General features: G+C 39.4%; 4 protein-coding genes across 4 annotated transcripts in view; 1 reads left to right on the forward strand and 3 right to left on the reverse strand.

Annotated features, from left to right (window-relative positions):
- Positions 1–2,856: 2,856 nt before the first annotated feature.
- On the reverse strand, positions 2,857–4,461 carry LOC140142382 (esterase SG1-like). The gene is made up of 3 exons (XM_072164350.1): positions 4,102–4,461; positions 3,473–3,551; positions 2,857–2,900 (listed from the first exon to the last, which is right to left on the reverse strand). The coding sequence occupies exons 1-3, from the start codon at positions 4,459–4,461 to the stop codon at positions 2,857–2,859; spliced, it is 483 nt and encodes a 160-aa protein (XP_072020451.1).
- A 5,361-nt stretch (positions 4,462–9,822) lies between these two features.
- On the reverse strand, positions 9,823–21,549 carry LOC140142383 (acetylcholinesterase-like). Its single transcript, XM_072164352.1, has 8 exons — positions 21,538–21,549; positions 18,207–18,366; positions 17,435–17,512; positions 16,564–16,682; positions 13,517–13,693; positions 12,745–13,337; positions 11,275–11,438; positions 9,823–10,516 (listed from the first exon to the last, which is right to left on the reverse strand). The coding sequence occupies exons 1-8, from the start codon at positions 21,547–21,549 to the stop codon at positions 10,401–10,403; spliced, it is 1,419 nt and encodes a 472-aa protein (XP_072020453.1). The 3' UTR covers positions 9,823–10,400.
- A 34,820-nt stretch (positions 21,550–56,369) lies between these two features.
- On the forward strand, positions 56,370–56,777 carry LOC140142384 (profilin-like). Its single transcript, XM_072164353.1, has one exon. It carries the CDS (start codon positions 56,370–56,372, stop codon positions 56,775–56,777), a length of 408 nt encoding a protein of 135 aa, XP_072020454.1.
- A 12,579-nt stretch (positions 56,778–69,356) lies between these two features.
- The window catches only part of LOC140142013 (arylsulfatase A-like), a 9,548-nt gene continuing 6,815 nt past the window's right edge, over positions 69,357–72,089 (reverse strand). The window contains exons 3-4 of the mRNA XM_072163916.1: positions 71,657–71,915; positions 69,357–70,814 (exon numbers count right to left, since the gene is read on the reverse strand). Of these exons, the coding sequence (XP_072020017.1) occupies positions 70,296–70,814; positions 71,657–71,915 (778 nt within the window). The 3' untranslated portion in view covers positions 69,357–70,295. The remainder of the gene's footprint in view (positions 70,815–71,656; positions 71,916–72,089) is intronic.

Here is a 72,089-nt window from a genome sequence, read left to right on the forward strand (position 1 = left end):
CCCATGTGGCGATCGCCACAACGCCACAGTGGCCAGTCCGGCCCTGATCCTGGTTACGGGCATGGGCCTGCACATTGCCAACTTAGTTAATAACGTAAATATTCCCCCTGTACGTACACGGCTATGCAGCTTGTCCCAAGCCATGCTTTGTTGTCACTAGTTTGCCGTTTTTTAATAGCTAACTAATTCAATTGGAGTGGGCCAAAAATGGACCCTTGTGGTATACCGATATGATATACCTAGTGGCTTCATTCCATAACAAACAACAGGAAACCATAACATTTAATAATAAAAACATATAACAGTTTCTTTGTCCACTGATCTATTAAATTCGAATACTTACCCATATTTAGCAAAACTTGTCCAATATTTCATAACGTTAACAGCAAGTTTTTCTCTTCGTTCGTTGCACTGTGATACTCAGTCAATAGAGGATTAAAGGCATATCCAAATACATACTGCAATTCTTCAGTATGGGTTGCCCCTGTCCAATCAGGTAGCCTTTTTATACTCGACACGTGTGTAAAATGATACGCATAAACCACGTCACCAACAGAGGCATGCGCTCTGCCAACAGTATCCATGGGGCAAATGAAGCCCTTGTCACTTAGCACTTTTAAGTAGGTACTGAAATAGTCCGTGGTTGGGTCGTCTGCTGATGCCCAGTCAACGTAAACTTGGTTCACTCCTTCCACAATAATCTCACTCTGATATCCATACCTTCCTAAGAAACTGGCAATTAAAGCGTTGTATTGTTGACGATTTATTGGTGGAGGGTTCGGTGATGGTGGTAATATTAAGTTAAAAAAGAACGCTGACTCGTCAGCATTGTTACCCAGCAATATACTTGTTCTTTTAAACTCCTGTTTGTTTAGAAGATTCGCGGGTAGGTCATCTATGAAAATCCCGTCAACGCACGGATTATTCAAGAAGTTGTTCTTGAATTCAAAGAAAGAAAAAAAGTTGTTAGAAACTAAGAATCACCATATACCAGTAATTTCAATTAAGACTAAACAACAATGCCAAAGAAACAGATGGCGGCGGACGGCGAAAGTTATATCTTATCGATGTCATAAAGATAAACGTCAGAGGCAAGTGTAAAAACATTATAAAATGAACTTACATCATTTACAGCATAGGATGCATCCAGTAATTCTTGCGCGGGAACTTCTCTCAAGCAATCAACCAATACATGTGCATTACCAGCGGCATTACAGTGAAAGATCTCATCTAGTGTAAAGGCGGTATCTCGCGCATCGTTGATGTCCGCGGTAAATAGCTGCGTTAAACCACTACCACTCTGAAATTGCAGGATATGGCTTTCTTTATTACACATATTGTATATTCAATAGGCGTTATCAGAGGCTGTTTCAAAAGCTTTCAATGTAGATATGACAATCCCATTTGTGTTAATCATATTTGATTCTGTGTCGTATACTGGGGTACTCAAAAAGGTGGCTTTGTTACATTTTGATGTGCAGTTTGGATTTCAAAACACTGTCTCTTGAGTATTCCTTCACTTAGTCGATTCAATTAGGTCTTAAATTGAGGCTAATTTATTCTATATTACTCATGTTTTTAACCTGTTTTAAAATAATTTTTATTTATTTTCTTATGACGTTTGGCATGAAATGTGCCAAGGGTGGCTGAGGATTAGGGGGAGGAGGATTAGGGGGAGGGATTCGTATCGTAAATATGATCTAAAACCCCCATTAAAAATTTGAATCTAGTAAAAAAATGTCTAAATGAACGCCCAGACATCTAAACCAAGTAAATAAATACAGAAGGTCATTTAAAATACTAATACTTGCTCAGAATGAGTGTAAATGTGGAAAAAAGAGGTGGGGTTAAATCTCACCTTCTTTGTGATTGTTTTTGCCCGCACTCTCTCATTTTTTAACCGATTTCCATAAAAAAGGTGTCAAAATGCTCAGGAAGATGAACCACTTCAAATGAGACGTGTAGGTAAAATGTTTGAACCATTTCAGTTTTTTGCTATGTAACACAAAGGTACCCCAGGTTGTGACACAAGACAATTTATTGAACAGTTCTTTTAACATTAACACTGATTTCACCATCCTCAGAAGATAATTAATGGCCCAAGATGCAAAGTGCAGTCTTCGACTTTTGAGGGCATTGTGCCATGGGTGACAGCACTTGAAATTGTTGGTGACTACATAAGCTTATAATTATAGTTCTTATACCATAGGCCTGCCGATTAGTTTCTACAGATTAGTTTTCTACTGAGAGTATAATTATTTGCTTACATCATTGTGTGGTGGCAGTAAAATGATATTCCCTACTTAGGGGTGTACCATAACTTTTTGGCACTAGCCAGTCAGGTTTCCAATAAAAGTTAACAGATCGAAGAGGCTAACAGACCAAGAGGCTAACAAAACAACCCGTTGGCTCAAACAGGCCATCTGGATTAGGAGCAGAGGCAACACCACCATGAACAAGGACGAGGGGGCGTACAGACTTGATCGAATCTACGATCAGATCATCAATCGGCAAGCAACCCATGTGACGTCATCAAGATCAGTCACAAAGATTGCCGATAACAACTAGAAACACCACCACTCACCAAACCAGAGTGAACAAGATTCCTGATAGGAATCGAAATATTTCTAGTGAGTACCTAATTTTACTTATTTGGATCTATACTGAGAACATTTGCTAACCAGAGACCGAAAGGAGTTTAACTAAACATGAAACAGAATTGCTTCCTACTGGTCGGGCATGCAATTTTGCAATTGTACAAGTTTGGTAGCGAAGGTTGCAACCATTGACTGTTGGTATAGTATTTTGTAACTGTGTTTGGAACTTTAAAACGTTCCTTGTTTTTCCCTGACAATACTAACATAAAGTTTCAGTCTTGAGTTGTCTTCTGCAGAATTGCCCTACGTTGTAATCAGTATTAAGTGAAACAATATAATATTTATTGTTACCTCCAGTATAGCTCTTTCGAATAGATCGGCACTGAGTGGAGAGTAAAGATGCAGATCAACGCTTATTCCACCAGCACTCTCACCAAATATAGTCACTTTGTCAGGGTCTCCACCAAACGCTGTCTCAAGGAAAAAATACTTGATTCAATTTGGAGTAACATATTAAAGAACACTGAACAATCAATGAGCATGGTGGTTAGCTGTTGTTGTACTTTGATTGGTTACAATCCCCTGATGCAGCGCCTGCGCCTGATCACTTTGTCGTTGAAGGACTCAGCGGCTGTGCCTCATGTAGTTAGATTTCGTTGCATCACTGTATTCATTTAATTTTACCAGTGGCGAGAGAGAGAATCCGTATGGTGATCTTGGTAGAACTTTCGCATTGTGTAATTTATTTAACAATCAGCAAAACTAACTGAGGAAAATAATTTCTTGGATCGCTAATAATCTACTTATCAGTCACGATACAAAAATGAGCAGAAATTACTGAAGTCTCGTTAACGCCGAGATAACAACAAACTTACCGTGGATGTTTCTCTGAACCCATTTTAATGCCTCGGTTTGGTCCAACATCCCGTAATTTCCTGGAGATGCATCAAACGCCTGTGAAAAAAACACAGGAATAAAGAAAGTAAAGAAATAAAGAAACGTATTACGTTGCTGATTTGATAAAAGAAACGAAGCGCATTTTCAGTCAAAACTGCGATAAAATCCCCCATGTCACCAAGCGACTATTGTAATATCTATTATAGTAATCAGTCGGAATAGAACTACGGCATTTTGACATTTTACTTGGCAGTACTAACATGACTAATGCAATAATTCGGCATAACGGTACAGTATCTCAAGGTTTATATATGATTGAATTTAATATTTCTGAAGTAAAATATTGTATTGGCTTACCTGTGGATAAATACCCAAAAATGCCAAGCCTGTAATTGATATTGACTAGGATGACGTCACCAGTAGCTACTAGGGGTGTTCCTATCTGGGAATATATGGATCCTGAGCCTAATGTGAAGCCTCCGCCGTGTATCCATACTAACACTGAAGCATTGGTAGGCTGCAGGATAATGTCATAGAATAGAAACTAGTATTTACAGTAGTAATAAGATAAGGTGTATACAAAATATTATCAGGATTGACTGCCTACCTTCGGATTTGGAGCATATATCGCTAGAAACAGGCAGTCCTCGCTTTTCTCGAACATGCTTGTTGATGGATCCTCAGGCTGGGTACATACTGCTCTGTCATATGTGGAATTCCATACGCCATTCCATTGCCCTTTAGCGAGGGGTGGCTTAAAACGTAGTTCGCCAATGGGAGGCTCGGCGAATGGTATCGCTTTGAAGACATCAATTTGTTTATCGACGTTAATAAATTCATCCTCTTTAAAGGTGACTGTTTCTCCGAGCACTTCTCCTTGTTCAACCAAAACAATTGGTTGGGATGAAAGTGTATCAAAATAGGTTAATGCTAAGATGCAAAAGAGCTGAAACCTGGTACACTTCATTGTGAAATTGAATGATTACAATACTTTTAAATCCGCATGACATTTCAGTAAACCAGATCCGGGACCAGATCGAACTCGGTTACCACATTCGTCATCATAATCAGTGTTGATATACATTTAGGCGGGGATTAGGCCTACGCCTTAATTGATAAGGACGTCAAAAGGAAACAATTATCAGGATAATAAATCAAAGTCCATGTCATTCTTCATGTTCTTTGTTAGCTTTTGTTCAATTTGATAAAGGGTTTGAGAGCAGTTGCGTAGATTTCATTTGAGGGCGCTCTCTTACGATATGGGGTCCTTATTTGGCCTGGAATGGAATTTTGCTTCAATTTTTGGTTTTGCTAGATTTACTTTGTATTTCGTTTGTATGAAACGTCGTACTTAGAATAAATAACGCAATTGACTTGGTTGTGATGTTATTACTGTTTACTAATATGCACTGGATGGAGGTAAAATAGTTATATATATAGCAGGAATTTACGTTTGAAATACAAACATTGTTTTTGGTGTCTCTAGAATTGTTCTTGAATCATACATCCATCGTTATAAATTTAATACATAGCCTTAAGGGATGGGGATGAACGTTTGGACAGTATTTATTGTGGGACATTAGAGCACATCAGACATACTACTACAACTACAACAACATTTATAAAGCGCCTTTTCAAGAAAGTTTCAAAGACATATCGAATTGCATTCTGAATACGAAGAATGTCCTTCTGATATCAAATAATTTTGATTTTTTTTTAAATTCGCAATGTAATACACATTTTATGGCAAATGATTAAAAAGTAATGAATCCCAAAACACCAAATAAATTAGGTCTTTTGGGGAAAAAATCCATATCTTCAATATGAAAGGTCAAAATGTTCAATTGATCGTCGGCTTTTCCTCCCAGCTACATACACTTTATATCAAAAATGTGCAAAATATCAAATTTTAATAATTTGTCATAAAATTTGTATTCCACACGAATGCGGATGGGATAAGCATTAAAACGTTTCAAATTTATTTGACTCTTTATTTTGGTGTCAAGGCCCAGCTACATGACGTTCAGGAGTCAGGACTACAGTCTAAGTACACGCCGTCACTAAGAGTAGGCCTACACACCAACAGCATGTCCCTAGTAGAGTATTAAGTGTGCAATCACTTCCATATTCAGCAATACTATAGCAATTTACCAAGATTTGAAGTAAGCATGACAGTGCAAATACCGGGGCAAATACACAGATTTGTCCTTCGAAGACTTTGTGAAGCTTGTTTACTGAGTCTTACTATGAAGCATACTTTAAAGTACAAATAATGTGGACTGATCAGATCCAAATTCTAAACATATTATGGGACGGATTCTTATCTTTGCTGTCTGGATGCCCAGTCTGGATGACATGGCATATTTTATAAATCATTTGTGTGCCAGGGCTTGTGTACAAATCTATTGTAGACACAGTCCAAATATACACATACAAAATGAGTTGATATTTGCAGGAAGTTCTTGTTCTACAACTTAAAAATATTTGGAAATGAAAGAATCTTCTTATAGATAATAATTTACAGTGGCGTATCTAGAAGGCCCTTACCCCGGGGGGCTGAGATGGTTTGTGCCGCCCTGGAGAAAAGATACAGGATGCCGCCCTACCCCCCCCACACACACACACACCCCCACACACACGATTATTTGGAATGTCTGAGGGATATGTTACCTCCTAAGAATTTGGGAAAAAAACATTTGGTGGACGATTTTGACACTATTATATTGTAAAATTATACTTAGAAAAAGTGAAAATGAAGGCCCAAATGAAGCAATTCGTGGACCAAAACTGATTTTGTGTTCTAAAGAGAAGAGAAAACGGCCACTTGTTTATCTATACGTAGGAGGTTGTCTGCTCAGAAGTTGGAAAGTTTGGTAAATGATGGTCCAAATTGAAGCCATTTTGTCCATCATTAACACTTGTTTATCCATAGGCAAGGGGTGTCTGAGAGATGTTCCCCCCTCATAAAATGTTGCAAATGAAGGTCCAAATTGAAACCGACCGACCGACCCTACTTTTAAAGCTGTGTCAAAAGGTACAGTCGGTAAACGAGGGGGTATCAAAAAGTTTTTGAAATCACCCAGAAGTGAAGGAGGTATATCGATGAAATTTTGGCAGTATAATCACTGGTCCTTATGTACATTTTGGTATAAAATTGTTATCATCAGTATATTTACTTGCTTTACAGGTGGCGCTAGATGTCAGTAACCTAATCCAGTTAATGCATAACCATGATAACCTGCAAGTTGGAGACAATCTTTCCTTTAGTGTAGATGATATATATGATGATTGCCCGTCATATGGCACTATTGCTTTTTGGAAAAGGAATTTCCAAACTGGCCACATGTCCCTCACAGATGAGCCAAGAAGTGTACGTCCATCACTTACGGACGATGTGGCCACAGTGAAGAAAGTGGAGGATCTAATCATGGAAGACCGACGAGATCAACATGAAACTGATCTTTATCAGTGGACTTCAGGTATATATATAAATGCGCATTTATAAATGCGCACGTGACATCTACAAGTCGCCATACCGTGTTCAACGATGTAAGGTACCCGGATGTGCACAAATTCCACACGCAAAAGTATAGGCGAAAATGACAGGTTACAAGGAAAATTGGTTTTGCAAAATAGTGGCATTGATTGCAAAGGGCAAAATAATTTGACCCGAAACATAAACTCTTTATTTGGATTTTCCATTACGGAAAAAAAAATTATGACTGAAAAGCTAGATATAGCTGATTTAAAAAGTTATATTTCATTATTTCCGTGCTAAATGGGCGTGGCAATTGGCCATATTGATGACGAAATGTGATTCTTACTGGCATTAAGGTCAGCACTGGGTAGCTGCCGATGATGTTATTTGATAATGTTTGCACGTAGGGAACATAGGGGGCTGTCATTTTCTTCGGAAGGAAGGGGTCATGGATTTATTTATTTATTTGGGAGTCAAGATAAGTATGCCCCCGTAGCGCCGCCAATGAACATAACTCTGACCCTAATTTTAACTCTAATTATAACGTAAATTGAGGAAACTATAACTTCAGCCCGTTTCGGTATAATGACCCTCTCAAACTAATAGGCTAGATGTCCCCGCCCGACCTCCTCAATTCTAATTTACTCATTCGCTCGCAAATGGACAAAAACAAATTCAAAATGTGTTTTTAAGCACCTTTTGTGTCCCCATGCTAAATCGGTAATCTGTACACCCTTTGACGTACAATTTATAGTATAAACACGTAGATGACTGTACATGATCTAATCATCCCGGCTGGAAAGAAGATGTTGAGGAAGACTCGTATACTATACATCACGCTCATACGTTATATGACAATATGACGTACAATCACGTATGTGATGCATGGTTTGAGGTTTATTCAGCTAGTAAGTTAGATCTCGTCATACACATTATTGTCATGGTATATTGTAATTGTATACGTCAATTTTGTTCAGTTTGATTCAACCGTCTTATTATACGGAAGGGGAAAGTTAGCAAAAAAACAATTAATTTATGAGTGTAAAAGGGGGGGGTGGTTTTGGGGAAGGGGGGGACAAATAATATTTATAAAATTATAAGTAAGGCGAGAAAGAGAGAAACCCTGTTCTATGGGCGAACGGACCTTTCAAGTAGGGTCGGTCGGTCGGTTGGTATTTTTTTAAAAAATTTTTAAATAACCCAAAAAATCACAAAAATCTGTAATGTAAATAAATTTCAATTTGAGAAAATACAAAAAAAAATTGTGCTGAAATTTCCGAAATTTGGGGTCGGCATTCATTTGTACAGGAAAAATTCGTTTCCCAATTTGTTCAAAATAGAACAGGGTTTTCGTTTTTCGTCGCATAAATAAATAAATAAATAAATAAATAAATAAATAAATAAATAAATAAATAAATAAATAAATAAATAAATAAATGAATAAATAAAAATAAATAAATAAACATTAGTTATGTTTGTACATGGGGGGGGGGGTGCTGTGCAATAATCATGATTCTTTGATATCCATGATTTATCCTTGCAAATTTATAGCATCGAACCTCCAGCCAATGTTCCTTGCCAGTGCTAGCCACGAAACAAGGTCACAACTGTAGCCACTCCTTCAATTGGTCGCCATTTCAGTGATTGACAGTGATGTAATGCAAATATGGCGCTGGCCATCTAGTCACGTGCGCATTTATAAAAACGCATTTATATACACAACCGAAGTCTACTGTTAATAGTTATGGCAATGTGTGGAATATTATTCACAACTTGCACCTGCCTTGGGTGTCAGCATGGTGGGTTCCACGGTTACTCCCTCCTACGCAGAGGGGCTGCACAGATTAGTTCGACACGCTAGTCCCACACGGCGCTAGTCCGACTACACAAATTCCCTGTACTTAGAGTGCGTCAGTCCGAAAATGAAAAACACTACGCCAGTCCAAAATTAGATCCGAGTCCGAGACTGCGCTAGTTCAAAATTTAATTCTGAAACACATACCGCTAGTCCGAATTTTTTCGGACTCGCAAATCCGAAATTTTTCGCACTAGCACAATTGCTTTGGACCTCAGTTCCAAAGGCAAAATGTTTAGATTTTTCAGAATGCCCTCCAAATAACCGATGCGCAGTTATTAACCTCTTTTGCACTGGATCTATATACAGCAGAAACCTTTGAAGTACGAAACTAATGAAAACGCCCAACCATAATGCTTGAACTTGCTAAATGCCATTTTGTTTTGACATTGTTTTTGTGTCTCTAGAATCTAGAACTCATACACCATATGTTTGTAGTAGTATGACGTCGCATTTGACATGCGTTATAAATTTTATACATAGCCTTAATTTAAAAGGGAATTTCGTGATCCACAGCCTCATCCCCCTCTTTTCTCAAAAAATAAGTTGATATTTTTATACCACTGGAAACCTCTGACTACATAATGTTTATGTACCAAAGATTTCTTTTAGATTAATTCGTTTAGCAAAGAAATCGTGAAATTTGAATTTCGTTCTGGTATACCAGAACGCAATTACAACAGTGGCCTATGGAACAGAGTAATACACATAATCATGCATAACTCGCAAACGCAAAATCGGAATCAACTGACATTTTGGGAATAAGCTTTTTTCGTGAATATCTACTGAAAATGTCATAAAAACAGGATGCTAGGATCACGAAATCCTCCATTAATACATAGCCAAGTTAAACTGAATGAGCGTTAAGTTGATTTCTGATTTAGTTAGGTTGATACTGTATCAAGTGATGAAATATTAATGGGTAACTCCACACGAATGCGGGAAATGCATGAAAACGTTTCAAATTTATTTTACTCTTTATTTTGGTGTTCAGGGCCAGCTACATGACGTTCAGGACTATAGTCTAACAAACTGAAAAAAAAACCTTAAATGCTTTCTACAATTCTGATGAAGTCCTACGGGTGTGGTGATGAAATATTAAAGTACGTCACTATTTTATTGAGTGAACTGTTTAAAATATTCATTCTAACATACTTTCTACAAGTATTCGGTTCTAACAAAGGGTACAGACAAAGGTATCTATAATAACGTCAGTTAGGTAGGATAATAGGAAACCACATGAACAAACCCCAAACCAATCCTAATAGTCATAACTTGAAACGACCAATTGTATAGTTGTCATGCAGGCAGTATCGTAAAACCATGTTGATATCTCATTAACTATGACTACATTTTTGTCTCAAAAATTAGTAAGAATATATTGAGTTTCAATCAAATATTATGAAATTCAAATTAGGCTAATTTTGTCCAAAAATCGCTATACGCTAATATGTTAAATCAAATGTTGTAGATGTAGGTAGATTGCCCGGGTAGATTGTTAACTTGTGAAGCTAACTCAGCTCAGTCCTGATAGACCCACAGATTGGTAAGCATTTTGTCAACCCACAAAATGTTACAACTTTGTGTCTTCTAAATATTTATCAAATTCGTGTCGCCAAAGCACCATATCGTCGTACTTCCATCTGTTGAACTCTTCCCGCCATTCTAGCTCGACTGCCCCTAGATCACCTTCAAAATAAGAAAAAAAGAATCGGTAAGAAACTCGGAGGATTAAAACCCTTTTACGGTTCAGTCTGGCGTTTCGGTCACGGTGCGGACGCATTAACTTAGAGGTTTGACTTCAAAGATATTTGGGTTTTATTGAACCTCCAAGCCTTGGCCAAATAAAAAAAAAATTGGAGGTTTGTGCCATGTGCGTTGAAGGGTTTTCTGTTTTCTGTGTTTAATGATTTTGCAAAGTGATTGGTCATTTCCTATTTCTACTTGTTGAGTCTCAGGCACCCGGGCACATGTTAGTCACTTATAGTTTATATCTTAAGGGTTCCGCTGGCAAAAGTACCGCACCGTGTTGACGCAAGGATTGTATTTCTACATTTGGAGGTTCGAACCCTAATTAAGTTCATACTCCCAAGTAACAGGTAGCCCCGGAGGAAGCCCCAGTCAGGCCTATAACGGATCATGTGCTCCCAGTTTCTTCCTCGAAGGTATGGTTACAGGCCAAAAGTCCTGAAGACATTAGGCCGAAAACCAATAATAAAATAAACATGCACATGAAATGCGATCAAGTGAACATCTTTGGAAAGTTGTTTAAAAATCACCTGTTTGTGAACAAACTGGAGGTAGGTCTTTTATTTCCTACGATGAATTTAAACGTGGTTTATCTCTCTCAACTGGATGCCTTTTAAGTTGTAAGTGGATGGAGCAACGAATTATTGGATGTCTAGATTAAGATTTCAAAACGACAAAAATTAATAGCTAATTTTTACCAACAAATGTCCCAAGCTGCTGTAGATGCTCGTTCCAGAAATGACACTCTTCTGCTTTAAGAGCTCTTCCACTTGTCAAGTTTACTGCAATCTCCTTGTATTGTAACTCGGGAATGGTGTAATCCGGCCAATATAACTCCCCGGATTCCTCAAAATTTGGGTCTCTAAAGTAAGAAAAATTGTATAATCTTTATCAAATCGGATTACACTTAAAGCTGAGTAGTACTTTCTCTCATCATGCCCATACGCACTGGTCACACATGGGGTATAAACCATTCTTTCGTTGAGTGACACATCAAGATCTTCAACATCGGTAATTATTCCGCCAGCAGTTACGATACATTAATATGGCCTGCACCACACTGTGCCTGTACATTGGACACTTGGTTGATAACGTAAATATTCACTCTGTCTACGTACAAGGCTATGCAGCTTGTCCCATACTATGGTCTGTTGTCACTAGTTTGTCGTCTTTTAATATCCGCCTAAATAAATTGGAGTAGGCCAAAAATGCACCCTTGTGGTATACCGAAACAACAGGAAATCATAACATTTACATGTCGAAAGGTTTGGCTGCAAAACGATAGAGGTTATCCGTGTTCTATAAGCTGCATATCCTATCAACGACTGCTATACCTTGTTTAGGACTTTCAAAAGCAGTACCTGCATGTGCAACCGTGACTGTTTCAAAATAGCCCGCCAAAGTAATGCAGGGAACTCCAAGGTCGTGCATTGAATTGGTTTGAATGAGGAATACTACGGGAATCGGCGCGTTTTGTTAGAAGTCACGCATGAGTAAAGTGGATAACCTATATTCGCTTATCCACGCACAGTTTCCATCTCGATACACCTGAGCACACACATTTGTCCAAGCACAGTTAGCCTAGCAATGCCTTGTCTCTACACAGTCTGTGTTTACATTACACGGTTGAGTGCATAGCATCATAAGAACTGTGTGAGCTTCTAGCTGGTGACTAGTGGAAAATGCGGCATCTGTGATTGGTTTTTGTCAAAACTCCGAATGTTCCTTGAATCCAATCAGAAATTTTACGGAAGCTAACACTTCTTGCTAAAAACACTTTTTTCGTTACGTCAACAGATGTAGCAATTCAATGTTTATAGCAAGACGAATGTGGTAAATCTGTTGAAATCGGTCTATTCACGCGCAATTTTTGACCAAGATGTAGGTTTTAAAAGTCAAAACCCCAATTGATCCTTACAATATTTTGCAAATTTTATGTCATTAAATGAAAGCGCACACTTATTATTGCCCATATAGTCATTTCAATGAGCAATGGCCAATTCTCTTTAAATTGTAAATCCTGTGCAAAAAGTTACTATTTTCGCCTGTTTTGTCATACGGTTGTAAAGTCAATGAACAATGTCTTTGCTTTAAGATCGCTTCGAAATTGATATGATATAGAAACAACACTATCTTTGTCCACTGATCTATAAAATTCGTATACTTACCCATATTTAGCAAAACTTGTCCAATATTTCATAACGTTAACAGCAAGTCTTTTCTCTTCGTTCGTTGCACTGTGATACTCAGTCAATAGAGGATTAAAGGCATATCCAAATACATACTGCAATTCTTCAGTATGGGTTGCTCCGGTCCAATCAGGTAGCTTTTTTACGCTCGACACGTGTGTAAAATGATACGTATAAACAACGTCACCAACAGACGCATGTGCTCGGGCAACTCGATCCATGTCGCAAATGAAGCTCTTGTCACTTTGTACTTTTAAGTAGGTGCTTAAATAGTCCGTGGTTGGGTCGTCTGCTGATGCCCAGTCAACGTAAACTTGGTTCACTCCTTCCACAATAATCTCACTCTGATAACCATATCCTGCTAAGTAACTGGCTAATAAAGCGTTGTATTGTTGACGATTTATTGGTGGGGGGATCGGAGATGGGAATATTAAGTAGAAAAAGAACGATGACTCGTCAGCATTGTTACCCAGCAACAGACTTGTTCTTTTAAACTCCCGTTTGTCTAGAAGATTCGCGGGTAGGTCATCTATGAAAATCCCGTCAACACACGGATTATTCAAGGAGTTGATCTTGAAAAGAAAAAGAAAAAAGTTGTAACAAACTAAAATAGCATTATTTGCAGAGATTTGAATTAAGACTAATTTATTAAGACGAATGCCAAAGAAACGGATGGCGGCAAACGGCGAAAGTTATATCTTGATATCATACACGTCACATACAAGTGTAAAACATTACAACATGAACTTACATCATTTACTGCATAGGATGCATCCAGTAATTCTTGCGCGGGAACTTCTCTCAAGCAATCAACCAATATATGTGCATTACCAGCGGCATTACAGTGAAGTATCTCATCTAGTTGAAAGGCGGTATCTCGCGCATCGTTGATGTCCGCGGTAAATAGCTGCGTTAAAGCACTACCACTCTGAAATTGCAGGATATATACATTAACATGGTTTTCTTTATTATACACATAGTATATTATTCAATAGGCGTCATCAGAGGATGTTTCAAAAGCTTTCAATATAGAAATGACAATCGCATTTGTGTTTATCATTTGTATTGAACAGCTCTTTTCAGCGCCCTCAATTAACATTAATATTGGTCTTCAAGACTTTTGAGGGAATTGTGCCATGGATGACAGCACTTTGCAGAAATTGTTGGTGACTACATTAGCTTATGATTATAGTTCTTATACCATAAGCCTGCAGATTAGTTTCTACAGATTAGTTTTCTACTGAGAGTAGAATTATTGCATTCAAATCTTTGAATTTGTCTTATGAAACTGTAACTGAATCTTGCCTTTTGCTTATATCACTGTATGTTGCCAGTAAAATGATATTCTCTACTTAGGGGTGTACCTTAACCTTTTGGCACTAGCCAGTCAAATATCCAATAAAAGTTACCGGGCCAACAGGGGTTTTACTTAGAGGATAATAACTGGGCATCAATTATTTGGAGGGCATTGTGAAAATCTAAACATTTTGCATTATCCCGAGGGGCGTAGCCGACTAGCCCCAAGTGATATTCCGAGGTCCAAAGCAAAATGTTTAGATTTTTCACAATGCCCGACATATTAGCCTTATTCCTAACCGTCACTTTCCAAAGATCGAACAGATTAAAACAGGACGACCAATAACAAATGTGCGTATAACAGTCTGTGCAAATATGGTAGCGCCCAGTCCAAATGCTGCGGCCGGCACACTCGCAGTTCGTTCGGACGCACAGCATGGCGCACGCGGAGGTTACTAATATTTACGCTGGAACAATTACGCATTTTGCGGTCAATTGTGAGATATTAAATAGATTGCGTTTTTACATACGTGATGCGTAGACCGTGCGTTTACACGACGTTCAAAACGGCGTTAAATGTTGATAGTCTCGGTTCCAAACTGGATTGTGCTCAATCGTCACGAAGGAGAACAAGGCGGATGGTACAAAGACTAACATCTGATGCGATGCGATTGAAAATTTAATGGTCACCGAGTCCTATGACTATTTCAATACAGCATGCTTTTGATTTTGACTAAAACCAAGGTTAACATGCTGCTTAAAATACATTGTATTTCAGTGATTCCCAAATATTATTGCTGCAAAAAATAAACCCATGTATTTTGATAGATTAAGGACCACCATCCATATAACTATCATGACTTTACTTTCAAAATGAGACTTTTTTGTCTTGAAAATTAGGCGCGTTGCATGAACCTCGACATGCCGTAAAAATCGGCATATTTCAACGCCACCCGTGCGTTTTTTACGACGTTGGTGTCCAAAATGTGAAATCGCAATGTCATTTTTATACGGAAAGTATCACACACATTTCAATGGACAATCTCTACGTATGAACCTCGCGTTTGAATGAAGTCAAATTTTCACACATCGTTGTAGCTTTGTTATAATGATTTCTTTCAAACAAAATGGACCATAGCAGCATGTAGACTGATATTGGACTCAAAATGAACCACTAACCGCAAAATGTGGATATGCTACTAGTTTGCACCGCAGGCTACAAAGAAGCACTAACCGCGAAATATTGATGTCCAAAAGCTTAATCTATAAATTAGCCCCCGAATGAGATGGCAGGGCTTGAAGAATGAGGGAAATTATGGGGTAAAAAGTAAAAGAAAAAAGTAGGGTTAGGGATTAGGGTTCGGGTTTCGGGTTAGGGTTTAGGTTAGGGTTTAGGGTTAGGGTTATTAATTAATTAATTAATTATGTTACAAATTTAAAATACGTACTACGTATTTTGACAACGGGGTACACCGTGCCCATACGTATGATGTAATACAGCATATCCATCAAAGCACGGCATTTACCGTGCCCATACGACCCGTATGGACACAATGTGTTACGTGTACATATGTGTGAAATGGGCACCCCACCCCCGTATGGTTTCGCTATGTCGACGATACTTTGGTTCTCATCTACATTCTACAGGATGATTACGGAATTTGGAAATCGCAAGCTCTCTATTCATAACCTCTCATGAATATACGATTAATGATTAATCCAATCACAGATAATAACTTTTAAATACGCGGACGCAAATGAGGGTTATTAAAAAATTACAATGACCGCGTCTCGTGACGTAGCTAAAAGTACGCTTTACAATGACCGCGCTGCGTGACGTGTTATGCGCTCGAACAATTATACGCGGACTCTGGCCGCCGTATTGGACATCGCATGATTGCTTGTTCGCTAGCGGTATTTCCTTAATAGGCTATTCGATTTTTGACAGGGGAAACGAAATATACGTCGTACAGTTATAATTATTGTGTTCTGTTTCCAAATCTAAAAGAAGAAATTCGAAAATATGACGAAAATTGAATTGAAAAAGTGAAAAGTAACGGTTATGAATGAGGTTAATGACTTTGTTTCAGTTATTTTTCGGGTATTTTGAAATATCCAAGCATTGTGCTTTAGACCTCGGAATATCCCTCGGGGCTTAAAACAACTGATACGCAGTCATTAACCTCTAATTAATTACCTCGATTTGCGTTCGCGTTTTTACAAATAATAAAACAAGATCAAACGCATCGCGTAAATTCATGAAGTTAAGAAAAAATATTAAACAGACTTGCTACCGGCTGGTCGGGCATGTAATTTTGCAATTCTACAAGTTCGGTAGTGAAGATACCAGCCATTGACTGTTGTGACGGTGTTTTGGAACTGTTTTTCGAACTTAATGTTCCTCGTCTTTCCCTACATGACAATACTGATACAAGGTTTCAGTCTTCAGCTATCTTCAGCAGAATCCTTCGTTGTTTTCAGTATAAAATGAAACAAAATTACCTCAATTATAGCTCTTTCGAATAGATCGGCACTGAGTGGGGAGAAAAGGTGCAGGTCAACGCTTATTCCACCAGCACTGTCACCAAATATAGTCACTTTGTTAGGATTTCCACCAAACGCTGTCTCAAATAGGAAAGCAAAATAGTTGAGTCAATTTTGAGTAACATAAAGAACACTGAACAATCAATGAGCATGGTGGTTGTACTTTGATTGGCTCAAAAGAGCTATACAGATTCCGAGTATTCGACGTTCTATTCCCATTCTATTTCCGAGGGGACACTTAAAACAAATTACCGTACGGGTATGTTCCCCCGGAAAGACCCCGCCCCCCATTTTGGATTCCGCAGCTCCAAAAAAACCCTATATTTGACCAAAATAGAGCCCCGAAAGACCCTTGATTTTGATAATTTCAGCTCTAAAAGACCTCAAAACTGCTCATTCCTCATATTTCAGTTTTTTTAGGTGATTTTCAACCAGAAAGCCAAGGAAGACCCTTGATTTTGACCATTTTGACTGTTCGCAGCTCCAAAAGTCCCCATTTTACTTGTTTTCAAGCTCCAAAAGACCCCCTTTTACCGGTACGCCATCAGCTCCCAAAGATCCACCACCTCAAAATTCCGAGGGAACATACCCCCAAACATTTTTGATATGTGCACCGGGTCTATTTCCACCCTTCTAACGAATGTTTGATGACGTAAAATCTATAATATGTTATGTTGAATGTCTGGTGGAAATATATTATCGATTTAGCCCATTATAAGACCACAAAACTGGGGCAATCATTTCTTAGATCGCTATTATTAAATCCACTTCTCAGTTAAGATGCAAGTCTGGTTATACCAATATAACAATATAGGCTGGCAAAACTTACCGTGGATGTTTCTCTGCACCCATTTTAATGCCTGGGTTTGGTCCAACATCCCGTAATTTCCTGGAGATGCATCGTCGCCTGCGAATAAAACACATGAATTAAGAAAGTAAAGAATTTTAAGAAACTTCTTAAGTTGTACTGAGATCTGTGCTGATTTGATAAAAGAAACGAAGCGTATTTTCAGTCAAAACTGCGATCAAATCTTCCAAGTCACCAAGTGATTATTGTATTGTCTGTTATATATAACCAGTACAAATAAATGCATACAATTGTGTCTTCCAAGCTCCAATAGTCATTGCTAGAGACTTGTTAGATAGCAGATGGAACTATATACACTTTTGATCGTGAAGCTGATAAGACCACCAGATGGCTCAAAGAAGTCATCTGGATCCGCAGAAAAGGACATGAAACTCTAAACAAGGACGAGGGGGCCTACGCACTCAACAACATCTTTGACCAACTCATCACGCCCTCTATAGCGGTTCCTGTTGCCCATAAAAGGAAACAGTCAGATGTGATGAGTTGCTAGTCTGATGAAGCCACTAGTGTAGTGGTGAAACGTCACTAAAACGTGAGTTAAAAAACTTCGTTTTTTATAGGAATTGTTCAAAATGAACAATATTTACAGATGAATAATGAATATTAAACAAAGATGTTACCCAGTCGTTGCCCTGGCCTGGCCATACACAATATGTCAGCAAAATGCTTTGTGAGCAAACTTTGAAAAAATTTGATTTTAATATTTCTGAAGTAAAATATTATATTTGCTTACCTGTAGATAAATACCCAAAAATGCCGACCCTGTAATTGATATTGACTAGGATGACGTCACCAGTAGCTACTAGGGGTGTTCCTATTGAGGAATATTGGGATCCTGACCCACGTGTGAAGCCTCCGCCGTGTATCCATACTAACACTGAAGCATTGTTAGGCTGCAGGATAATATCATAGAATAGAAAACAAGATGTAATAAGGGATTCGGTTTGCATCACAACCACTAATGTTGAGGTCCGCTAACCCAATATGGGTAAAAACAAAAAATGGTACAAAGAAGGGCGGCGGAAGATGAAGGGGTGGCAACAAGAAGTATTAAAGAAAAAAGGGCGGGCAGAATTGGCGGGAAAAAGAATTATTAATTAAAAAGGTCGGAAAATTATGTAAACTAATGTAACTATACCTTTAATTTGGTCGCCAACAGGGCCACAGCTCGAGGTGGTGGGGGTAATTGGGGTGGGGGTAACACCTGTAATTCTTTAATCAAATTTTTTTTGCACCAATCAAAAGCGTTTGACTCCGTACATTGAGAAAAACTCTGGAGATTGTAACTAGATAGGAATTCCATCAAAGATAATTAGAATAATCCAGATTTTGTATGAAGATCAAGAGTGTACAGTGTAGATGAATGATAGGAGTCAGAATGGCTCAAGGTGAAGACTGGTGTGAAGCAAAGAGACGTAATGTCCGGCTTTATCGTCTTGATTGTGGTGGACTGAATAATGAAACATGCAACAGAGGGAAATAGCACATGAATTAGAGGATTTGGTCATTAGAATATAGCCATAGTATCATCAACACTGAACATATGCAGGTTAAAGCAACAAAGCTATTTGCAGCAACTGAGGTCTAAAGATTGATGCAAAGAAAACTGAAGTGCTGAGAATAAACAGCAAATCCAAAACATTAACCAGGATAGTCTAAACAGGCCAGCAGCTGAACGAGGTGTAGAGAAGAATACAACACATACCTATAATACATGTAGGTGACAAAGTTAGCAATCGAAGAAGAGAGCTGAGGACAAGGAGAACAGAATTAGCATGGCAATATGTTATCATTCATGAAGTTCAACCAAATTTGGAATGCAAGCACGCTCACTTTAGGCACATCATCTTATTTGGTCCTATAGCACTATCGGTGCCCCTTTATGTACCGATTACTCTTTCTATCGTACCCTGAACGTTTGCATAGTACTTTCGTTTTTTATTTAGATAAAATACAATAACACTATGCAAATGTTAATTATTGTGCTTTAAATACAATTTATTACATTACTAGGGTGCGATTGAAAGAGTCCTAACCGGATACCGATAGTGCTATAGGACCAAATAAGACGTGGTGCCTTAGGAATTGAAATAATAATAACGGCTGCAAAACATGGAAAATCAATGATAATGATAACAGGAAGTTTGACACTTTCCAAAAAAAATGTCTAATGATACTATTGATCAGATGGCAAAATGTCATCTCAAATGATGACCGAAACCCAAAATGAAGCATTGTAGGATGGTTTGGGCAGTTTTGAGACATGTTGAACTCTGGCATATCGGAGAAATGTAATATTTTAATAAAGTTTCATTAAAATATTTTAAATAATTATTTTTTTATTTTTTTGGATTTACACTCATATTTCTGTCAAATATGAGTGTCAATACTTTTAAAGCCAATGTAATCAAGTAATAATCTTTGAATTTTGTTTAATATTTCTATAAATACATGTTATTTAATATTGCTATGTTGAATATCATTATGTTAAATTTTTAATACTTTGTTTGTATAATTTTAATCAGGGTCTCGTGGGAGACCAGTATTGTATTACTGAACTGCGTAACCCTGAATAAATAAAGATTTACTACTTTTTATAATTTTTTAATCTTGTAAAACATTTTAACAATATTTTGTACGCAAAAAGAACGATTTTCCCGATAGGTCAGAGTTCAAAGTGTTTCAAAACAATACCACAATGCATTACAAATTTTAATGCCGATTTGGTTTATTCTTCCCATGTTCCTGAGATCAGTGACCTGTAATATAAATTCGTCGTGTAATATGCATATACAACCGAGTAATTATAATGCATGAATCAGATGGGAAATCAATTACATCAGATGACAATCAGTCCAGCTTTCCAGAAAGTGACAATTGTTATTGATTATCACTATCTAAACGAGTCAATTTACGTTTGGAGCTATAGACAAAATGTTTGTTGTTGTAACCTGGTCCCGCTGCATGGGTGTTGTAAGTATCTATAAAAAGGCACTCCAAACAACCGTACCCAAAAATAACAAAAAATGGAATAGAGGGAAATACTAATTTGCATAAAACAAATATGGCTGCGTATGCAGGGCTCACATTTCAAAATCGATTCTGGGTAAAAAGCTGTAAAACCACCAATGTATCCCTCTCATTATTAGGATTCTGAAAAAAGTATAGTTTGACCTATCTTCGATGTACCGTTATAGGCGTAAACATGATAAAGGTCAAATTGTAAGCCCCTCTGAATCATACTCCGGCTGGAACGAATGAGTGGAGCGCCATCTAGGGAAAGCCCCACAAAAGGTTGAGGAAAGTTACCATAGTACCGCGATAAGATAAAGATAATATCAGCCTAATATCGATCATGCGCGCCACTCCCTCTTTATTGGAGAACCGCCCTGCCGATCACGGGTATCGGGCGATCCTCGGCTACGATTGGTCAAGAGTCGCCAGATACCGGATCGATGGTAGGGTGGGGTCGCATATAAGGGGGGAGCGGAGCGAAGATCGTCGCGCTCTCTCTCTCACTTTTCGTATCAACTTTTCATATTGTAAGATTGTCAGCCAATAAATCATGGATCAATAGGAACCACACATCTGGCCTGATGCTGTCTTGATTTTGTCTTCACTATTAACACCATCCGTCGTCTAACATAACCACTAATCTACTAAGAAGACTTACTAAATGAGACCCGTCATAAAACCGACCTAAGGGGTCTTATAACTGGTTCCCACACCAGATTCGACTTGTGTGCCGGTGGATTTAACAATTTTAATCCTATGTCGACCGATGTTAATTATCACATCGCTGGGGCGATACAGGGACTCATAGCCGTACAGGCCATCATCACTTTTGCTATTTTTGCACTATTGGCAGCTATATTTTATACCTATTCCAACGAAATTCCCCACCGTCGGGGTCTATACAGACACATCTGCAGAATCGCAGATTACATTGCTTTGTATAGCAATACCACAATCGTCAAGACACGCACGTCCGTAAGGCGTCGAAATAGAAGATTTTCAAATACCGAAGACAATGAAACAGAGGTGTGATTTTTTCAATTAATTACCCTAAGCTCCATGCTGTTTAATGCTCTTTGACGTTGCCCAGTCTTCAATTCGTCAACTCGCCTCTCCAACCCAGGGGCAGAAATTTGATTCTTCAAACCCAGGGACAGTCATTTTTTTTTGATCCATTGGAATCGGCAGTCATCGCCCATCAATTGGACAGTATCCGCAGTCCCCCAGCAAATTAAAAAGTACATTTTCTTGAGGTGATGTGATGTGCTCGGACACCGAGATTCAACACTTTTACAGAACTTGACATCTAAGCTGCACTGGAGTTTTTCACGGTCATCCCACTGTTTTTACCGTTCTTCACCTTATAAACTTACTTTATCTGATGTACACCGGAGTCAACTTTGGCATTGTTTTTTCTTCATGATGAACATTGACTCTCGCCGTTAACTCAGACCTGCGGTTCACCGAATGAAACTTTTGCGTTCCCTCCATTATACTTTGTAGCTCCATCTATTCACCACGAGGATTCTCCGCGACTAATGACATATTTCGTTTGAACTTTTGCGTGTTAGTCATCACGGACACTGACTCTTTGGCTCCATCTATTCGCAAATATCTAACAGTGCACCTGATGTTCTACGACTTGAACTTTAGCGCTTCTTGATATGAACACTGATTGCATGATTTCAACTATTTGCGAAACACAGGACTCTCCGCGATATTTTCCGAATCTACAGTGGTAGCAGAGACGGAGTACATCTATCACTTCAAAACAAATCAGGGGATGGTGAGATTGTTCGACTTATATACTTTTGTTAATGTTGATTGATATGTGATATTGTTTTGTACCCCGTCCCCAACAGACTACATATCCATTTGATAGCCTCATGAGTGTACCCAAATATTTTAGTATATTGCATTTCCAGCCGTGGCCAGCACTTTACGCACCACGCAGTATTTCGATCCACGTTTCCTCACATAATCAAAATCCAGCTCAATTATTGCTCAACGGTCCTGTTGCACTGGATGCGGTTTACGAAGTTTCGTTTCTAAATTTATTCAATCACCAACATTGTTTGTTCATTTTGGACCACTTTCACATTTATCCAAACGTGCAGGTGCTCGATCATAACTGTGTCCCGACTGTTTCGGCAAATCTCCCCGATAGCCACAATCTCTTTATTAAATATAGAGGGTCCGCTATGGCCAATTTTTTAGAAATACGGCATGAACATTTCAGTCCAAATTCCCCGAGTTTGGCCAGCTCAGTATCTCCCAAAAATTCAATACCTCACTTTGGACCCAGTGCTTTATGACAATACCTATCCAGTTACAGCTATCATAAAATTTCGCAATCTATCTCGTGCTGCTTGTCACAGAATTTTGAGTTACATGCAGGTTAGGTGTAATCGAGTTTATAACATTCGTTACCATTTTCGAGCAGCTAACCGTTGTTCCATGCAAGTTCAATTTGAAACCACCGCTCAGGCTTTCGTTCATCCGGTGGCCGCTTTCTAAAACTTGTCTACTCATTTTGGGAAGTAACCTGTGGACAGGCTTAAATTCGTTCAGCCATAAGTGGTTGCATGTTGATCAAAATTACAACCAATGTTATAAACCCGAATATACTGACCAATGCACGAGAAATATTTTTTTTTTCAGCACAAGAACAATTCATATGATTCATATAATTACCAAGGTTGTTATGAATTGTCGAAAAGAAGAGTCATTTTAGTACAGTGTTACATTTGTTCACCAAGTGATCCAAGTACACAATCCGTTTGAAATCATTGGTTCAATAATGTCTTATGTTTTATAATAGCATTGATATTGTATTTTACATTTATATTGTAATGTTTTCACCATTTGTAAGATTATTTGTAAGCGCTTGCGAACTAAGCCAGATTTAAGGCTGGTAAAAAGGGGATCGGCAACTAAGTTGCTATTTACACTCTGTTGGTTCTATTCTGTTCTGTGAGAAAATATTCCTCTCTCTTTGTTTGGACAGTAACCTTCTCGACCGTTAGGCCTAAAACGCGTGTTATTGTAAGCACAATTATATTAGCTCTAGTTAATACATAAGTGGATAACGAGTTTACCGACTAGGCTATATGTTTAGATACAGTTTGATAGCGAAATCACTACAAACATCGTGGTGGACAATAATATAGGCATAAGCGGGTAGTTAGTTGACACCATTATTTAAGTCAAGCAAGGTTTCATGGCTTTATACCACTAAATACTTGTGTTAACCAGCAGAATAAATCAAAATTGAGCAGTGCAAACCGGTTTCATTCACAACAAAATAATACTAACGATTTAAGCATGGCAGTACATAATCAATTCCAAATCACGCTAGACATTCCACAGTTTTTGGGTGAACAATATGATAATATCATCGACTGGTTCAGTCGTATTGAAGATACCATTAGGCCTATCGCGGCAGACGCCGCAGATTTGAATCTACGATTAGTTTCAATTTTGCCCCAAAAACTAGCAGGAAATGCATATAAAGTGTACCGCAGCCTCCCACAAGACACAAAAAACGATTATCAACTGTGTAAAGCGCGGCTCAGCGCAGTATTTAATAATCAGGACTTCTTGCGGGTATTCCAGGGCTCATTAACGGCGCGTCCACGCCATTCTGGGGAAAATGTAGAGGTGTATGAGAGCGAACTGCGCTCATTAGTGATCCAAGCCTTCCCCACGTATTCAGTCCAACAAAGAGAATCTGAGATATTACGCCGTTTCATAGCGGGTGTCTCACCCTTTTTGAGGGGTAAGTGTCGGGAGACAGATGTTGATACTCTTGAAGCCGCTATCCGCGTCTGCAAAAACGCAGAACGCGCCATGAAGGAGTATCAGGCATCGGACATGCCAATGGTAGACATATATGCTTCATCGGCTGGACTGGGGGCACAACCTCCGACCCCAGTCTTAGCACAAATGGAGCCAATAGACGCGCAAAACCCAACTGAAAAGATGTTGGAGACGGTGTTGGCAGAGCTGAGAAAACTCTCTACCAACACTCCTGGGGCACAGGCATTAGTGACGGAAATGCGTCGTCAGAACGAGACGACGCAACGCCTCATTAATGAGCTACGTGACGGGCGCGGACAGGAGACGTTCTATAGACAATCACGATCAAATGATCGCCGGCGTGATGGCTATAGAGGTCAAAGTCACGGACACCGCCCGAATTCATTTAATGGACCGCGCGACATACGCAACCGGTCTATGTCAAACGACAGATCGCGCCATTACTCTTTCGGTGCAAGAGACAGTAGGTCAGGGTCGTATGATCGGCCGCAAGGTCAGCGGCGAAGTTCATTTGACGACCCATCACGTAATCATGGTACTAGCCAGGTTGACCGCAATGGTCCACCTCCGTTCCACCGCCGTGATAGTGGGGAGCGGAGGTATTATAACGCCGGCAATGAACGGCGTGACAGATCATATTCAGGGGAGCGTCGACGAGACGGCGCTCAAGGACGGCGACCGAGTCCCCACCCGGGACGCGCGTCGCCGTCCATACGGTCCGCTAGCCCAGCGACCCGTAGGGTTACATTTGACACGGACCAGGAAAACTCGCGTTAGGTGACGATATGGGTCGATCGTCGCCTACATCATTTCATTCAATGTCTCATAATAATTTAGCAATGACCCTTCCAACACTTCAATATAACGGCATTGAATTAGCTTCAGTGGTGTCCAGCCAATCTACACAGACCATTATGACCACGGTTAACAATAGGCGGGTTCAAACTTTTATAGATTCAGGGTCAGGGGCTAGCCTAGTGCGTAGCGACACGCTGGCCACCCTGACAAAGCATGCCCCGTTACATATAAAACCCCCAAATATTAAATTGGTCACGGTCACAGGTAATCCTGTTAAATTATTAGGAGCAGTCACATTAAATGTAAATCTAGGGGGGTCCCAAATAACGCACACGTTTCATATTGCCAACCCGGAGAAAAAGATGAAACCATTATTAATAGGTATGGATCTATTGAATAAACATGATATAGGCCTACACTTCAAGAGGGGGTATGTAACGTTCAATGGGAAAAAGGTACCTCTATTAAATAAAGACGAACTTTGCTCGAAAACCTGCGAAGTTCGCCTGCCTGAATCTATAGTCCTACCAGCCAATAGTGAAACGGTATTTCATGCTCTACTTCAACTGGATACATTAGATCATTCCAGGGAAAAATTCTCAGAATACGATTCATTATTACAGATGAGCTCAGATATAGATTTTCCCCTTTTGATGGCACAGAGTTTGGTCAGACCTACTAACAACGAAATCCCTGTGAAAATTATTAATTTATCAAATTCTGATATAGAGCTAGGTGAAAATAGTGTCATTGGTTTGTTACATACATGTTCATTCAGCGAGAGTGATGATTTCCAGGTACTTGAATCAACAACAGAGCAAACAGAGGATGTTGACTCAAGCTCCAGAGAGGGTAAATGCAAAACCAAAACATTGCCTCCTATTGACTTGTCGAATTCAGCTCTGACAGCCGAGCAAAAGGAACAGGTAGAAACTTTATTAACTGAGTATTGTGATGTTTTCTCCTCCGAGGATGAACCATATGGTAATTCTGATATAGTAATGCATAGAATTGATGTAGGAGATCATCCACCAATTAAGAAAAGAGCGTACAAAACATCACCAAAATTACGGGTTGAAATTCAAAAACATATTGATAAATTACTCGACAATGATGTGATCGAACCTAGTGACAGTGCATGGTCAAGCCCAATAGTCATGGTCAAGAAAAAAGCAAATTGGGGATAAACCACCTCATATAGACTAACTCAGGACTTCAGGGCTATCAACCTTTGTTCTAGGACGGATAGTATGCCGACCCCTTTGGTAGATGAAGCAATTGACGCCCTTAGAAACAATGCGTTATTTAGTACTTTAGATCTTACCAGTGGGTATCACCAAATTCAAATGCACCCCGACCATAAACAATACACAGCCTTCTCGGATGGCAATAACCTTTATCAGTTCAAAAGACTTCCGATGGGGCTAAAAAATAGCGGGTCCAGTTTCCAACGCGCGATGCAGATGGTCTTTAAGGGGATGAGATGGGAGAAAGTAGTCATATACTTAGATGACATATGTGTTTTCGGCAAGAATTTTGAGCAGAAACTAGCGAACTTGCGTGAAACCTTTGCCCGTTTACGGGCCGCCAATCTGAAACTTAGCCCCGAAAAATGTGATCTATTTAAAGCGGAAATCACTTTCTTGGGCTACAAAGTGTCCCAGGCGGGGGTTAAACCTTGTGATCGTAACATTGCCAAAGTACAGAATTGGCCCACGCCCGTTAACCCCACCCAAGTACGCGGTTTCTGCTCTTTAGCTTCATATTATAGGCGTTTCATACAAAATTTCAGCACTATCGCATCGCCACTCTTTCATCTGACTCAAAAGATATTAAATTCGTATGGAACGAAGAGTGTGATTTGGCTTTTAATACTTTGAAAACCGAACTCACGTCCTCACCCATCGTTGCTCACCCTGATTTTAGTCTACCATGGTTATTGTACACCGACGCCTCCAATGAATGCATAGGAAGCGTACTGTCCCAGCATCATGTTGATGATAGAGAGAGGGTGGTGGCATACTTTTCGGCAAAGTTATCCAAAACCGAAAGAAACTGGTCAACTTTTGATAGGGAGCTATACGCCATTGTAGCATCAATCAGAAAATTTAGACACTACCTCAGAGAGTCCGAATTCACTATAATTACTGACCATAGACCACTGTTGGCATTGCGCAAACTAAACTTGGAAGCCGATTTTACGGGCAAACGGGCTAGATGGGTGCTAGAACTAGATCCCTTGAATTGGACCATCCAATACAAGAAGGGGGCTAAACACAACAATGCAGACAGCCTTAGTAGGTACCCCCACCCAGAAACCGACACTGACAGGGCTGAAAATGAGTTTCTCGAAATATGCATGCTAGCTGGGGACCATCTTGATGATATGGAGGACGATGAGGGGGCCCTGGGGGGTCCCCAACCCCAAGATGCAAGTTCCGATACAGTTCGGGTACTGCCACATAATATGCATAATGCCGATATTTTCACATTCAACCAAGAAGTAATTAAACGTGCACAAGACTCAGATTCTGACATTCAGGAAGCCATTACATGGCTTAATTCTGACAGACCTCCTGCACCAGAGGACAAAGGTTATTTTCTTACGGGTTTATGGCGGCAAATGAGTAAACTTAAATTAGGCACTAACGGTCTATTATATCGAATTGCTACCGTGCAAGACTTACAGGCAGAACTACACCAAGTAATTATTCCCCAGAAATTGATTCAGGGGGTGTTACACCAATTGCATGGGGCGGCATTGGCGGGCCACACTTCAGCACAGACAGCCATAAAGGTGGCTAGAAAATTCTGTTTTTGGCCAGGTATGCCCGACGATATTACGGAATACTGTGCATCGTGTGTTGCGTGTCAACGTCATTCCAGCCCAGTACCTAAATTAAAGGCACCCTTGCGTCCTATTCAGGTACCTAGGCGCCGTCATTTGGCTATAGACATCACATATATGCCTCTCTCTCAAACCGGTTTCCGATATATTTTGACGGTCACTGACTTATTTACCAAGTATCTAGAGATGTACCCAATGGTAGATCAATCGGTACTTACAGTGGCTAACAACTTATTTGACCATTACGTCAGCGAACATGGACTACCTATCAGTATACAATCAGATAGAGGGGCCCAGTTCGAATCGGTCGTCTTTAGGGAGTTGTTGCGTCGGTTTGGCATAGCAAAGTCCGCACCACGAGCTATAGACCACAGTCTAACGGTCAAGTTGAACGTGTGCATAGGGATATTAAGTCCAGCATTACAAAAAGATTGCAAGCTAGCAATTTAGGCACCAAATATTGGGATCGGATGTTAGGACCCGTCAAATTATGTTACAATGCTACTAGGCATTCAACCACAGGTTTTTCACCCTATTTTCTGGAAAGGGGGGAAGAACCACTGCTACCAGTTCACATCCTATTTAGCGATCCAGGTTCGATACCGGATCCGGTGGCGATGCCACATGAGCACAGTAACTATGCCTCAGAATTGCACCGGCGACTACTGCTCGCGTATGATATCGTCCGGGAAAACTCTGAGCACAGTAAAGTCGACAGGCATTTTACTATGACAGATCGGTACGCTTTCTCCCGTATGAAGTGGATGATTTGGTATGGCTAAAAGACGAACGCCGGGAATCGAAGCTTACCCCCAGATGGAAGGGGCCGTTTCGTATCGTCCAGAGGTGGGACGATGGGCGCCTGTACCGTATTGTAGACACAACCAACCCGGCGGCGGCACCGTCGACAGTCCACTATGACAAGTTGAAACCATACCGTCAGGCAACACGGTCGCAGGGAGGGGCACCACAATCTACACAGCCTACTACAGGCGCACCAACCACAGTACCAAAAGAATACGTCATACCGGCACCGTCAGTCACAGTGTCGGCACCGTCGACGCCGTCGACAACGCCAGCTAACAGCCCAGCAGCGTCTGCTAGCAGCCCAAATACGGGTAATGAATTAGCATCTTCTGACCCGTCTATGGCAGAGTCGGTGACCCCCGGTACTTCCCCAGAATCGACTTTATCATCATCAACATTTGATCCTTCCATTACTAGTACACCGGTGAGAGGGGAATTGTCCCCCTCCCGTACGGGGCGTAGACGGTTTCGACCCCTGAAATTGATTGATTTTATAACATATGAACGAGAGTATGCATAGGGTACTTCTGATATCAAATTCTTATAAAGATATTGCAACGCAATATGAGTATACATCATGCAAATACATATAGGTTGCATAACTGTTTTGTTTCCCAGGCGTTACACCTCGGCGGACAACGTCAAATTTTCCCCCTTAGTGATAAGGCAACAGCGATTTCACCCAAGTGAACAACCCCGCTGTTGTTGTGTTTTTTTTGTTGATATATATTACAAATGAATAATCGAAAGTTACCCCCAAAATATTACCTATCGGACATAGTGGGACCGGAGTGTTGACACCAGGTTTTCCAAAAATTGCTATGTTCAGTTATGAAACGGGCTTTACTACCGGCTGTAGTATTAGCCGCTATTAATCGCTAATATTGTAATAACTTTATTTAATCGTATATATTCGACGGATGTTCATTTTCATTAGTATAGTTCAATTGTGGGTCTCCCGGGTTCTAAACATAAATTATTATCGTTATTATATCACTAATATATATACCTACTAGCATATCAAACTGTATAGGCCTACCGCGCACACATAATATATACAGATGTGCGTGCTGTCACGGGAAATTCAGTCACCAATTATACAAATACACTGGCTACCATCATCAATGGGGATAGCCCTCCTATTCTACTTTTATACTGAAATGAGCTCAGGAGTGTTTGATTAGCACTGGCGTGTGTCAGATGCATAGCAAATCGGGTGGGTACACCATAATATTGACTTTGGATACACTTTGGTAGATTTTGGTTCTGTTTATTGAGGTCACTTCAGGGCACCTGCTCCAGGTCCCGTGGAAGTTGTATTATGCATGTTCGCTTAAAGAATTCAGGGATAATAATACAAATAATATAATATCGACACTGTTACCCCGAAGGTACACATGCAAAACGGTAGCAGAGGACAGGTTAATACAAATTCAGACATATATAACAACAAATACTAATGTTCTAACCTCAACCATGTATAGGCCAATAACAGGATTCATGTATCATATACTCCAAGGTAATTCCTTATATTATCGGTGCTCCCTACCCCAAACATTACTACCACAATCAATTCAGCGTCAGGCCGCTCGATCAATGACATTTATTTTACTATGAACTTGATTTGCACAAAACGTATAGCAGTAGACTCGGAGCTTTTACTATACATGCTACCCTTTTGTAGGGCTCTCTCAATCATTATAGGCCCTCATACTCGGGACCTCCCTTATAAGAATTGGGTATACATCTCCCTCCCCTGCCTCTCCGACCGTATCCACCCAGATTGGTCTCTGTGGTCAGTGCAGGGAGACGTGGCCAAATATTATGCGTTCCAATACAGCCCACGCCCGATCGCCAAAAAGTTTTGGCAGCAGGTAACAATATCTTTCCGATTATACAGCAGGCATAGAGTGGAGGACGCGTTCCGCACCCTGGACCGCGTTCCTCCCCATGCCCTATTAGACATAGGTCTATATTTAAATTGCGATCTGATTATCCAACCCTGGGCCACCAGGATTGCTTGGCATTTTACTATTGCAAACATGCCAAACATGCTGGTGGCCATCGCCAAGTTCACGCGCGACGAATACGATGTTCGCGCGTGGAAGCTATGGGGTCCAGACGAACAATTACTTGGGGACGCCCTAGAATATGCGCTTTTTAAGGCGCGTCTGGCCCTCTGGCGCTTCTCAGAATTTACGTACAAGTCAAACTCGGAGATATATGACATGATCGTCTGTTCGGACTATCTACCCTGCCTCACACCGGGTATTGTAGAGCCGGGACAGGCTAACTCGGTATTTTGCCGCCCATTTCAGGCGGCCATCCTACAAGGGTTTTTATTCCGAGTAGTCTTTTCTGTCAACCCAGATTCTCGAGTGTTCACATGTCGGGAGTGTGCGGCATGCCACGACAAGTTGTACTTGGACGACGACGATGCCGCTCACCCCGATCATATAACAACCCGGCGCATCCAACCTGGATGCCCTGCTGTCAGGTTCCGGTGCATGCAAGATGCCAATTCATCGCAATTCGGCGAGACACCGGTCGCTGTCGCGCCTGCTTTGACAGGCCAGGCAAGTACAGGACCACAAGCTTCCTGGACTTGCCTGATTAGACATAATTAGCATCTTGCATGCAAAGAACAAGCAACAATACAAACATAACGATATATAAACACTCACTCATGGGGGGCATACAGTATAATCTAGACTGTAAATTTAGGCCGTTGGAGTTTGCCCATCTAATATTAGCGTGATTAGTAGGCCTATTATTTTATTCACAATGTTTCTATAAAGTACACATTTATAGTATAATAGGTAATAGACCTTACATGGTATTTGAATTTCCTATTCTGATAGGCCTACTTGACTTTTCTTTTAGCCTAGGCGATATAAATTCTGTTTGTATTTGTAGCTTTAAAGCAACACGACAGGCTCTATGGCTTTCTGGTTATCAATTATTTCATAATATTATAAAAAAAAAAAAAAAAAAAAAAAAAAAAAAAAAAAAAAAAAGAAGGAGGGATCAACACAGTCTATCACGAGTTTCTAACGGTATATTAGTCGATAGCTGAATTTTGGAGAAAATTGGCCAAATTTATTATTTCGCCATTTGTTAAGTCGGGATTGCGCGTACCGGTACAGTAATACTGTCGTCAGGAGGTAGCAACTTACCTCAAATCTTTTCAATTTTGTTGTATGGTATAGGCAAATACTATATCATAAATGAATAGCGCAGAGTATAGCCTACTTATTGCAGGTTGCAAAGGTCATTTGGTATACTTAGTATATATTTCGCTAAGGAATATGCAGGATGGCCTCGATTGTATTCTTAAGTGTTTACAGGTGTCAGATCTGCCCAAAGTCATAACATATTTCTATTTCATTTTGGCACCAAAGGTGCGTTTGGAGGGGGTGAGCAGCCCCCACCGTTTGAACCTCCTCTGCATTTTATAAGCGTCCTCTTTTCCTTCAGTGGTCGTTGGAGACCAATGAGGAGTTATAACTTGTAAAGCGATATGGACAGTAGTATGTGATCAGTCGGGTTGGTACGGGTACTACTCTCAATATTGCGTAACTCAAGGCAATTTGAAATCGACACGAACATGACTCTTTCACAAAACACCAGACGGGTGTTCGGGAATCCCCGCCCGTGCTCACAGACTGAGGCGCATGTCCCAGATCAAAACGGAAAATCCCTAAATTTATCAGCTCCAGGAAAGTTGCGGAGGGTACTTCCGGGTAAAATATTGAACACGGATCCGGCCCGCGGCCCTCGTTTCCCGGCAGCCCATAATTTTCTGGCATTCGATTTTTGTGCGATCACACCCCTTCCCCTTTTTACTTCTCGACATGGTAGACACGGGTGGAGTGAGAGTCATGTCCGTTTGAATTTGATTACGAGGCTTATATGCTACAATGTTTTGGTATTCGATCATACACACTGGTATGCAAAACCGGTGGCTATGCTGCTTCACATTTATTTTACACTAGCCAATACTTGGCTTATTTGGTCATCGTGCCCCTAATTTACGAGGCGTGCAAATTCGGTATACCTATCATCTCACCCCATCCCTTATCCCCACCCCTATAACTAAACCCCAGATTTGATTGGGGCAGGTCAGATCGTCATAGTAAATCACCCAGGCTGCATTACATTGTAAGGGCAGCCTAGTGCCACAACATGCTAACTGTGACCTATCCTCCTATCTTTCAAGAACTCTCTTTTAGCAGGGTCCATGCGTTTAAGTAATATAATGTTGCTATCATGCTGGGTTTGTTTCACATCGGCCAACGCTAAGAGCACAGCTTTGATCACTATTGAAGGTTTTCGCGCAACGCCATTCACCGTTCCATTATGAGTTAGAACATTCCCCAGTTCCCCATAACCCCCTTAAACAATGAAAGTGCGAATGGATTTTCGCACCACACAAAAAAAAATCCAGCTATACAAGGGCGACAAGACCAACTTAAATTATGATTGCCCTTTAACTTTGATAGCTTCCCACTGGCCCAAGGTAAGGAAGTCCAACAAATGAGAAGAACAAAAACAAAAACAAACACACAATTGAAAACAATATCGAGCGTTTAATAACTTGCTTAACGCGTAGGGAGTTTCAGTAAGGTCAATGAAGTAATAAATGTTTTGTCTCCAAGTCCCCGAAATCCTTCATGTCCCATAATGGACGGTGAGTCGGCATTATTTTTTTTTTGTCAGTCAGTATTACATTCCGTTATATGCATAAAGTAGTTTTAAGATGTTAAAGTTTGTATATATTGTATGTATAATGAGGTGTTGTGGAGTTTCAAGGGTCACACGCAATGTTGCTAACCCCAAATGAGGCGCAAGACAGATTTGTTTTTGGCATTAGTTCGCAATATTTCCATAATTGGGTGCTCGCTAGTGTGGAGCAATGATAAATAAATACAGATCTCCACCTGCCTCGCTACCCGAGTCAGGACTTGAGATGCGTACGACATTTGGGAGGGGGATCACCATGAATTTGGTCAATTACGCAATTTCTAGCTCCAGTAAGCGACACAACGCGTTTTCCTCGACTGCTTAGTGCATCGACTTGTCAATGTCAAATATCATACTTGGCAATGACGCATAGAGGTTTCCTGTTTGAGGCAGTCATCCCTTGAACGTCACAACACCTCAGAGGTGAAGGTAGTAAACTAAGTTTAAAAAAAAAAAAAAAAAAAACGAGATAAGAGTGCTTTCGTAATATATATATGTTAAAGCAATATATTAATGATGGTTTCATTATAATTTTTTACTATATATAAAAGCATATATTTTTATGGACGGTATTAGAGGCTTGTTACTTTCAGTTTCGCATTTTCACGCACATATTCAGGATAGGATTGGTTTTCCAAAATACGGGTAGAATTTGACTTAAATCTGTGCCTAATGGAGGACTATTTTAGCGCATAATATAAGTTATTGGTCAGGTACTGTTATTATTGCAATCATTTTGTTATTGAAAAGGCCACATAACGAATTAATGCTCATTGTAATGCATCTCTGTTGATATCATCACACCAGCCACGACGGAAATCCGTTGTTTGGACTGCATACATTACCGATTAAAAGGTTCCAGGGTGTTATTCTACCTTTCAACTCTCCGACTCAATCTTTACACCGCTGTGTATCATCAGCGGAGTTTCGATTATTTCACAAATATTATTGTCTCGATAATTACATCCTGCCGACACAATAGCGCCGTCACAGAGACGGCATACACATAATAATTGCCTAGTTAAGAGAGGGCGCTCATTAGCATTCTCGATAAGGGCTCGGAGCAAACAGGTCACGACACGGCGTCGCTCCACGAATAAATTACGGTCAATTATTCATTTCCTCTATTGTTGAGTATCAAATGAGTCCGGATACCGAAACCAGTAACAACACCCACCTACAGCTAATTGTATGCAGTCCGGTATTGTTCCCAGTTTCAAGAGGAGTCACCAAATTATAACAGTTGCATATTTAGTATTTTATAATAACAGTTCCTCGACAACGATCCTGGGGAAAGGTAACTGCCACCAGCAGTCACAAATAACAAGTCTTTGTTCCCTATAATTGCATTTTTTTTTCATAAGAGGTGTCCATACTTGTAAGTTATTTCAATTATACTGTTATAAACATAATTATGCCGGGCATGCTAGTAATTTAATAACGCAATAATAAAGTAATAATTGCAGTATTGGGGTATTATCACACGTGTATGTAGGCACAATTGTTTTCCAATTGTCAGTAGTGGCATTTCAATTAATTTACATCGTCAGCCACCGTCCAGTCTGGCAGGCAATTAACTTCAAATTTTTTATAGAGCGGTACATACAAAATATGTACCACTCCATCCACTTTACGGGCAAATTCCACAAAACAAATTGTTGTTGTTCCCCCCCCCCCGCCCAATTTACCAAGCCGGTTCGGTCTAACGATGCTCTCGTTCAGACGTTCACATGATTTTCTTCTCTACTTCATACTTTGAGGTTCGAGTCAAATCATCCGACAATGAACTAATTTGAAATGCCGCTACTTCATTTTCATAGTATTATAGCCCATGGCAAACACACGCCCGTTTGGGTGTGCAAAAGGTTAGCTTGTGACGCGTTATCATACGTTCGTAAAGGTCTATTTCTTACTTGTATATATTTTGGTACAAGGTAAAGTTATATATATTTTGGTACAAGGTGAAGCTATGCATATTTTAGTACAGGGTAAAGTTATATATTTGTGGTAAAGGGCAATGGTAGCTATATATTTTGGTAAAGGGCAAAGGTTATCTATATATGTTGGTAAAGGGCAAAGGTTATATATATATTGTGGTAAAGGGCAATGTTATATTTTGGGGTGAAGGTTAACGTTATATTTTTGGTAGCACCAAAGGTTCCATGTCTCCACGTGGGGTTTTTCCACGTGGCGTTCCACTCATCACCCCCTCAAGTTCCATAGTTCCATTCATCGTATTATCAACGCCGGAGCGTTGGTTTTCGGAGGGAGGAAGTATATGTAAGCCCCTCTGAATCATACTCCGGCTGGAACGAATGAGTGGAGCGCCATCTAGGGAAAGCCCCACAAAAGGTTGAGGAAAGTTACCATAGTACCGCGATAAGATAAAGATAATATCAGCCTAATATCGATCATGCGCGCCACTCCCTCTTTATTGGAGAACCGCCCTGCCGATCACGGGTATCGGGCGATCCTCGGCTACGATTGGTCAAGAGTCGCCAGATACCGGATCGATGGTAGGGTGGGGTCGCATATAAGGGGGAGCGGAGCGAAGATCGTCGCGCCTCTCTCTCACTTTTCGTATCAACTTTTCATATTGTAAGATTGTCAGCCAATAAATCATGGATCAATAGGAACCACACATCTGGCCTGATGCTGTCTTGATTTTGTCTTCACTATTAACACCATCCGTCGTCTAACATAACCACTAATCTACTAAGAAGACTTACTAAATGAGACCCGTCATAAAACCGACCTAAGGGGTCTTATAAAATGTCAAAAACGGGCAATGGGGCGTTTTCAGAATGTACGTGTACTGGTGAGGCTGTTGACATTTTGATTGACAATGTGACCTGACCCTTCAAGTTTATATTGGAATGTAAATGTTGAAGAATTGTTCTGTAATGATCAGGATTGACTGATTAGGCCTACCTTTGGATTTGGAGCATAAATCGCTAGAAACAGGCAGTCCTCGCTTTTCTCGAACATGCTTGTTGATGGATCCTCAGGCTGGGTACATATTGCCCTGTCATATGTGGAATTCCATATTCCATTCCATTGCCCTTTAGAAAGGGGTGGCTTAAAACGTAGTTCACCAATGGGAGGCTCGGCGAATGGTATCGCTTTGAAGACATCAATTTGTTTATCGACGTTAATAAATTCATCCTCTTTAAAGGTGACTGTTTCCCCGGGGGCACTCCAACTTTGGAGGTGACGCGTATGTAGGGCTGTTAAGACCCCTTTTTCAGCATCGCTGTCACCCAAAGACCCCATATTTTTTACGAACACATGCTCGCTCCGCGCTCTGTCACCCAAAGACCCCCTATTTTTCCATTTGATCTGTCACCCAAAGACCCTTACAAGTTCAATTTGAACAGCAACTTTCATTTATCACTGATTTTGTTACTTATTTTGAAAAAATAAAGAAATTTGAAGCCATTTAGAACTAGAAATTCGATTTTCAAGGTTTTTGTGGCGCTGTTTTGGTTCTCACCCAAAGATTCCATTTAAAAAAAAGGTCATGTTCTCACCCAATGACCCCATATTTTTTACATTTTGCTCTCACCGAATGCCAAAAATCATGCTCTCACCCAATGACCCCATATTTTTTACATGATGCTCTCACCGAATGCCCCTTAGTGCGAAAGCGCCAGCCCTACACCTATATCCATTTCAAATTGAAGTGCCCCCCCCCGGGACTGTTTCTCCGAGCACTTCTCCTTGTTCAACCAAAACAATTGGTTGGGATGAAAGTGTATCAAAATAGGTTAATGCTAAGATGCAAAAGAGCTGAAACCTGGTACACTTCATTGTGAAATTGAATGATTACAATACTTTATATATCCGAATAACATTTAAGTAAACCAGGTCGACCTCGGTTACCGGTTTCGTCTATCATAATCAGTGTTGCTATATACGCGGATTAGGTTTACGCTGCGCCTTAGTTAAACAAGGCTCCAAAAACTGTGTTTACCCAAGTACACACCGTTATATAAGAGTAGGAATACACACCAACTCAACAGCATCCCTAAAGTGTGCAATCACTTCCATATTCAGCATGTACTGTAGTAGTTTACCAAGATTAGGAGTAAAGTAGAAAGTACAAATACTTAGATTTGTCCTTCAGAAACCTTTGTGAAGATTGTTTGCTGAGTCTAACTGAGATCCAAATTCTCTAAGCTTCTATACATGCTATAATATGGAATGAACTACCTGCATGGATGAAGTCATATGTGTGCCCGGGTTTGTGTGCAAATCTATTGCATACACCGTCTAATGTAAGGTTATAGCCTACATACAAAACGAATTGATATTGTAAAAAATTCGTGTTCTGCAACTTAAAAACATTTGGAAAAGAAAGAAATGTATTTTCAAGCCTCACAAAATCAGCATCATTTCTGTCGTGATCCAAAAATAACGAAGAATTTGAAAAGTGCTATTTGTTTGGAACGTATTTGATTAAAATAACATAATTTTTCTGAAGTTCTCTGGCCAGATGCATGATGCAAAATTAGGCCCGGGATATATGGCACAAACTGACAAAAAACGTATTTTCAAGCCTACTCACAAAATCAGTATCATTTCCGTCACAGAAATAACATGTTTTCCAAGACATTCTCGATGTTGTATGATGTAAAATTAGGACCAGGGTGTGGGTAGATTTCCCCGTTAACTTTTTAGTGCAAAAGAAACCAGCGGTTTTTTTTTTCAGATCAGTATAATTTCCGTCATTGAGAGAGATGGTCGAAAATGAACGAACAATTTGAAAAATGACGGAGTTTCAAGGCTGCTAGTTTTGGCCCCACCTCATACAGGCAAGCCCCACCAACCCCACCTGGCACAACTTCCAAGGTACGCGCGCTACTGCGCCCACCACCAACAAAGAAGTGGAGATTAAACAAAGTTGAAGTGCAAGTAAAAAGACTGATGCTGACTTAGATAAGGGTGAGACGCCTTAGCATGTGCACAGCTGTGCTTGCCTTTTAGTAGTGGTCTGGTCATGGGTGAGTGATGAATTGAACATCTTGACTGTGAGTTTGTTGATGGTGACTAGTGGAAGATAGTTCCATGCTGTATGGTTCTTGGGTGAAAACTGTACTTATATGAGTCTGATCTTGGTGTGATGATGATGTACTGGGCTTCATGCTGGTTTCTCAGATGCCTTATTGTTGATGACTTGGATGTTGTGTCACTTACTTCACTTACTTCACTTACTTCACTTCACTTAAAGCTTTCCTCCCATGACACAGGTAGGTCCTGGAGATAGCTGCCTAGCCACTATGCTTCGCCACTCAGCTCTGTTGTTTGCCATCCGACCGGCTTCTACTACGGATTGGATTCCCACTGCACTGCAGTTTGCTTTGATGTTGTCCATCCAGCGCATTGGGGGTCTTCCTTTAGGTCGTTTCCTGGGATTCTTCCTTCTAATACGATTTTTGGATATCTGGATGGAGGCATTCTTTTCACATGGCCATAGTAGGACAGCTGTTTTGCACGGATCTTGTTCATTACAGTGCACTGGTAATCAAGGGTGTCTCTGATTGAGGTGTTCCTAATCCTGTCCCTTCTAGTAACACCCAGGATTTTTCTGAGACAAGCCATTTCAAATACGCGAAGTCGCTGCTCATCACGTTTTTTGATTGTCCAGGCTTCAGAGGCATAGGTTGCTATAGAAAGCACCAGTACTTTGTACAATTCCAATTTTGTTATGGTGGATATTTCTTTGGATATCCAGATGGGGTTGAGTTTTTGCATGATGCCCATGGCCAAGCCACTTCTCCTTTTGATGTCCTTCTCGCTGCTTGCCTTTTCAGTGATCACTCCACCTAGATAGATGAATGATTCCACCTGCTCAAGGATGGAATTTCCAATGGATATGGTGGCTTTTGCTGTTTCTCTACCAATCACCTGGACTTCGGTTAAAGCGATTTTTATGGTCAGACCAAACTTCATGCTTTCATTGTGTACTTTGTCGACTAGAGTTTGGAGGTTAATTTCAGAGTCGGCCAGTAAAACAATATCATCGGCAAATCTCAGGTTGTTGATGAGCTGTCCTTGAATTGTAATTCCAATGCTGACATCTTCAATAGCTAGGCGTAGGACCAGTTCCAGCAAGATGTTAAACAGCTGGGGAGAGAATACATCCCTGTCTGACTCCTGTTTGAGTGGTGAACCAGTTTGTCAGCTCTTCATTCACTCTTACTGCACTTTTAGAGGTGTTATATAAGGCTTGGAGAAGTCTAACCATTTTTCTAGAGTAGCCTAGGTGGTCCATAGCCTTCCAAAGACCTTCTTGCCAAACAGTATCAAAAGCTTTTTGATAGTCGATGTAGCAGCAGTATAGTGGTTTCCCTATCTCCGTGCATTTTTCAGCCAGTTGTAGTGACTGGGAATTTCTGCCTTAGCTCCTGATGGTGGATTTTATCATGGAGAGCCATGCGACTTGTCTTCCCTGTTGAAGTGTTGGCAGTTCCAAGTCAGTGACACTAGTCTTTCTGGCGAAATTGGTGGCAATGAACCTAGTTGCTTTTCTTTGTACAGCTTCCAGGGAAGTTATTTCTTTCTGGTGATGTGGGTGCCAGCAAGAAGACGCATATTCCAAGATTGGTCTTATCGAGATGTACGCCTGTTTCCTTACTTCCTTTGGACAGCTGTATACGTTCCTCTGAAGAAAATTGGGGGTTCTGTGTGCTTTATCAGTCATGTCAGTGATAGATTTGTGACATGCCATTCCAAAACAGATGAGAGTTCTACTCCAAGGTAGGGACTGTGTTCTTTTCCTTGTAACACGAAGAAGGGTGCACTTCTTTGGGTTACAGCTCGTTTGCCACTGTTCAGACCAGTTGATCATGATGTTGAGATCAGCCTGGAGTTTATTATCATCAGTCTGGGATTTGATCTTTTTGTAGACAAAACAATCATCAGCAAAGAGCTTTATGGTGCTAGATGAATCTTCTTCATTCAATATCGTAAATATAAAGGATGAACAGCAGAGGACCTAGTAATGTCCCTTGGAGGACTCCTAAGATGACACTTGTTTCGCCTGAGCACTTATCATCAACTACCACTAATTGCGTTCTTCCTGTGAGCCAATTCACAACTCAGTTGTGAGTGTTTCCTCGGGTTCCATACCAGTCCAGTTTATATAAATGGGTCTTGTTGTTAGTAGCTGGGTTTCACAACTGTGAATCTTTTGGAACCCATGTTGAGATGAAGAGAGTATGTTTTGATCATCTAGATGTTGCCGGATGTTACTGGCTAAAATATGCTCAAGCATTTTGCACGTCACACTGGTTAAGGAAACGGGCCGATACTTTCCAGAATCACTGCGCTCGCCTTTCTTGTAGATAGCAAATATATTTGCTGTCCTCCAGTCAGGGAGAACACTAGTTTCTAAAGACTGCCTGAAGATGTCACTCAGCACCAAAAGCACCTTGAGCATTCAGGTAAATATCCTGTCAGGTCCAATCGCCTTCCTTGGGTTTAAAGCAGCCAGCAATTTCTCAACTCCATTGGAACTAATTTTAATTTAAATGCCTGTCATGGATCCAATAATACTTGGTCCTTTGTCTTGTATAGACTTTAAGATTTCAGTAGTGAAAACCGATTTGTATTGCTGTAAAAGTACCCCGGCTTTTTTGTTTAGCTTGGCTAAACGGCTTGTTTCCACAAAGAAGTGAGGGAATGCCTATCTTATCCATCTTAAGTGACTTGACATATCCCCATATGTTCTTGACATGATCCAACAGTTTCTATAGCTCAACTTCAGAGTGGGCAGCATCAGCGAATAGCATGTCTCTATAAGTACTTCCCTTTTTTTGGTCTGGGTCTTCAGACGTGCGATGTTAAGGATTTTACCGTCAGATCGTGAGTGAAGGTACATTAATTCTGTTGATGCATGCTTGAGTAGCAGTGCAAAGAAAATGCCAAACAGAGCTGGCGCGAGTACGCAGCCTTGCTTTATTCCACTCGTGACACCACATTCTTCGGACTTTGAGCCACCAAACTGGACAGCTGATCGTACTCATCATTCCATCCTGGAAAGAACGAATGATGCTGAGTAGTTTGGATGGACAGCCAATCAGAGGAGGTATATCTTACTTATCTTGAATAGACTGTCCCTGCTAACAAGATCAAACGCTTTAGTCAAGTCAATGAATGCAAGGTAAAAGGGTTGTTGCTGCTCTCTGCATTTTTCTTGCATGCAGTTGCCGTAGCGAGAAGATCATGCCAATTGTTGATTTCTTGGAGTGGAACCCGTACTGTGACTCTGGATGTAATTATTCTATCAGCCAGCATTTGCAACCGCAGTAGAACTATGCAAACAAACAGCTTCCCGATTTAAGCAATGAGATGTCCTGGTCATCATTGCTGTCACAGCGATTTCCTTTATTCTTCTTGTAGATTGTCACGATGTTAGCATCTCTCATGTCTTGTGGCACACTCCCCTCTTCCCAGCACTGACATAGAAGCTTGTGAAGTGGTTCCAACTATTTATCTAATGCGTTGTCCAATTCTTCGATGCTTGGAAGATCATCCAGGTGGGCATCGAGGGCGGACTGGTGAACTATGTTCGCCCTGGAGTACAGCTCTGAGTAATGCGCTCCCCATCTCTCTATCTATTTTATTTTGTCTGTGTTTGTGTCACCTGATGTTGACTTCATATGGGGCTGTTTTGCATACGGTCGGACTAGTTGCTTTCTTGATGACATCGCGTCGTAGATTACTTTAATGTTCCCAGCATCAGATGCTTGCTGGATCTTGACATTGAGGTCGATCGAGCCAATACTCGTTTGTCCATTGTCTGATCATCTTTTGGACATCCTTTCTAGCTGTTTGCAAGGTCTGCTGTGACTTGTCTGATGTCTGAATCTTTGTGGTCTTTCAGTGTCATTCGCTTGGCCTTTTATAAGAGGTTTGAGTCTCTCAGCACACACTGGATTCCAATCGTTATACTTTGACCTCCTTTCTTTTTGCCGAATATAGACAGAGCAGCCGAATGAGCGGCCGTCTTTATGTGATCCCACTGTTCAGTAGAATTAGAGTAGTTGGTATTCGTGGTCAGAGAAGCAAAGTGTTGAAATCATGTCTGTGCGGGCAGTCATCGTCACATCCACAAGACTTCGCTTGCTAGCTTGCTGTCCTGATAGCCCCTGATCAGTGGAACTTCTTGGGAAGCAGCCTGATTTTTGAACAGTCAAATGAGAATGGTCAGTATCGCAGTCTGCACTATGGTATGTTCCAGAGATGTAGACTTGAGTCGTGTGACTTGGACTCGAGTCTGACTCAAGTCACTATTTTGGGGACTTGTGACTTGACTTGCAACTTTTGCAAAATGACTTGACTTACTTGTGACTTAGACAAAATCACTTGGACTTGGACTTGGACTTGAAAAAATTGACTTGCTACCAACGCAAGTCTGAGGTTACTTTCCTGTAAATTGAAATTTATGGATAGAATTTATGAATATTAATAGGCCTATAATTACATTAATGAATTATCTGCTGGCGGGCCTCGTGTCCAGCATAACCTGAACTGGAAATAAATAAATATACATAAATAGTGCCCTCATTCAGCTACACGGGCTCGGCGTAGGAAGTAAAAGTATGTCGGGTTGAAAACTTGGAGTACTGTCCCAGCAAACACAAAACTGGAGGACTTGTAGTGACTTGTGACAAGTTGTGACTTACTTGTGACTTGACTTGTGATTTGATGACTTGACTTGACTTGCAACTTTTTCAAAATGACTTGACTTACTTGGGACTTGGACAAAAGGACTTGTGACTTGGACTTGACTTGCAAAAAATGACTTGTTGACATCTCTGGTATGTTCTCAGGGCTGTCAACTCTCACGCATTGGCCGTTAGTCTCGGTGGCATAGCGTGGGTCATCCGAGGGGGGGCACCGGGTCTGATGGGGGGGTGCACCGGGTCTGATTGGGGGAGGGGGCACAAGCCGTTTTTCGGCCATTTTCCTATGGGATTTTTAAAATTTTCAGATCGATTGGGGGGGGGCATGTGCCACTGGTGAGTCTCACGCATTGGGTCACTTTCTCACGGTCTCACGCTAAGGTAGTATAATCTCACGCCTAGGTACCCCGGTAGTAAATCTCACGCAAAAACTGGAAAATGAGTAAAATCTCACGCATCGTTATGAATAATTTGTTGCTCCTACGTACCCCCCCTTTTTTTCACATTCTCGAGCGCCGTGGCTCAAATAATCATGGTACAAAATGAACATTTGACTCGGCAAATCTCGGTACGCGCGCCTCTGTCTCACGCCAAGCAATTCCAAAAAGTTGACAGCCCTGATGTTCTACAACAACCCAGCAAACATTGTAATATTGGCCCAGTAATGGCTTAAACCGGTCTACTTCTGGCAATACCGGACACGGCTGACGGAATAACGCCAGTACAAATCCGATACTGGTAAATGTTTGGCCGCCGTTTTCTTATCAGGATAAGCTGTGCCGTACTTGGTCCATTATTGGGCCACGGACTACCACTACCTGAATATGGCATCGAGCCGGCATGTACATACTGGCCCAGTTGCGGCAGAAACTTGTTGGCCGGGCTTGTAGGCCCCGAGTACCGGCCCTGTATTGGCCCAATGTTGCCTTAATGTGGGCGTGGTTTTGAAACCCTGACATTTTTGGCTATCAAAATACAATATTTGATCATTATCATCTTCATTTTGAAGGGCCACATATTGTTATTATAAACAAAAGGCAGCGAGTTTACGCTTGTTCCGAATATTTCATTTACTGCCTTGTAAAGAATCTACGTGAGCAAGGCATAATTGTTTTCTGATGACACCATAGAATATACATTTCATTTATCAATGGCTCAGTTTTGTAAGCTTAGTTTGTTATCGAACTTTAATACTTTGCACATCAGGTAATACCAATTCAATTATGCTGAGTGCAAGTTAAGTTTCCTTTTCAAAGGAAATATCTGGTTGAACAGGTGAAACTGAACCGGGTAAAAGAAGCTAAAAGAGGAATAGAACACTGCACCGCTAGACGTGGACCAAAAAATAAATAAAATAAAAAGGACCAAAATTGGACCATTACTGTTTACTTACGGTTTCATAATGGGAATATATTGGCAATATTATATTGGCCCAGTACAGTATTTAATAAATTGGACCTGTACTGGGCCAATTTCAACCCATTTTGGCCCAGTGCTGGCAATATCTATTGGGCCAGTCGAATGCCCGTGTGCACGACCGTACCGGACCAATACAGGCTGCCATTCTTGGTCCATTATAGCAGCTTTTATAGAGCCAGTATCGGGCCGATTGTAAAATGTTTGCTGGGAAGGAACTTAAGTTCTTGAGAAGTGGCCATCTGGTGATGAGGAGATCTAATTGATGCCAATGTGTCCCCAATGTGTCCCCAAGAAGGTGTCAGTGATGCAAAGGTTGAAATAGGCACACACTTCCAGAAGACGATGACCACCGGGGATGACCATTTTCATTGATCTCCAAAGTGTCCATAATGTACAATTTTAGGCCTACTCCTTAGGGAAGAGAGCTAGTTAGGCCGGGAGTTAGGCCAAATTCCTGAGAAAGGACTGGCATTCCAATCTCAAACCCCGATAAGCACTTCAGACTTTGGTCTCTTTTATACGGGTATGTTAGTACACCGGCAATCCAATCCACTGGCATAGTGCAAAAAGTAGAAATTCGACAAAAATTGAGGGCGTTGCTGTGGAACAAATCACACCTCCTGTCACACTAGTCTCCACAGCAGCCAGTTTGGTTCCGCTCCCTCCACACAAACAGTCTGCCAATGGCCACTTATAACGCCGTTTCTGATTGGCTACACGTATATAGCCGTAGAGCTGTGCATACGGGAACTTGATTGACCTCAGTCTAGCTGGCGAGATGGCGGGTCAAACTTGCTCATGAATAACTAGCGGGATACCCGCGCTTCGCGCGGGTCCCCGCTAGATGAGTAAATGGGAGCGATCACTAAAACAGGAGGAATTACTGAAAAGGTAGAATCATTGAAAGGTAAATTTTATTTTTCTAAACCTGTCCCTTCTTGCATTTACATTTTCTTTTCAGTTTCTTCTGCATGGGCCCAGTTTGTTTCCATTAAAACAAAATGTTATTTATCTATCTAGGCCTAACCCCATTCCCATTATTTTCTAAATCTATCCTTTCTTATACGTTTCCCTTTATAGCTTCATTTTTATTAGCTGCTTAGCTTGTGATTTCCCGTTTCCTTCAGTTGTTATTTATTTTTCTTATTTTTCCTGATTAGTTTCTAATTTTAACTTCTTTTTTCCCCTTAATTTTCCTGATTAGTTTCTTTTCTTTCCCTCTTTAGTTTGCTCCCGTTTCATTTAGTTACTGTAACCATAACCCGTATATAATAGGCCTACCCGTACCTTTTTTGTCTTCTTCTTTTTTTTTTTTTTTTAAATTCATTTAGCTCCTTTCTTTCTCCTCAGTTTCTTTTGCATAGGTCTATTTTGTTCCCATGCTGCTTAGCTTGTGATTTCCGTTTCCATGTTATTCATTTATTGATAGTTAGTCAGTCAGTCAGTCAGTCAGTCAGTCAGTCAGTCAGTCAGTCAGTCAGTCAGTTAGTCTTGCGGGTCCCCGCTAGATGAGTAAATGGGAGCGATCACTAAAACAGGAGGAATTACTGAAAAGGTAGAATCATTGAAAGGTAAATTTTATTTTTCTAAACCTGTCCCTTCTTGCATTTACATTTTCTTTTCAGTTTCTTCTGCATGGGCCCAGTTTGTTTCCATTAAAACAAAATGTTATTTATCTATCTAGGCCTAACCCCATTCCCATTATTTTCTAAATCTATCCTTTCTTATACGTTTCCCTTTATAGCTTCATTTTTATTAGCTGCTTAGCTTGTGATTTCCCGTTTCCTTCAGTTGTTATTTATTTTTCTTATTTTTCCTGATTAGTTTCTAATTTTAACTTCTTTTTTTCCCTTAATTTTCCTGATTAGTTTCTTTCTTTCCTCTTTAGTTTGCTCCCGTTTCATTTAGTTACTGTAACCATAACCCGTATAATAGGCCTACCCGTACCTTTTTTTGTCTTCTTCTTTTTTTTTCTTTTTTTTAAATTCATTTAGCTCCTTTCTTTCTCCTCAGTTTCTTTTGCATAGGTCTATTTTGTTCCCATGCTGCTTAGCTTGTGATTTCCGTTTCCATGTTATTCATTTATTGATAGTTAGTCAGTCAGTCAGTCAGTCAGTCAGTTAGTCTTTCATTTTTAGCTTCCTTCTTTCCTCTCGTATCCTCACAATTTTTTATCATCTTGGCGGGTAATCTCTTAAAAGAATCCAGTACCATGCATATAATCCACAACCCGACCCATCCATAGGCATACCTTTTCAGTTTTGTCTTCCTTTCTTTCTTTTTTTTCTATTTCTCTGGTACGGGAAGTTGGTCTGTGCATATTATGCACCCCGTACATGCGCGTCACATTGCTCAGCTGTGCATATTATGCACCCCGTACGTGCGCGTCACATTGCTCAGTACGCCGACGTACTAACGCCAACGCGCTGCTGCCTGTTAGTTACGGTACTCGCTACCACTGAGTTTTGACAACAAAAAATCCCGGGAAAAACCCCGGTTTTAACCATATTTTCACTGATTTTGAGGCCAATTCTTGGTCTTGACCGTTTTCAACCAAATAAAGTGCAATGCGTTCCCGTATATTCCTCAATTTCCCGTATGAATTTGGCTGTAAAACTAAACGACGATTCATAGGCCTAGAATAAATAATAAAATTCATGCGACGTAGCCTTAATCTCTTGGCTGCCAACTTCGGTGCAGTGGCGGAAAATGGGGTGCGTAGCTCTGCGTAGGGGCGAAAAGCTCGTAAGATCATTCTTAAAGTACGCGATGTTGTGCATCTAGATAGCCTGAATCATTTCTTGGCCAGGTCTATTTTGTTCCCATGCTGCTTAGCTTGTGATTTCCGTTTCCATGTTATTCATTTATTGATAGTTAGTCAGTCAGTCAGTCAGTCAGTCAGTCAGTCAGTTAGTCTTTCATTTTTAGCTTCCTTCTTTCCTCTCGTATCCTCACAATTTTTTATCATCTTGGCGGGTAATCTCTTAAAAGAATCCAGTACCATGCATATAATCCACAACCCGACCCATCCATAGGCATACCTTTTCAGTTTTGTCTTCCTTTCTTTCTTTTTTTCTATTTCTCTGGTACGGGAAGTTGGTCTGTGCATATTATGCACCCTGTACATGCGCGTCACATTGCTCAGCTGTGCATATTATGCACCCCGTACGTGCGCGTCACATTGCTCAGTACGCCGACGTACTAACGCCAACGCGCTGCTGCCTGTTAGTTACGGTACTCGCTACCACTGAGTTTTGACAACAAAAAATCCCGGGAAAAACCCCGGTTTTAATAAAGTAGCCGTGTAGCCGATCGACCAATTGAAAGCTTTGTTTGACGTCAAGCTGGATGACGTCGGCAGAAAACCGTTAGCGAATCAAAAAGGACCAGTCCGTGACCATTGGCAGACTGTTTGTGTGGAGGGAGCGTAACCAAACTGGCTGCGGAGGAGACTACTGTCACACCTGATCACACCAGGGCTGAATCACACATTATCATGAATCATTGCAACTTCGGCTTGCCATACCTTGTACCGGAACTAAAACTGGAGGTGATTACGTGTGTGAGTAGAAAACGAATCTTATTACACATGAGCCGGCAAAGTTCATAATTTTCTTATATTTTGCTGTGGTAAAACTTTAACACGCGCGTTCTGTGCATCTTGTATATTACTCAAGGTCAAATGATTGTAACGCAAATTGATAGAAAGTTGCTGTTTGGTAATGCTGCTATGAGAAACAAAGTTGCCGAACCAGACAACGAGTTTTTCACAGGTGAATGAATTCAGTTTGTGTGTATGACCTGTGTATCGTGGAAATGCTAGAAGGAAGCTGCCTCAACTAACAAATACAATAAATTAGTTGGATTTCAGGAATCACTGGTGCTACAATAACTTGTTCATAATCATTGCAACCAGTGCCGGTATGTATTCTGTTCCATCATGTCCGTGCACGAAGCGCAAACGGGCGACAATTGCCATGCATTTTTCATGTGTCACAAGTTTATTATTCTCTGCATGCATGCATGCATGTAAGCTTAAAACTATTTTAATCAAATAATCTACAGATTTCTTGACCAACATGACCAATGTTGACATCTATAATCAAATTAAGTATTTCTTGGTCAAACTGGAACATGCGCATGCGCGCTGCGTCCATGACGTGTAAAAGCGTGTACGCAGTGTACTGTCAGTGACTGTGTAAGGCGCGTGTATACTTTCTTCTGCAGTACCGCGCTATATATGCGTGTGTTTATGACTTTATCGCGGAGCCACTAGCGTTCACAGTGTTCCAGTTTGGCCAAGAAATACTTAATTTGATTATAGTTTATATAACCTACATTGTAAAAGGTTAAAATTTGGGTCCCCCCAAAATCTTGCATGGGATATTTGTCTTGGTGTAAAGAAGCAGGGCAGGGCGTAGCAAGTGGGGGGGGCAGGGGGGACGAGGTCCATGGGCCCCGAGGGTTCAGGGGCCCCCAAGCACAAAAGCGAAAAAACTAAATAAGGGCTGATAAGGCCAAGTAAAATAAAAAACATGTTTCACGTCCGGGTTTTATCGCAAAATCAGTGTAAATACCCATAATTAGAGCTGTTTTAGTAGTGTTTTAGCGTATACAATAATGCCTGGAAAAAGGAGGAGGCCTCTTTTTATTTGTTGTTCTGAGAGATAGGCCCCCTCTAACTATCACAAAACCTTATAAAAGTGTTTCCTGTAGGCCTATATTAGCAAGGCTATAGAAAGCATCTCTACTTCCTAGGTCATATTTTTAATATACTGAATTTCAAAAAATAAAAATAAAATTGAAGAAACCTCAAAAAAGGAAGCGGGAGGGGACGTGAAACATGTTTATTTTTTTATTTGGCCTAATGGAGAGCAGGGCCGGATTTACCATTTACCGGGGTCCAGGGGCCCAAAAATTCGGGGCCCAAAACTGCCTTATGTATATACTTGTAGTACCGGGTAACTACAAAACGTTTGAGGACTTGTTGTAGGTACTCCCGTAGGGTGCCTCCAGGATTTTATTTTGGCAAGTTTGCATTAGTATATCTAGTAAAATACTCATTTTAGAAACCTGTGTCACTGATGTATGTCATCTGTGAATGCTCAACTTATTCTACGCATCAGCTTTTGTCCAAAGAAATATTTAAAAAGATGATTTTTGAGTGATTTTCATGAGCAGCGAAAAGTCCACTCCACGACTATGTGAATATGGTGATGAATGCACGCCCGGAATGCACGCTAAATCGCGGTGACACATAGGCCTACACATAGCTCCTTGGATAGACATGTCCACATTGCTTATTATAGAGGGCGACATTCAATCCAAGAAGTTGCGACCACAGTAGCTCACAGTCAATGGCTTAACTGTGTAATCCCCATAGGTAAATACAAAATTTGAAATTTGGACACCAGAAACTTGGAGACGTAGTCTAAAAAGTGCTGGTACTTTATCTTTGATACAGAAGTCAGCATGCAGTGAAAGTTAGATTTCATAAAATAAAATCGCCTTTGTGTAAAATGGATCATCATGGTAAAAAATGATGCATTACATGCTTTTTTTGTACAGTAAGTCATTGTAAGGTATTGTCAATTGATGGTCGAGAAAAGTGCAGTTTTTAAAACAGACATTTGCCCATAACTTCGCTAATTTTTGACCTACAGACATGGTTGACCCCTCATTTTTTAAGTTAAATAATCACCTTTTTAAACAAAATAATTTCCATGTGAAATATCCTACTTTTGTGAACATGCCTACCTTGGAACTCACGGCTCCGACCGTGAGTTCCAAGGAGCTATGTGTATACTTGTACGTCAATAATTGGAACTACCTATGTATCTTTCTTTTAACCCCAATAACAGCATTGAATTGTCCTAGTCCTAGACCTAGTAACATCGGAATAAAATATGTTAGTCCCCTCTATATTATACGTAGTCCTAGTCCTAGTAACATCGGAATAAAATATGTTAGTCCCCTTCTATATTATACGTACACCAAAACTTGGGCACTGACTTGAGTGTGCCTTCCTCGGCACATGAGTTTTGGGCCTCCAAATTTTGGCCTGGCCCAGGGCCCCCATTAGGTAAATCCAGCCCTGGTTAAAAGGGCCCGTACTGCTCCTTGTCCATGGGCCCCTGGTGCTCTTGATACGCCCATGTAAAGGAGGGGGATGTCACAAGGAAGTAGGGGGGTAGCCCACACCTCCGTCATTACGATTTCCACGGCACTGGAGAAGGATAGTACAGGGGATCCATACATTACCGTAGTAGCTCTCCACAACGGTATGGGATAAAGTGTATACATACTAAAAGCTAGTGCAAAAATGCCAACGCAATTGCATAATTTCAATTAAGAGTTTACTAGAAAAAATACAAGGCTCCTGTAGCCTGCTTAAATAGCTGCATGTTTGTCATAATATTAATTACACAACTTCTTGTACTTCTTACCTAAACTGCTATGCTAGAAATTGTAATTTAATACTCCATTAGTAGGGATGGCCACTGTCAATACATTATGCTAGAACGGTTTCCTACTTACTGTGAGTGTGTACTCGCCCATGTATTTTCTATGCAAAAACAGCCCCATGCACTAAATCCCAAGCTGTTGGAGCTCTGATAAATAGTACTTGTTGTGGATTTAGATTTTAAATTTATGCCTAAAGCGGGGTGTTTCAAGAAATTCCTTATTCCACTAGAAAACAATAACCAAATTCTTTCCTGATTGGACAGTAAATAGAGAGGACCTTCCTTTATCAAGTTATCAACTTTTTTTTAAAGAAAAAATTAATGAGATGAGAACAACAACAGGTTGAAGTGACACCATTCTGTGCATCAGGTGTTGAAATGCAATTATCTCCGAATTTGGATTGATTCAGACAAGCAAACTTACATACCGGTACTCATAAAACTATTTTTAGACAAAATGTGCAGGATGTTAAGAAAGTAAAGAATGTTTAAGCCTACTAAAACCCATCTCAAATTATGCACTTCTGACTACCATGTCCATTTCATATATGCTATCCATCATGGCTTCCATGCACACACAGTGTATTGCTCAATGTAGTAAAGATAACCTTTGAGTTGGAGCAAATATCTCAAAATTGGTAGTGATTAATGTTACCAAACTTATATTATGCCATGATGAAATATAATCATTTTTGAAGATAAAATGTGCAGACCTTATAAGATTGAACAATGTTTAAGACTACCGCTATTCATTTGAAATAATGCACTTATTGTTCATCTCCTCTATGGAGTTATTTTCCATGGCAGCCATCTATGATCATGCTTGAGGTTGCGCACAAACAAACCATGGGTTATGAGGCCTTATATTTTTTGTTGTATGTCAACAAAATCGCTTAAATTTTCAGGATGATCTTATTTCATGTTGTTATTTATTTCAAATATAATGTTCCAGATAATGCTAGTTAATAAATATATTAAGAAAAAGTACCTTAAAATTGCACTTTCTGTTAGTATTCCTTTTTGGACTTAACACTTTTTAACATGTACTAGCAGCCCTATATAAAACCGTGACACTCGAAAGGCCATATCTCTGGAATGAAATGTCCGATTAAAATTATTTAAACGCCAAAATGTTTCTTTCATCAATTTCCAGCCACCAAGTTAGGTCTGAATCAATTTAAAAGTACTTTTTAGTGGACATGCCTACCATTAGTTATCCAGAATAATAAAATATTTAATAGCGTTTGCATAGAGACAATACATGGGTGAGTGCACACACACAGCCAGTAGAAACCGTTCTAGCAGCAAATGTATTGACAGTGGACATCCCTAATATAAGGCATAATGTTATGATTGCCGGAGACTCCCTTTAAGGTACATTTCATACACTCCTAGATAGTGAGAACCAATCAGAGCACACGTTAGTAATTACTAGCCGTGCATAGATATTGTATAAATTATAATTGAATACCTGAGTGGAAGAAGGGCCCAACTCCATCAAAACTGTTTTTGAGATACTAAGAAAAAACTTAATATTTGGAAAAGTTTTATAGACAGAATGTTTTCATCTTCAGGGGACCTTTAATACATGAACATACAATATTACATACATTCGAAATTATATATGATGTTTCCATGGCAACGGTACAGGTCTTAATACGAGCTGGAGTTGGGCCCTTATTCATATACTTGCAAGTGCCAGTTCCGTAAGCAGATGTGTTATAAATAGCTACAGAAATTAGGTAATTATCCATTAATTGCACAAGTAGAAGTTTGTAATATGTTAACAAGAAAGTTTATTGTAGTGAAAAGCAGATTTCATGGATGAACAAAATTCCTCTTTAATCCAATATTTGTGGAAGAAGGGCCCAACTCCATGGAGTTGGGCCTTTCTTCCATGAAAACCATGATTAAGTTTACGTGGAAGACTATTTAGAGAGTGAATTTTGGCTCATCTTTCACACACAAGGAAGAACAGTCTGCTGGCAATAAAATGTTGGGTCTAACTCATTTTTGTAAAAAATTGGAGTTGGGCCCTTCTTCCACTCAGGTATTCAATTGCACAGGTGCGCACTCCGCATAGTACGCGCAGTGCTTTCGGACACATTAATTTAAGATGCATTTATATTTGCTTGCATTTTCAACATTTTTAGTGACAATTTAGTAATAAAAATAGAAAAATCACAGGATTTTTTCTTGTGTATAAAGAAATAGGTTAATAATTATGCATATCACTTGTTACTCGAGAAATTGTACAAAATAATGCACTTGTATGAGATGTTGATGCATCTGTACATGCAGTTCTGAGATTTTGAATAAAACAATGCAAATCATCCAGAATTTTTGAATAGGTGCTAGGCAGAGCATAATTAGGTGTCAGAATTGTGCATACATTGTAGTAAAATTCTGACTAAGTTTTATTTGTATAGCAATAATTATGTATGACATATGTTTGTGTGATTTCATAGCAATTTGGCTAGATTGTGTAGCAAAATGTGATGCGATACCGGTTATATTATGCCATTGTGCTAGGCAGAGAGTATATAATTTCCTTGTTATTTTTTCACCAACAGAAGTGCTTGGATCGCTAAAAGAAAACCAAAACCAATCTTCTTTGTCTATTACTTTCACATAATCAATGTAAGTACATTCTTAATCAATAAGTACCGTTCGTTCCTTTAACCGCCCATGCCCTTATAAGCGCCCATCCAGTGACTTTACAACAAGCAAACTGATATTAGTTTATTAACTGCCCATGCAAATCTCAATCGAAAAACTAGACTTCTCTATATATAGTACACTAATGCCATGGATACTCCAGTGCATTTCAGGGCTCAAATTTGGTGTGGGTCCGGTGGCTATTACCACCTGAAACCCCAGCGGAAATAATTTTAAAAAGTTTTTAACTGCCTTTCAGCACAGCAAATCAACTAACCTTGAATTTTCGATGTGTGACACTCATCTTCATCAGGAGAAGTCCTAAGATGTTGTGAAGGACGGACCTGCAATTGCACCACAATGACCAGCCCTGGACCAAAACAAGCATATTTAAAGCACTGTACTTTAAATGCTTTCTAAACAACATTCCAATGTGCGACATTTGGAACGACGATAAAGTACCTTTAAAGTACAAATAAAGCACAATGACCAGAAAAGTACATTTAAAGCATACTTAAAAAGCACATTTAAAGTTCTGTTCTTTAATTGTACTTTATACCAAACAAGCATATTTAAAGTACTGTGCTTTAACTATACTTTATACCAAAACAAGTATATTTAAAGCACTGTGCTTTAAATATGCTTTTTAAACAACATTCCAATGTGCAACATTTGGAACGACAATAAAGTACCTTTAAAGTACAAATAAAGCACAATGACTAGAAAAGTACATTTAAAGCATACTGAAAAAAGCATATTTAAAGTACTGTGCTTAACGAGGTTCCATACCATATACCAGTAAGCTTATAATTATAAGCTTACCACATATGGAGCTTATCAAAGTATTGGTAACACAAGTATGTTCACATGCAAGCATACATTACCAGTAACTATCTCCTGTAATCAAGCCTGTATTTGTAAGTCCATTAAGTCCTTCATTTTATATAAATATGAACAGTTTTATACATCCATTGCAATATGCAACCTTAGCACAAGATGGCCGTTGGTATTTTTCAAATCTAGAAGAATAGTCATGTGATATGTAAACATCACATGACCATGATGACCACATTAAAGTACATTTAAAGTACACTGAAAAGCACATTTTAAGTACTCTTGCATTGCTGACAATACCGGGGAAAACCAATCCAGGTAAAGTGTACATAAAGTACTGATAAAGTAATATTTAAAGTACACACTAATGTTCAAAATTTGGTTAAGTCCAAATAAGCACTAAGTAATTGAAGTATACTCACTGACACTGGGAAAAAACTAAGTCCAAATAAAGTATAGTTAAAGCACAAAAAATTTCCCATATTTATCAAAATATTCATAAAGTATAATTAAAGTCATATAAAGCACATTTAAAGTACCTTTAAAGTACACAGTTTTTCCACAATATGAAAAATAAGCACATTTAAAGTACACTTTATATGTACTAATTAACAGAAAGTACAGTTAAAGTACCCATAAAGTACAGATAAAGTACATTTCTAATGTGCTTTATTTGGTCCAGGGAGAAGTTGCCAATGGTCAACAAAAGGGCAAGTCCATCACAGCATTGTAAGACTTTTTCTGATGAAGATGTGTGTCACACATCAAAAATTCTAGGTTAGGAGATTTGTTATGGTGAAAGTCAGTTAAAACTTTTAGAAACCTTTTTGTTGTTCCAGTAGTACAGCCAGGTCCGGATTGACCTTTTTGGGGGCCCTGGGCCAGGCCAAAATTTGGAGGCTCCAAACACACCGTGAGGAAGGCATGCGCACTCAAGTGGCCAAGTTTTTTAGATTTTACTAGGACATTTGCACGCAAAGCACACAAAAAATTTCAATTTCAGACTATTTTAGCCCGAATTGAAGCTGAAATTTGCTATATAACAGGCCAGTGTGCGCAAAATTTTGCAATTTTTGTAGGCTATTAAGGCCCAAAACATGGTGTTTTTCGGCAAAAATGGAAGATGCACACTGCACAGGGCAATATTGGGGGCCCTAGGCCCGGGCCCATCTAGCCCTATGGTAAATCCGGCCCGGATTACAGCATGTTGGACATGTTTTGGGGTGCTGTAGCACATGCAGTTTTTTGTTTTCAGGCTCCCCATTAGCCTGATAACCAGTACTGAGTAGGTGCAGTGTCAAAATACTCTGCCGAGTCAGCTACAGGGTATCTACAGTATGGTTGCCGGAGCTGGTACTTTGGTGTAGTACTAGGTAGGGTACTCGGTAGTAGAACTAGTAGCTGCAAGGTGGCAGTCCAGCAGTGGTACATGCCAGGAATCATGGTAAAAAGTGTACCATGTAGTCTTATGTCATTGAATATTAAGAATGAGAATTATTACTGTGCTTTTTTTCTAAAACAGAGAGTTGGATGTTGAGTTTAACCACAAAGGCATCTATATAGTGTATAGCGGCAAATGTTTAGTGAGGTTATTTTATTCATGGTTAAATTGTATTTTTGTTACGTAGAATATTTGCATTTATAAACTTCTTGAAACTGTGGGTAAAAGATAAGTCTGCAAACTGATCAGAACAGTTAATTTATTACAAAAAATAATGTCCCTAGTAAAATATCTTGCTATTTTAAATTTACCCATTCAACTAATACCTCTCCTGTTTTGTTTTCTCTTTCAGAAAGCCAAAATGAGTTGGGATGGGTATCTTGATAATTGTAGCGCTCAGAGTCAGGATCACATTGTCAGGTGTTGCATAATCAGTCTAGATGGTGGCAGTGTATGGAACACAACCACGCACGCCAAAGCCTTGAAGATCACACCGGCGGAAGGCGCTAAGATTGCCAAAGCCTTCAAAGACAAAAACTTCTCCTCTTTCATGTCCACCGGCATATACGTAGAGGGTCAGAAATTCCAATTCTTACGAGAAGTGGAGGGCAAAGTGATGTTAGGTAAAAAGAAAGGCCTTGGTTTTGTTTCATTTCAGAGCTCAAAACAAGCAATCATTTGCGCCTTTGGATCAGAAGATAAACAACAGGGTAATGCCAACAAAGGTTTAAGTGTAGTTGGTGATTATTTAGAAAGTGTAGGGTATTAATTGTGGTGTACAACTGATTTCTATTATAGTCAATTTACCACCATACATACAGCTTACCTTGTTCAAGTCCATAGAGGCACCTGCATGTATATTAATATAATATTAATTTCTTGAATTTTCTTCTATTGCATAAAACTGGCAACCCAATTCAGTTGGGGAGGTTGCACCCAAATAGTGGCCTTTATTTAAAAAAATCTAAGCAAAAGGAAAATTAAAACAAAGACATTTCTTATTTGGTCATAGAGTTCTTAAAAAGTATTTTAAGCAGGGTTGTTGTTGAAGACTACATAATTACTTTTTTTTCTAATGGAAAAAGTGGAAATAAACATATTTTTGAGGCTGTTTTGATGATCCATCAACTCAAGAATCTAATATTTTTTTTGCACGCTTGGAGAAATAACCGGTAAGAAATCATACAATCACAATACACAGGGTGCACTTGTTGGCAAGTTTAAAGACACTGTGCTGAGAACTAAAAGGTAGAATTTTGTCGCCCATTGCAAGAATCAAAACTGTTTGAGGGAATCATTTGATCTCCCCAATCGCTTGTACACATTAAAAGTTTACAAGAATCAAGCTTGATTCACACAAATTTGTTGACAAGAATCTTTGCCAGAATCAATTCTTGGATTCTCGCTGAACATTTAGCCCTTATGTACCATTTTCACCCCGGGATGTGGCAGTGATGTCAACGGATTGATGAGGCAACTGTCTTGCATGAGCATATATTGGTGTCTTTAAGGGATCAAAAATGAGCGTTTATTGCGTTTCGATAGTATTTTTTGTGGCACATGAGAGCACCTCAGACCTATCGAATTGTATTCTGAATATGAAGCATGTCTTTCTGATATCAAATAATTTTCATTTTTTGAAAATCACAATATAATACAAATTTTATGACAAATTATAAAAATTTGATATTTTTCGAATTTTTGATACAGTCCTCGAAGTAAATTATATAAATCTAATGATATATTCTTAAAGTGTATGTAGCAGGGAGGAAAAGCCGGACGGTCAATTGAAAATTTTGACCTTTCATATTGAAGATATGGATTTTTTTCCCAAAAAGACCTAATTTTTTTGGTGTTTTGGGAAAAAAATCCATATCTTCAATACGAAAAGGTCAAAATTTTCAATTGATCGTCGGCTTTTTGAACCCACCTACATACACTTTAAGTATAAATCATCAGATTTATAAAATTGACTTCAAGTACTGTTAAATATCAAAAATATCAATTTTTAATGATTTGCCATAAAATGTGTATTAAATTGCTAATTTCAAAAATTCAAAATTATTTGATATCAGAATGACATTCTTCGTATTCAGAATGCAATTCGATATGTCTGATGTGCTCTAATGTCCCAAAATAAATACTGTCCAAACGTTCATACCCCATCCCTTAACAGCACTGTAAGCGAACACAAGTAATTTGTAACTGCGCCCAATGAAATGCGCACTGACATCACTGCCACATTAAGGTGGAAAATGGTATAGTAGGGCTACTTTTGGGGACAGCCCTGGGCAGTTTCATTGCAGAAATAAAATACTCCAGCAATCACAACATTATGGTTTATATGTTTTAAGAAAAACAATTATCAAGAACGAATCACATGGTTTTATTTGAAAACTCATATTGATCATAAAATATATGTTCTGCGAAAGGGATATATTTATGAAAGTCAGTGTTATGTGAAATTTAATTTAGCAGGCAACTTTCAATAAATATCTTGAAAATAACTCCAACATATTGTCAAATCAAAAACATCGCACCAGCAGTTGTGTAATCAGGGTCTTAGCTAGCCACCCGTCTGGCCGTCATTTTAGACGGCCAGTTTGCTCCTGGGACGGGCAAAATGAATGCCTTTGACAGATGCTTTATTATAAATTGTATGTTTTGAGAAGCTAATTGACCTTTTTAGTAGACCCAATTTGTAGAACAAGGCCATATCAGCACATATTTGAACTCTTTGAACCCCCAATGGGCTATAGATGTCTGGTAAATGTTTTAAAGGTCAAATTAGGACAGGCAATTTTATTCAAATGAAGGGCAACCCTCAATTTCTAGCTAAGACCCTGTGTGTAATTATGATTGAGTGCAACAAGTTGACAACCAGGCACCAGCAACCTTGCATTCAATCTTCAATGTAGACAAATCCAATCTCACACATTGCTACACCTCACTGGCAGACATTGACGGGCCAGCCTACCAAAAATGTGAAATCATGCAGGCTTGGCAGGGATTTTAAACTGCATTCCATCCATATGTGTGTTTCATGTAGACAAAAGGATGATGAAAGTTTCCCCACGCAATACAATATGTGACCGTACACCACAAATGAGCAGTGAATGGTCAAATGTCCTCAATTGTATTTGGTGCTACGTGTTTACATTAAATGTACATGAAGCACCAAATTGAGGTATTATGAATTTGACCTTCATGCCCATTTTACACTGTAACTCAGAATACAATTGAGGACATTTACGTTTCATGCTCATTTGTGGTGTACGGTCACATATTATAAGACTAATTTATAAAGCAGCTTTTATCCACCCAATTGGGCGGTCACAACTTCAGTTTGGTGCGGATGGACCCCAGTAATGGCCGCATGAATTCTGACCATCATTTTTAGTTTGTTGGATTTGTATAGATGTTTTTGGCTTTATCCTTGAATTTGGAAAGATGTACATCGTAGCTGTATAGAATTTTATAATCAACTCGTTTGAAAAATGAAAAAAAAATCTTTATGCTTATTTCATTTTAGAAGAAAAAAGGAAGCTGATTGAAAAATAAATCACTAGTAGGAGTGTTACTTAATAGTTCACCTTGATTTGCCCAAAAAAGTAGCAGTACCGGTACAAAATTAGGTGATTCTCAAGAAATTAAAAATGGTAAATGTTTGAATTTTTATACATTGCTTCATGTTGTATTTCTGTAAAGGGGTCAGGACTTAAGAAAGCACAGTGCAAAGCCTGTCTTTTTTTCTTTCTTTTTTCAAAATAGAAATTTAAAGATGTTTCTGAAATAGTTGGATATCATAATTATGTAGAGGTTAATGCATTAGGTTACACAATGTATGTAATTTGTTATCAGAGTGTATTTATGTTCACCAGTAATTTGGCCCATGCTGATGACAAAAAATCAAAAACAAAATGTTGTTTTCCCTGGAAAATCAGTGTATAAATATGTGACAATCAAACATGGCGAGAGCTTAGAGACTCCTTTTGAAATTTTCCTGGCGATGCTACATGTATAGTCTTCCAAAAAACAGAAATTATAATCTGTAAATGCAGCTTCTCCATTTGTTGATTTATTGTGTACTCTTATTTGTGTACAAATGTATAGCATATAATTCCTAAATAAATAGGAAAAATGATTATGGATTGAACATTTTGTTTGAACAACTATGTCACATTTAGTGTACATGTATACATTATCTTAATTTGATAGCCCAACTGAATGACTTTTGATGATTTCCCCTTGACTTTTGACAATTTCCTGTCCCATAGAAACCAATGGTTAATAAAAAGAAAACTGGACCACTTCAACATTTGCTCCTGCGACTTCTAGTAGTATCCTGTCCCATAGAACCAATGGTTAAGAGAAAAAATGGGTAACTTTTTTGATTATTTGACCCATGATTTGGGTTGAAATTTTTTGTTAACCATGGGCCCTTCAGGTCTTTCTTATGAAATTGATTGAGAGCCCTCATATATTTTGAGGGCATTTGGCCTTATTTCGAGGCCTGTACATTGTGATCATTCATCAGGGTTTGCAATTTGAGGCCAAGGTGAGAAAATACTGACAAATTGCCTATTTCCATTGTGTGTGTATACATGTATACTTTATAGTTTCACTTCAGATTTGGTAGTAAAGTGATGTCAGTGCTTTTTCACGTTCAGGCCACAAGTATGCCAACAAACTGCCCTTGTATGCAGTGTTCGAATTTAGGAAAAATAAATGGTTGTCCCACGGACAACCAGATGACAATTTCTGGTTGTCCGTCCAAGTTTTTGGTTGTCCGTAGGCCTACAAATTTGACTTTTGGCTAGATTTATGGTTGTCCGGCGGACAACCGAAGCAGTATTTTTGGTTGTCCGGCGACCTTTTTAGTTGTCCCGGGCAACCGGACAACCAAAATTTCGAACGCTGCTTGTATGCATGTGTTAGTGTGTTTGATTTGATACTACAATCAGCAAAATTTGCACTATGTCACAACTAACCTCGATGTGAAACAAAAGTGTAGGGAATACATAGATGATTCCTGCAAACATGCCAATAAATTGGCCTATTTTGGACACCCCTTTTAGCTACACTCCCTACAGAGAGGGCTAATGTTTCTACGCATGCCCATTGAGAACCCAATGAATGTGTAACTGTTTGTGGACTAATTGAAGGGATTTTCATGATTGTTCAGTTTCATTACATGCAGTGAGCATGTCATGTGCGTATATATTTTAAGTTTAATTCGGCTAATAAGACTCATTTCAAGTATTGATATAATTATGGCATGCACGCAGTTAGGCGCAGCACTTACGCTAGTTGTGTGTTGCTTAATGCATGACTTTGGTGAATTTACGAGAGCATGAGTTGGGACTTAATTGACGCCCAGTAATAAAAACCGAACAATTTTCACCTATTATAAGCCGAACAAACTTAAGCGTGTGACAGTGCACACACATTATCCTATAGTTGAAATCCATACACCCCCTATGGAATACATGACCTTAATATCCCACACAGGGTGTGTAAAATTTCAAATGGGGCTACCTGAATGGGTGACTCCATCTGAAATCTACGCTCAATGTGTGGGAGATTAAGTGTTTGTCTAACGTAGGGATGTATGGATTTCAGCTGGAATAGTACATGCCCATTGTGACAGCATGTTGGACAACTCCCGGGGGGGGTACTCAAGTTTAGTTTTGGTAGGGACGTGCCGCTGAGAATTTGAAAGTGGACCCATAAATATACCAATTTTTCAAGAACCATTGATATACCAAAAGTCAAAATTTTCGACCGAATTTAACCCAAATTGTGTTAGTTTTTACAAATTTTCCCAAAATTTTGGGGAAATTTTGGCTAGATTAAGGAAAAATTGGGCTATTTTCCGAGAAAATTTTGAAAAAAGGACCCATTCATATACCAAAATAGGCTTTGAAAAAGGGGTCATTGATATACCAAAAGGCTGAAAACGCTACCCATGTTTTATGCACGCCCCGTATGGTCATTTGTACTGAGTACCCCCGGGACAACTCTGAACGGTTATGATGAGTCTAATGATTGTGCATTGGACATTTTTGTGTGATTGTGTAGTTTCTATTTTCGAAGCAAAGAAACAAATGGAAATCTTGCGACTAAATTCTTTGGGAACAACCATGTTCTGGTGACAAGGTTACAAAGTTAGTCCAATTACTATGCCTGTATTATAAAAGAAGTCATCCCAAAGTGTATGTAAACAACAAATTGCATTCCCCATTTAATTTTATGTAGAACTATATTTTTGCATACATTCTTCTTTATTACTTTTCCAATTTTGGGACCATTTGCATAACTTTTTGTTTAAAATATTGTAGTTTATTATGATATAGATATATTTTATGTGTGTTATGCATGCTTATATTTGTGCTTTATATTATTATTACATGTATTATCAAGGATGCAAAAAGTGTTATGCATGTTTAGCTAATCAGAATGCATAAATTTGCAATATATTTTAGTGTTTAATGCGCTCATTTAAGAAAATCGGATAAATAATCAGAAAAAATTGAGATTGCTTGATGTGGTACACCATGTATCTCTGTACGTACATGTAGTTATCAGGGGTGTGAGAGCTTACAGTTAAATCTGATTCAGACTTTATTTTGGTTTTCAGCTCTTATGGACAAGTTTTTCAGGCTTTTTTTATCTGTTAGCTACTCACACCCCTGTTATATAAAGATTAATATTTTTCAGATATAAAATCAAATCATAATTTAGAAAAATACAAAATATGAATAAAAATAAGTATGTCTAATTTGCCGGATCTGATCCAACTATGTTAATTCACTTAAGGATATACGAGGTATTGTTGGTCGAAGCAGCCAAAAAAAATGATTTTCATTATCTGAATCAATATATTATTGAAAAATAACACTTTGCTGTTTTGCAAATCATATACTTTGAAAACTTGCTCAAGTTATTGTTGTTAATGAGTTATGTCTGTTTTACAAAAGTGTTGTTGTTTCAGCCCTCTTTACAACATAACTCAAGAACCACAGGACCTACAAAAGTATATCTGTGATATTTGAATTCTTCTACACGCTTGCCTATGAATTGAGCAATGCAATTTTTGCTAAAGCTCACTACCATTCGCAAGATGCTGTGAACTACTTTTTTTCTGCTGCTTCGACCAACAATACATCGTATAACCTTAATTGTAGTCTGTTAAAAAATTAAACCCAGTTACAAAGTTGTGTGCCAGCCTGTTGTTAGTGAACTAACTTTGAATAGTTTGCATTGTTTTTACCGTCTTCTTCTTCTTCCCAATTTGCAATATTTGACTAATTGGATCAAAGATCTTAGAGGGTCATAAGGTATCTACTATACTAAGATTTTGTAACTGCTAAATGAGTGCGGTATCATATATTTGTAACTTCAAAAAAAAATCACCTGTTTAATGTCCATCTCAATATAAGATATGTAAACTTGTAAAGTGAGTACCTCACAAATAAAATATTGCGGTTAAGTATCCATGTGGAAGTGGATGCAGTAAAGTGAAGTAACCTGGTTCCCTGGTGATTCATCTTAACAGTCTTGAATGATTGGATCTCGTTGGTTTGTCAGCCTATTTCTAGACTAACATGTCCACTTCCACACTGAAAACTTAGCCTTGATACTTGCTTTTTGCGAGGTGCTTGCTAATCACAGATACATGTATGCAGTAAACCTGAAACAACCAAGGAGAGTCAACTAGGGGACTGAACTTGCCATGTTAGCTCATCCAGATGATAAAGATGGTGAACATGCGGATTTTACTTCACATTCATACTTTAAGACAACTTTTATATTATCATTTGATTTCAAAGCGTTTTACTGAAAAATGCCAGTGGTACTCTATATTGGTCACCATGCATATGGTTGATTTCACATAGAGGTTGTGCAGAATCTGAAATCTCCTAGAGCAACCTAATTGGAAACGACCCACATGGTAACATAACTAATATAAATTCCATGTTGCAACAAGACGTATTTGGCATGTACTTACACGGTTTCACCATATAACATACTATACGCTGATCAGCTTGTAATATATAGGCGGGACTCTTAATATCGTGGATTGATATAGAATGGCATACGCACAGCGCCTACCGGAACTGTGTTTTGCATACTGGGTGACAGATGCATGATTTTGTGAAATTATGTGAGCGTTAAGTACTCATGCAGTAATAAAAAACAAATAATTCTCGCCTATTAGGAGCTGATCATAGTATAATATAAATTCCATGTCACGAGATGTATTTGGCATGTACTTAACGGTTTATACCACATAACATCTATACTAATAAAATAATAAGCGGTCTCTATCTATCTATCTGTCTATCTATCTATCTATCTATCTGTCTGTCTGTCTGTCCGGCTATGAGTTTCGCCGCACTTCAACGCATCGTGCTGAAATTTGGGATATAGATAGGTATTGGGAAAAGCATGTTGGCCATGTGGTTTTGAAGGTCATCGGAGGTCAAGGTCAAAGGTCAAATTTTCAAACTTTGTCCGATCGGGCCCAAACTTGGCAGGTGGAATCCTTGATAGGAGGGGAATATAATGTGCGAAATAAAATTGAGGTCAACCGAGGTCAAAGGTCATTACGGAGGGGTCAAATTTCAAACTTTGCCCGATCGGGCTCAAACTTGGTGGGTCGAAACCTTCGTAGGAGGGGAGCATGAAAAACATTATATGGAGGTCATCCCAGGTCAAAGGTCAAAGGTCATGGATTTCAAACTTTGTCCTATCGGGCTCAAACTTGGTGAGTGGAATCCTTGATACGAGGGGACTATATGCGCAAAACAAAATTGAGGTCAACCGAGGTCAAAGGTCATGTAGGGGCTAAATTTAAACTTTGCCCTATTGGGCTTCAACTTGATAGGTGGTATCCTTCGTATGAGGGGAGCATGAAAAAAAAAGTACACCGAGGTCAAAGGTCATCTGGGGTCAAACAGTATCGCTATCATGCCAGTGCTCTCACAGCAGCAGGTGCACTAGTACTAATATAAATTCAATGTCACAACAATTTGTACATGTATTTGGCATTGACACCACATGGTTAACATATCAATTCAATGTCACAACAATATGTATTTGGCATGTACTTACACCACAACTGTATGTATTTGGTGTGTACTTACAATGTAGTTGACAATCTTTCTGTTGTTGTTTGTATAAAGTCTGACATAATGCCTCAGATATATGTGACACAATCAAGGGAAATGAGTCAGATGTCGCTAATATTGATTTTGAGATATTGGCAAAGAAAGTGTTAAAATTCTTTTGTTTTATATTGTTTTCAGCGATTGATAAATTGGCGTAACTTCAGAAAGAAAAGTCGTATCAACATGGGGTTTTCAGTTTCTGAAAACTCATTTTCGACCAGGGCCGACATGTGACTCATTCTCCTTGATCATGTCACATATGGCCAATTAGTCAAAATATTATGTTATCTATATATTATTTAAGAAACCTTTTATATTTTTTGAAAAAATAATCAGGGTGTTTTAGTTACATGGACACAGGGTTCAATTTACTGTGAAAAATGTGTGTAGCAATTTTTAGCGAAAACATGATTCAGGAGATCTATGTTCCTATGCTATAACTTATTGCTATACAAGCTGCAATTTGTGTAGCAGGTTGTCCAAAATGGGGAGTATTTTGCACTGCTACACCAGGTAAATTGAAAACTGGATGGAGAAGAAGATACTTAATATAAGCTAATGGCCGCCTATTATCTAGACCTAGGCTACATCATCCAAATTTGTCACATGATTTCAGTCACCTATCCCATCGTTCATTATTCCTGATGCAGTGCTATTTATGGCACCGCAAAGCGTAATGGGATACTCCTTTCAGCTGCTGTGATGCAGTATATTGGAATTGTGTAGTAGATCACAGCATTTTTTGACACCAACTGAACCTACTGGGCTGTTATTTTTTTGATCTGTGTAAAAGGATCTTGTTAATTTAATTAACACCCTGTTATGATGATTCAAATTATTGGAGGCATTGCATTATAAATGTTAAATTGCCAAAAGTAATATGTATACTTGTATATTTAAGGATCATTTATACTAAAATGCAGTAAACCTTTGACGAGCACGTATTGTAAGGATACATCGCGTATTTACTGCGTTTTACGCACTTGTCTCTGATTGGCTGCTAAGGCGATATGTTGTTGCTGAGTGGAAATTTATGAATGAACTGTGCGCTGTACGCGTTGTTAGCGCTGAATTTGCAACATCAAGGTAGTCGCGCTCGTCAAAGGTTTGCTGCATTTGACTATAGCATAGATGCTTATTAATTAAAGTGACATATTATTTACTCAGCAACTAACCAAACAATTGAAGAACTATAGAAAAATTATTTAATTTGTGTACATCGTGCAACATTCAACTATGTTTGTTACTCTGTGACTAATCATGCTAATACACGAGCGTACAACGCTACTCGACGTGTCCAGAGGTGCAAGGTTGTCTGTGTACAACAGCTTACTACTCACAGCCACGCAAAGAGTATGTTCCACGATGTACACAAATTAAATTATTTTTCTATAGTATTGTCATTATTTTAATAAACCATGCTTATATAGCGTAAAAATGTAAATACATCTTGATGCACATATGAAACAATTAAGAAATAATTAATGACAAAATAACATATGTATTAAACAGTAAAGCAGAATTCTCATTATCGGTTGGTATTACAATAGTGTTTGAATATATTTCGGTATTCAAATATCAGGTTTTTTTCTCATTCTTTGTTAGTAAGAATATTTTATACTCTAGCATTTGAACAGTATCATCTATAATAGTTTGTTAACCTTGTTATTTGTGTACAAAGGGAAGGGATTGTTGGTAATTTAAAACCTACCTTTCTGTTATTAACACATTTTGTTGACTTTATTAAAGTCAACTCATTGGATGTTAAATTGAAGATGGGTGATAATAAAGACCCTCCTGTATGCTTATTGTACAATGAATGAGCAAGAAATAAAAAGATTAACAACACAAAATTTGACATTGCTTTACTATATTCTTAAAGGAGCCTTGGAAAATGATGCGATGTATTAATGTAAGTAAAATATGACCTGCTACCACGAAATAATCAAATAAGTGTCAAGTTACAAGTTTCTGTATGTCCTGGGTGCTGCATGCATTGGTGTTCTTTCTTTCGCAGATGCACCTGTTCAAGCCAACAGAACGACCTGTGTGAATGGTGGCACAATGGTTCATTCACGAAGGACATATTACATGTGCTGGTTTAATACAGGTGCGGGGCAAACAAACTCAGCAGCCAGGATGTCTTGAAACTACCAAACTTGCGATTTACGCTCATTTTGTGATAGCAGGTCACAAATGATAGTATGGGTGCATTAGACATTTTAAATAATGAATATAAAAAAGTCATGCATGGAAAATAAAAGGGTAGTACCTTTTCGAGTGTATGAATGCTTACAATATATGTGCAAGCCATTGTACCGATTACAAACACCAACTGCGTAACACTTGTACTTTAGGATGTAATTATCTTCCGATATCGAGCCCAATTCACCGAAAAATCTCGGTACATTATTTTGGCTCCCATAGCGTTATCCACAAGTAAGGCTATAGAAGACTATACTAAGTCCAAACTCTTGTTGTCTAACCTCCTGTCACACAGATTTGTTCATCAAATTTTAGGATAGGTTTATTTTGTGTGTTATTCCCTAACCTGCATCAACATTTATGGCTTACTATCCACACCTTGTCTTGTGCACCAGAATGGTCTGTGGTTCATAACTGGACAAAAAAACAAACAACCTTTCTCTTCATCTTCTTTCTTCCCTTCTCCTTCGCAAAAAAACAGGAAGGGTGTTAGGGTGAACTAAACTTGTCACAAGTTTGTAACCAGTGGTGTAGATTTCTTTTGGAGATGGGGTTGGAAAAATTTTTTGGGAAGTATAGTGAATCCAGCACCTTTTTAGCGACAGAATAAGTGTATCGTACAAATGCGTGCAAATTTTGCTATTTTGATGCTAAACTTATGAAATATGGTGCAAAAGTGGAATAAATGGGTGCAAAGTGTTGGAAAATTGGCACTTATGGCTAAAATGGGCAAATATGAAGTTAATTCGGTCAAAAACTCATATTCAGGTATCATCATTGGGGATGATTGTATGGATATTCCCCCATGGCAAAATATTGCGGGGATTTATCCCCCCCCCCCATCCCCCCGGGATCTACGCGTATGTTTGTAACAATGTGTCCTGAATATTGTGAAATCCTATGGGCTTCACTAAACGGGTGCATGTGTAAGCGAGTGTTTTGAATAATCAAACGTTCTCAATTTGAAGCTGGGTCCAATGAAATTTGCACGCAGTACAAACACTACAGCAAAATCATACGAGAGAAATGTCAAAGATCGGTTACGATGGTAAAAACTTGATAGTTAACATATGTGCTTAGCTTACTATCGAGCGCTTTTGAAAACATGAAATTGTTGAAAACATGAGTCTGGCGCTTTACCAACTGAGCTAATGGGGTTGAAACACAAATTTGCAGGTTTACTTGCTCGTATATAACTGTGTAGTGATGAGTTACTCAAAACCCTTCACACTTTTGTGGATGGGGCTCTTCATGTTTGCATGTTTCAAAAGCGCTTGATAGTAAGCATGTATGCTAACTATTGAGTTTTTACGGTAGAATTTAGGTGGATCCTGCATGTAATCTGTACAGAATTGGTCTAATGTCAAAACTTCAATGAGGAATTATAGACCACTTTGTTTTCTCTAGTTTTAACAATAGACTAACTCTGTGTAGAAAGAAAAGAAAGAATCAGAACTGGACTGTAAATTCTACTGATATTTAACAGATCACACATCAACAGTGTGAGAAGAACAGATGATTAATTGTGTTTTCAACTGATTGAGTGTCCCAGGTTAAAGAAGAAATAAAACAAAACAAAACAGTGCTATTGAATGAAATTAAATCTTTATTCTAGAAATATTGTTTACACAAGTTTGTACACCATTTCTAGCTTTTATTTGATAGACTACATTGTATGCCTGAATATGAAGTTTTGCTGTTCTGTCAAAACCTTTCATGATTTTTTTACTCCCTCATGAAAAGCTGCCTCATCTTAATCTAGTGATTAAATAGGCACATGTGAGGTTTTGATTGAATACAGTAACATCTATGGTAAAACCGAAACCTTGTATTTGTGATGATTAAGCGGTTGAGGGGGGCACATCCAACCTCAGACACAATGGCCGCCCCCCCAACTTCTCTAGATCTGCCACTGAATGGTATATAGTAACTTATATTTCAACATTTCTGACTTTGGCCTGAGTGCCTGAGTGGATCAAATCAGGTCACATGTTAGAAATACCTGCTGGGAAGAGTTTCTGCCCATTTTAAGCATAAATAACAAGGTTAAGTGAAAAAAAGCCCACTGGCTATTTTGGATGCTTAGGAGTTCTATGGGGATTTACGAAATTGCTCTGTTGACCTACAAACACAACAAATTTGGCCGATTCCATTTAAGGCACAAGTTGGAACTTATGTAAACATTACAAATTACATGGTAACCAACACATGTTCGACTTCAAGTTGCAGCTGGTCACTAACCTATTGGGTAGGCACCACAGATTTGTGTTCCAATATCTGTGATACCAATTCAGGTTGATTCCTTTATTATTGATTACGAAATTGATATAACATCGAGAAAAACATGCCAAATCAGCCCAATTCTAGCCTATGAGCCCCACCCAAAATTGCCAATCCTGGATCCTTCCCTGCACCACATGGTAAAAGCATATGATACTAAAAAATTTTAGTATCTATGGTAAAAGTGAAGAGTCTGACCAAATGTCAAGAGGCAAATGGTCACTACTATGGGACTACTTCATGACCATTTCACTTGCATAATCTCTGTTGTTATCTGTAGCAGTGAGCGATCAAGGCACTCTCGCCAAAATGGTGTACATGCCATTTGGGGCAGGGCTTTATTTGGCTCTATGTGCAAAAGCATTTATTTTCAGCCTAGTTACAGTTACTTCAGGTCCTAGAGGGTCCACTTAAGTTTCGCAGTGTACACATGCAAGACCAGAAAATGAGGAAAATGGGTCTTTTCAGAGAATAAAAGGGCCAGTCCTGTTAAGGGTATGCATGATTTGAAAATCTGTTATTGCGCATGTGCACATTATGAAACTTTGAGTGGCCCAAGGACTTTTGGTCCCTTTCTACATATGTACTGAGGTCAGCATTATGTACTGAGGCCAGTATTATGCTGGCACTCATGCATTTCCAGGTCTACTGTCTATCTCCTCTTGTATCCTCACTGTTTCCATCTCAGTTATCTCCTCGGTTACCATCTGTGTTGTCATTACTGGTGTTGTTACCACACCTGTCAACTGATGTGGACATATGCAGCACTGAGGTACAGGTTGACAACCTGGATTACAGCATGGTGCCAGTGAAATGTTAAATGGCTTGTTAATCTCGCTAGGCCGCCATGTCATCGTCGCTTCATTCTGAACTTTAATTTCATACAACTTGGCATATACATCATAATATTTGTTTTTATCCAGCACATACATCTCTTGGGGATCAATGTCTAGGTCATACACCAGAGCTGGTTTGAAAGGAGTTTGTGGAGAATCTCTACGACAGGAAGCATCTGGATTCCATTCGTCTCCCGAATTAGGGTTTCCACTGGTCAAAAAGTGAGCTTTGTAGTTTTTATATCGAATAGCATAAGCACCAATATCAGGATAAGTGAAGGCAGGATAGAAGAGGAATGTGTCTGTGAGACTCTGGGAATACAAAACAAACAAAAAATGATGACTTAAACTTAGGTCTTCTTCTTGAATGTCTTCAGCAAAGTATATTTAAAGCGTTCAAATTGATGATGTTATCAGTGATCATCAAAGTTGTAAATGCATCAGACATTTTATCACAAGTGGTCTTTGAGCTTCATTCATCATTCACTCATGGAAGGGAAGGAAAGCTGCATGTTTGCAGAAAAAGAAGAAGAAGTCCCTATACATTTCATTTAGTCATCTTGACCTATATGGCTTCACACACATACACCAAGCCATCAATTTTAACAACAATTTGGGAATCAATCTCCATACCCCTCAGCTGCTGAACTAGCTTTGCTTCCTGTACTAGCAGTGCTCAAAATAAGACGGGGTCGGGTCAAAAATCTGTGAAAATCACTGTGGGCCTGGCCAGTCATGCTACCCTGCAGGCCTGTGAAATTTATTCACCCAAGTGAGCAAGACAGACTCAACACTGACTTCAACATCAATGGCATGGCATTAATACCGGTTCACTCTGTTGTAGATTTCCCGGGGTAGATTTACAGGTTATATTACAAAGTGTCACAAATGGTGAACCAGTGTAACATTAAAATTTGATGTCGGCCCATGAAGGCCTCAAATAACTCTTGGTGACTTAAGCAGGGACACCCCTTCAGTCTAAAACACCGTCAATACAAACCCCCGTCAGTCCGAAAACCTGATAGGGTTAACCCTAACCCTAACCGGTGTTCGTACTGACGGGGGATCAGATTGACAGTGTTCGGGACTGATGGGAGACCCGGGGGAGACCCCACTTCAGCTAATATTTCTCACACTGCCCCTGTACACCTTACCTTTCCGTGGTTAAACAATATATCCGCCATATCAACGCCATCAATAATAACATCAGCAGGTAATGATGCTCCTGCAAGATTGGTAAAAGTTGGTAGCAAGTCTAAGGCGGAGGATAGTTCATCTGTGACACCTGGTTGAATGCGACCTGGCCAGTAGGCTATTGCTGGTACTCGCTGGCCTCCCTCGTAGGTTGTGCCTTTGCCACATTTGAGGAGTCCTGCGCTACCCATGCCATCAAATGGGCGACTCATGCATGGTCTGAAAAATAAATTGATGCAATTTTATGCATGTTATAATGAAGTAAAACAAAATAAGTTGTAAAGAGATATCAGGGGGACTCTTACTGGATTAAAGTCAGGTTCCCATGAGCTCCCATGTCTACGTCTGCAAGTATATCAGAAATGATGGGGACTCTCAGATGCAGTATCATAT

The sequence above is a fragment of the Amphiura filiformis genome, chromosome 20 (genome assembly GCF_039555335.1).
Source record: "Amphiura filiformis chromosome 20, Afil_fr2py, whole genome shotgun sequence".
Taxonomy (NCBI): domain Eukaryota; kingdom Metazoa; phylum Echinodermata; class Ophiuroidea; order Amphilepidida; family Amphiuridae; genus Amphiura; species Amphiura filiformis.

Bases quoted from the DNA above. Each gene is read 5' to 3' on its own strand.
- LOC140142384 (XM_072164353.1), top strand. From the start codon at position 56,370: ATGAGTTGGGATGGGTATCTTGATAATTGTAGCGCTCAGAGTCAGGAT.
- LOC140142382 (XM_072164350.1), bottom strand. From the start codon at position 4,461: ATGAAGTGTACCAGGTTTCAGCTCTTTTGCATCTTAGCATTAACCTAT. The intron at 3,552-4,101 runs GTAGGCAGTCAA...TTTTTTTCACAG, and splicing joins TATATGCTCCAAATCCGAAG to GCGTTTGATGCATCTCCAGG. The intron at 2,901-3,472 runs GTAAGTTTGTTG...ATTACAACGTAG, and splicing joins GGTTCAGAGAAACATCCACG to GGCAATTCTGCAGAAGACAA.
- LOC140142383 (XM_072164352.1), bottom strand. The intron at 13,694-16,563 runs GTAATTTTGTTT...CTGCAATTTCAG, and splicing joins TCGAAAGAGCTATAATTGAG to AGTGGTAGTGCTTTAACGCA. The intron at 13,338-13,516 runs GTAAGTTCATGT...TTTCTTTTCAAG, and splicing joins CATCCTATGCAGTAAATGAT to ATCAACTCCTTGAATAATCC.